General features: G+C 40.4%; 1 long non-coding RNA gene across 2 annotated transcripts; it reads right to left on the bottom strand.

Annotated features, from left to right (window-relative positions):
- Nucleotides 1-44,810: 44,810 nt before the first annotated feature.
- Nucleotides 44,811-55,942, bottom strand: LOC138843414 (uncharacterized). Of its 2 annotated transcripts, XR_011378105.1 has the most exons (4): nt 54,943-55,942; nt 49,446-49,506; nt 49,024-49,350; nt 44,811-47,774 (listed from the first exon to the last, which is right to left on the bottom strand). It is a non-coding gene; the product is annotated as an uncharacterized lncRNA (long non-coding RNA). The 2 variants fall into 2 exon arrangements; XR_011378104.1 differs by having other exon boundaries at nt 44,811-49,350.
- Nucleotides 55,943-72,089: the final 16,147 nt, after the last annotated feature.

Raw genomic sequence — 72,089 nt, 5'->3', positions numbered from 1 at the left:
GGGCGTATTTGGGCGCCTACCTAGTACTGAGAATGGAATCGGCCGTGTGCTGGGAATCCTTCCATCCTCTCAATAGTAACTTCCACTGGGAACGTGCTGGTGATTATTACTGCTCTGGTACCCCAACGTGGCTTGTTTAAAGGACGTTTACTAAACCTAAACCAAAGCATGCACTTCATAGCAAAAAGGCCTATCAGCCACCATAAGTCATGGTTGAACAGGTGCAGAGGGGGGAAAAAGATGTTAGGTTTTTAGAATAGTCTTAATATGACTACTTCCCCATAATTGATTTTTAATTATAAGCCTTAATAAAACACAAACTTAATAAAACACAAACTTAATAAAACACAAATTAAAAACTGAAATGTGAATTTTACCAGGAACATTGATCCAGGGATCCTGCATGATATTACCAGTTTATTTTCTCTCAGGTGGCCATTAAGCAGAAACTCTACAAGTTCATCAATAAAACATCCAGCATTGTAAGTTCCGCAGTAGTGAGAAATAAGACATCCTTGTTTTGTCCTCGAGACAGTTGCGATTAGAATAAGAAAGAGCTTGAGACAGCAAAAACGTCACTCTTCATAAGGACATTTGCTGTTCTGTGACAGTGATGAAAGGGAATTCAGAGATCAAGCTTGTCCTTGGGCGACATTGACCTATTGTTGATCCATTTAATTCGCCTAAGCTGAACTAATACCCAGGAATAAAATACATATCAGGTAAACATTGGCAGAGTAGACTTTCTTTTCTTTTGATATTTAGGGGGAGTAGGGATAGGGTAGTAGTCAACATTTTGTCAAACGTCCGTTTAATAAGGAACCTAAACAAATAGGATCTGGATCCATTTTTAGTGCTTCATGCTCACAGTTTTACAGAGAATGAGCAACAAAACAACACAAGCTGTATGTTTGGATTCTATTTCATTCAGAAAGGGGGTTTAGACAGGACACGAAGCGGTCATTTACTTTGATTTTTACATTTGTTTATATTTGCTCTCCTTTCTAGCTGCTTACGGTGCAAGATTTCTCATTCACAAAGATAACTACATCAATGCCCAATGATTTTCAGAATTATCCTGAGAAATAAACTGAATATTTTCACCAAAAAATTCACTGCATACTTTGCATTGATTTTATTCATAGTAGACGAAAGTAACTTTCTTTGAAAACGGAAGTCTAGTGTTCCAGCCCAAATACACTAGGTATATCAATTTCCTGGGTGTTTTCAACTGCATTCCCTGCCCCGGGAGATAAAAAAAATAAAGATCAGTTTTTAGAGGGTGAGGGGAATAGGAGAGAGCTTCCACATGAGGACATTCCATGTGCACCAGACCCTGTGCCATATGCTTTCCATAACTTATTTGATTTAATCCTCAAAAAAGAAACCCATATGCATTGTAACTTCGTTTTATGCTTAAACTAAGGCCCACAGAGAAGGCTAAGTTACTCCCATTGGGTCACAGTGCTTTGAAGAGTTTCTGCTGGAATGCATTCTGCTGGTTTCCAAAGCTCTCTCCATCATGTCCTACCGCAGGAGTCCACCGGGACACCTGCTGGGTGCTCCTGGCTCAGGTGTGATGCCACAGACAGGACTCAACAGCACACGGCGTCAGTTCACAAAGCAGGTTGCCTTGCATTCCAGTCATACGTGAGAGCTCACCAGGTGTCCTGAATGATTCAGTGTCTTTGGTTAAGTGGGAATTTGAATGGCACTAATTTGATGAGAGTGTTACTGCTGCATTTTATAATACAGTTGGATTTATAAGCACAACTAAAATGTCACTGCAATGTTGCTTTTGTTTTCTTGTCATTGCTCATTTCTAATAGTGGCTTCATCATAACAAATTCAACATCAGCTTCTTCTAAGGTTTTTTAAATTATTATTATCTGCTTGTACTTTCTGTACTTTTGTACTTTTCTTTCTACTCCAGTGTAATGATGCCTACTTTGTAATATGTTGCTTGCCCAGTTCCTCCTAGATCCTAGCTTCAGAAGGACTATCATTTCACATAAAATGATCCAAAAAGCACTCAATAATACACAAATCTACTAACAAACCAATTTTCTCACTAAGGCTGAGTCTGCACCAGTTACTGAGATATGTGCTTGTCTCCTCTGATGCTCTCCTTTGTGACTTCTCTTCTCTCCATTCCTTTTCATCCTCTCTTGTTCACCCTCTCTACTCTCTCTCTTTCATGCACTCCTCATTCCGTCTCCATCTCTCTTCCTTCCTTCCCTCCCTTCTGCCAGTGAGGTGGGCTTTTACCACCCTGCCTTTCTCTCACTTCACAGTTACCAAGGGCCTGGCACTGTCCTAGATGCTAAGCACACAGATCACTGGCAAAGTCCATGCTTCCCCCTTTCTTATTCTGATAAACTTCTTCTCCTCTCAAGTACTGAGCTAAAACCTCTTACCCCTCCAATTTCCTCCACCCAGAAATAATCTTGCTGCTGAAGGAGCATAATTATGGTGTTTAGTGATGCTGGGGTAGTGTTAGTATAAGTGAAGTTGGAGATGCTACTGTGAGTGCACCATCATGGGCAAGACTGACACAGTATTGCAATTTAGTGGTGGAGATCTTACAAATGGGGTATGTAAGATGTTCAAATTTTAATAAAATCCATAGCTACTAAGGCTTCATATTAGGTACCACGAAGAGCATGGAATCTGTGTGAGATGTGAGTCACACATATTGCTCATCCTGGTCAGGTCTTGGTTCGTTTCTTTATTAGCTATTGAATTCCAGGCACTGCATTTACCCCCTTTGCTTCTGAAATTCTCTATATCAGTATCTAAACATCAGTAATAGCAATTCATTGTCTACAAACTAGATTGTCCCTGATGTCTTTCTATTTATACGTTCTATGACTTGAGGGATTTTAAATGCTCTCAAGGGAATAAATTTTGGTGGCTTATCCACTCCTACCTTAAAAACTACTTTGTCTTCAAATGTCACCAATGATTGGGTACAAATACACTATTTAGCGAAGTTATTTTCTCTCAGTCCTATTCACTGTCTGGCTGTGGTAGGTGAAGTTTTTGTTTTGCTTGGGTCTTGTTCCTGTTGCCTCATACTGTGTCTTGAAAACAATACAGTAGTTTGAATGAAGTGAGATGAGGATAAATATTGTCCTCACAGCAATGGTAGCCAAAGTTCAGCAAGTAGAGAGTGGGATAATGGCCCATTTCCTCCTCTGTAAGCATGGGTAGCAGCCAAAGGTGCTCTGCTGAGTTCTGCTTCCTGTATACAAGCTGGATCACTGTGTGTGCGGCTGGGGCCAAGGTCTGGAAAGGATGCCAAGTGGAATTTCACACCAGGTTTGGAGGAAGGGAAAGACAACAAAGTGAGCTTCCCCTCTCCTCACCCTATGCCCACCCTTCAGCAAACCAGAAGGAAGACTCCTCTATAACAAACATTTTCAATGGAACACAGTTCTAGTTTGCCAAGAAGATGAATAAAATGTCAACAATTACTCTTGCCTTGTGTCCCAGCAAGCATTCCAGGCAGTTCCAATCAAGATGACTGAGGGAGTTCACATTCGTTCCTGCCCGCTGCTACTGATAGAAACACTCCCCAGGACTGATTTCTCAGCTTCCAGGATCTTGTCAAAGACACACCTGTAAACAGGGCCTTGTGTATTCCCATGTTTACTGTTGACATTTAAATACCGCCCAGGGATTTATGAGGTGAAAAGGAGCTCACAAGTTAAATGGGAAGGGGATTGGGAGGGAAGTGAGTTTTAACAACAGAATCACGTCAGCAAAGTCAGGGCTGGAGGAAGGCGGAGGGGAGCTGGCCAAGGAGCAGGCGCTGCACCCATCTGCCACGATGGAGAATCATCACTGACACACAAGCTTTGGCAAAAATCGAGCCAATGAATAGGTGACCTGGAGTGCAGCTGAAAGTGTTGGGCGACTGCTTATTCTCTTTGCCTCGATTTCCTCATCTTTAAAATGTTTCCTAGAGGGTTGATTTGAAGTAGAACGACATTACACAAAGCAGTTAGTAAGTACTCCAGAAATATGCTATTGTTATTAATGTGATAATAATAAAGGATGAGTGATGATTCCACGAACAACTTAAGAAAAAGCACAGTCATTTGGAGCTAGGAAAGTGACAGAATATGGGAGATGAAAGAGCATAATCATCTTGAACTATGGACGAAAGAGTGGGTATGCATGCCAGGTTGAGATAATAAAATACAAAAAAACTCATAAATATAGTGATGTGTATTTTCACTTTATTTTGACGTGGAGTGAATTAAACTGGGGAGTAGAAGCACATCTAACAATCTAATATGTTTAACCAAGGATTTAGAAACAAGTTTAAAAATGAGATCCTAAGTAGGTGTCAGAGCAACTGAAGAAAAATAAATACTGAGGCAAATGCCAAACCCAGGGGAACAGGAAAATCCTGGAAAGTTTTATTTGTCTGCCTGACTTCCTTCCCAATCATATCACAGAAGATGTATGAGTAGAACAATTTGTGAACAACGTGGTGTGTTCCAAATCTGACCAATCACGGTTAACATGCTTTAAAGCCAGGTCATCCTCATCCTCACAGGGATACTTGGGTCTCCGTGTGAGAAATCTGCTGTGACTGTGGCCATAGAACTCTCTGGCAGAATCAGCTGACTGCTTTCATGACTCCAGACCGAGGACAAGAACCAAGTCGTTGAAATGAACTCAAAGTGTTTCATTAGCAGATGCATCTCTAGTGTGCAGTCAGTACGAGTTGTGATGGGTTGAATCCAGCTTTGACTCTCAATGAGGGGTTTAGTTGTCTACTGAAAAAAATTGGCAAACCATATGAGTAGACACATCTTAGAACACTGTGTGTGCGTGTACACCCACACACATACATATTAGGATACTTCAAAGTGTTGTGGAATAATAATGGTATTAAAAGAGTATGTTCATTTTGGTGCAAAAAAATTTTGAAGTCCCTGGCTGTGAGGGGCCTTCAAAAGGTTTATGAAAATATATATTTATTGGGGGGAAAACTATGCATAGATTTTAGAACCTTTTGCACCAATGTAAGCTTACCTCTAATTCCATTTTTCCATGAACTTTTTGAAGTACCCTCATATGCATATCACAGTAGGAACATTACTAATTGTCTTTGCTGTTATTGAAAAGAAAATGGCAATTTTGAGAGAAAGCTAGGAGTAAATTATGAAAACAAAGACACTGGGACTCTTTGTCATCCCATATGAGCAGATACAAGTGCTTATGAGAAGGAACTGGTAATGAAGTTTAACAAATCTGTTATGTTTGGAAGACAACTTACAGATGACTGAGTAGGAACGTGAGCTACTGTCCATATCTATATATATGAAGCTGTGGTATCTGAAAGAGCCATCTGAAGCATAACTTTTACAACTCTATACTTTCTATGTGGATCTAGTTACTGAATTTGCAGACACTGATATGTTTGGCCCATGGCTGATTAGACTCTGGGTTCCTTGACATCTAGAATTCCTCAAATTGTTCAGGAAAACTGTTATTTTCCACCGTTTCATAATAAGTAAGAAAGGATCTCACAGGTTTACCATGCAGCCATTTCTAATAGGGAAAGGGAATTACGATATTAGAAAAGAAATCCTTTTCATTTAGGAAATACAGAAAAATGTTATTTGTATACAAATAAAATTTACTTGAGCATTGATGTAAAAATTATTTTCCACCCAATCCTGAGTATTTTTGAGAGGCACAGCAAATTTTCATTTATTAACATGCCCATTTACATACATTATTTATGCTACCAAAAAAGTAGAGTAAATCTACGTATTCATGCCCATCACAAAATCCAATGAAAAACCCCATGTTGAAGTAGAGAGATTGCAGGACCCTTCGTGGGACATTAAGTCAGAAAAGAAACAGTTGTACCAGAAAGGTTTTCTTCATATTCCCTGACCCACTGTGCCCTTTCCTACCCAACACAAAAAAATAATAACAGTTTATAGAAACTTGCACCACTTTCAAGAATGCTTCGATGTCCACAGTGACAAGAAAAAAGTCTTCCATGGTAGCGTGAGTTTCCCATTCTAGTATTAGAGCCAAGAAATGTTTCCAACAGGTACCTGTCTCTATCCTTCTTTATGTTAGAACGGTCTCCTGTGGACAGAATTCAAAATGAGTGGTCCATATGTTAACAAATTGGTAGATTAAAGATTGGCAAATGTTAGATAGCTAAAGGCTAATCGTTTGAAACAGAACTGAATGAAAAAGTCCAGGTACATTGTCTAGCCCATCACTGAAGGGATAAAACCAAAGTGAAGAGCATGGTGACAGGTGATGAAAGGTGGGGCAATGACTAGGTACTGTCTGAAGGATGAGATTGTCCTGAGTTTACTTAAATCCAGCTTAAAAAGGAAAGGCGCACCTTTATAAAATTTTAAAATCCTATGAAATTAAGAGGAATTGAAAACCCCAACATTCTGCAGCTTGCTGTCCTCTCCAATCAGTTATGTACACAGACTAAAAGGGGGCTGTTTTGATAACATGACTTCTAAAATCCGAGACACATCCTGTTCACAGTTCCACAGATTTCTTCTGTAGATGCAGATACATTTCAAATATCCTACAAGTTTGTGCCAAACAGGCCAAAATCCAGTGATACTGGTTGTACTAAATCAATAAATATTTAGTAGAAACTGTAGAAAATTGTCTCAAATTATGTAGAAACAGCAAAGCCAGGATACTTCTGGTAAACACCTTGGAAAAATCAACACAAATCAAAGACAGTAGAAGTTATTTAAAAATGCATCTAAATGTCAAACATACATGGAAAGTTTGAATTACTGAGAGACATGCAAATGAAACTTGAATGTGGTCTATCATCTAAATTATGTGTGAACATCTGTATGGTAAAGGAAATTTAGCCAGTGGCTTATTAGCCTAAGCTGAAGTTCACATAGACATTAAGGAGCTGGTCAACAGCAATTGCAACACAAAAACATTCAGTTAATGCAGATTACCCTGAAAATCTCTCGGCAGACTAATTACGTGTTTAGATAGGTGCAGCTGGATGTTTATCTCCAGATTTAGCTGTGCCACATTCCCAAATGCCAGGAGAAATTGCTTGTCCTCTGAGAGTTGAAATTGTATCGCTCATTTCACAAGGAAACTTAGAAATTCAGTTGTTGGTGGTGGTGTTGGTGTTGGTTTTGGCTAAATCTATCACCTAGAGCATCACCGTAAAGCCATTCACTCAGAATGACTCCTGATACATTTCAAATATCCTACAAGTTTGTGCCTAACAGGCCAAAATCCAGTGATATTGGTTGTACTAAATCAATAAATATTTAGTAGAGAATTTGAATCCTAGACAATTCTTGGAAAAAAAATTTAACAGAGGAAATTCATTAATTATTTCCACCATTCACAAAACATATAGTACTTCTTGTACTTTCTACATTAATACTTTCACTTCTTGCAGACAAGCTGTACAACAGAGAAAGCTTAAAGTACCTCAAATCTCAGTTATCAAAACACCTTTTCCTGACTTGTTGACCACCATCTACCGCATTTCCAGACTTACAGAACAATGATAGCTTTTCTTCATCTCACCTGTGGGCCTGTGGGAACTTTAGATTATGAAATAAGTTAAACCTAGATCCAAATTTACAGATTATATTATAAAAGACCTTTACCATGAAGGACTGGAAAAAGATATGCTATAAACTGTTGCATCTGGGTAACAGTTCGTGACGTCTCTTGCATTGACAGCGTCAAGGTCCCGCTGGTTTACGCTGCTCCTGGCTTCTAAGAAAGTCCTCCACTTCCCAGCCCCTTTTCTGATCTTTCAGCCCTCTTCAAATTAACTAATCATGCCTGCCACTTTTGTAAGGATCTTCTAATTTTTCCTGAGATAACCAGTTGATTCAACAAGCAAATCTGTACTAATCAGACACATTTGCATGTAAACAGCGGCTTTGGTAGATACTGTCCTAGCCCAACAGAACAGGAAGGGACAATGCAGCCAGGACAGGTGGTTGTAAGCTGATCTGTCAGGGGTTTTCAAATATTAACGTCTAATCTTGTCAATTAAGGGTCACTACTCTTTGAAATGAGTTCCAGCAGCATGTCCTATAGCAAAATACCAGTGAAATAGAATGGAGTTGGCCTCATTCCTACTACCTGAACCAATAGGAGGCCGATGGATTTCACACAACCAGCACTGATATAGAGAGCTATTGCATTAATTCTATTTTAAAGAAGTTTCCTTTTACAAGAATTGAATCACTATTGTTTTTATGACATGTGACAGATTTGTTCCTCTCTCTCTCTCTCCCTCCCTCTGTCTCTCCCTCTCACTCTCTCTCAGCATTGGCACCCTGGCTATTCTCATGCTGCTTTACATAATTGGTCTCTGAATAGAAGAAGCTGCCACCTGTTCACAAATATCACAAATGCCTCTCCTTGGAGGGTTTGATTTAACTGAACAACGAAGGGTTCAAGAGTCTGAGCAGAAGTCTCACATCTGTATAAACATATTCACTCCCTTCACTCTGTCTGATCATTTCTCATAATAGGACAAGGGTTATATGTAAGTGATAACAATTGGATTATCATCTTACTCTTACTTGCATTTCAAGTATTTCTTCCGCTTTGTTATCTCCATGTTTCTATTTTCTCTCTCCCCCACTGAGAGCATGTCCTGCCTGGGTTAATCAATCAAAGGTAGACATAACGATCCTTAAAGACACCCTCAATACACGCTCAAGTGATCAGTTTACCACATTTCTGGAACATCTTCATCTTACTTTGCTCAGATAATGTAGGCCTTACAAAATAAAGCTTCTTTTTTTTTTCATTTTTACTGTGCTGTGGCCATTAAAAATTTACAGAACAATGGAAATAATCAGTATTAATACATACCTGGAAATACAATGTATAGTTTCATTTCCATGTACTTTAAAAGATTAAAAAGGATTAACTGTAGTTATATCACCAGATTAATCGGTTAAGAAAATCTAACAGTTCAGGAGTATTTCTAACCACATTCCTGGAAGTAGCCAGTGTCTTCTGCAAAAGACTACAAAGGCTCCTCAGATTGAAGACTTGGTAACAAATAAAATTTCTACATCAATTAAGAATTTCTGTGGGCAGGAGGGAGGGTAGAGTGGGAAGTATCACTATGATCCTAAATCCGTATAAATGAAATACATTAAGCTTGTATAACTTAAATTGGAAAAAAAAAAAAGTAGAACCAAATTAGGAGGCCACTGTTGTGGCACAGCAGGTTAAGCCACTGCCTGCGATGCCAGCATCTCATAGGAGCGCCAGTTCAAGTCCAATCTGCTCCACTTCCAATCTAGCTCTCCAGCAGTGCACCTGGGAAAGCAGTGAAAGGTAGCTGGAGTGCTCAAGCCCCTGCCATGCACATGGGAGACCCATACGCAGTCCCAGGCTCCTAGCTTTGGCCTGGCCTAGCCCTGGCCATTGGGCCCATCTTGGGAATGAACCACAGACAGAAGCTCGCTCTCTCTCTTTCCCTCTCTCTTCCCTCTCTGTATTTCTCTATCTCACTGTAACTCTGTCTTGAAAATAAGTAAATAAATCTTTTTTTAAAAAAAGAATAGCTTAAAGAAAACCTTTTAAAAGAACTAAATTAGCCAAACCAGATGATATTAAGAATATCACCCGGGGCCGGCGCTGTGGCTCACTTGGTTAATCCTCTGCCTGTGGTGCCGGCATCCCATATGGGCTCCAGGCTCTAGTCCCGGTTGCCCCTCTTCCAGGCCAGCTCTCTGCTGTGGCCAGGGAGTGCAGTGGAGGATGGCCCAAGTGCTTGGGGCTTGCACCCCATGGGAGACCAGGAGAAGCACCTGGCTCCTGCCATCGGATCAGCGCAGCGCGGGCCGTAGCGGCCATTTGGGGGGTGAACCAACAGAAGGAAGACCTTTCTCTCTGTCTTTCTCTCTCACTGTCTATAACTCTATCTGCCAAATAAATAAATAAAAGAATTTCACCCTATTTTCCACTGAAACACTCTGAGTGCCAGTTCTAAAGTACAGTGTCCCTCAACCTCCCATCTGCAGAATCTAAGTTCCAAGACTCACAGTCGACACCTGAAACTGCATATGGTACCAGACCCCATATACTCATTTACTATGTTACCATGTTTTTTCTTATCTGTCCTTACCATAGACTTAGCAGCATCAATGTGGGTTCTTTTTTTTTTCCTTTCCTGACTTGGACACAAGCCCTGTGATACCCTCGCACCAGATCTGATGACTGACAGTGGACTGTGGGTACAGCATGGACACCCTGGACAAACAGATGATTGTTTGGGGCAGGACAGAGTGGGACAGCAGGAGATGTCATCATACTACTTGAAATGCCATGCAAGCTAAAACCTACGGGCAGCTTATGCCTGGAATTTTCCATTTAATATTTCCAGACTGCAGTTGATGACAGATCACTGAAATCATGGATAAAGAGGAACTACTATTTATATCAAAAAGGAAACTTTAATATGATGGTAAAGTTGACAGGTAGAAAGACAGCAGATAACAGAAAAAGGGTGAGTAAAAGGCACATTTCCTTGTCTTCTAACATCATCCCAATTCTCGATTCCTAAAAGGACAATATTTTCATGCCAAATCTCAAAAAGAAGGAGGAAATTTCTGATAACCTCTCAGACTACCATATTTAACTAGCAAGTCTCTGCCACACACACCCAAAATTTCCAAGTCTTGTAATACAACTGTCATATCTTTATGACATGGTACCTATGGAAAACATACATAGAATATGTATTGTAAATGTTAAAATTATTTAATCTTTGTATGTTCATTGGAGTCTTATTGTTACTTTTCTGTATTATTTGAAATATTTCAAAATAAAAGTTAAAAAAACAATATATATAAGGCATAAGTTAATGTCTCTAGTATAGATATTTAATATTACAAAATGTATCCTCTTTATGAATCTTCATATTTTTTAAGTTGGAAGGAGCCTTGAAATTATAAAATCCAAACCATTTACTTACCAGATAAAGGGATTGAAATACCATAAAAATCCGTAAGTGAGAGCAGGAAACAATTCTATTTTGTTTATTCTTGTATCTTTACTGTTTTGTAAAGTGGCATGCAGACTTCAGTAAACTGTTGTTATGAATGCTTGAGTGACAACCAAGAAAAAAAAACAACTGCTCTATGTACCTTAGATTCTTATAAGCAACATCTGCTTGATCTTTAGAAAATTAAGTTAAAAAATTATTGAGCTCTTTTTCTCTATAGAGGAGTATGCAAAGTAGCAGAAAGCAATCGGTAAAGATGAATGGCACAATTCCTGCCATTGATGTACTTGCTGGTATACAGCTTATACTAATATGATTGCAATGAGGTAACTGATAAAAGGCAGAGTTACATAATACTGAGAAAGGAAAAATCATTTCTCACCAGTGCCATCTGATAAGTCTTCATGAATGAAGTAGTAATTGGCTTAAGCCTTGTAAATTTGTTAGAATGTCAATTAATAGAGTGTTAGAAATGCCCTAAGAATGTCCTAGGAAGAACAAGATTGAATAAAGCCACAAAGGTAGGCTATTTTTTTTAAAAAAAGATTTACTTATTTATTTGAGAGTAAGAATTACAGAGACAAAGAGGAGAGACAGCGAGAAATTTTCCATCCACTGGTTCAATCCCCAAATGGCTGCAAGGCCGGAGCTGGGCTGATCCAAAGCCAGGAGCCAGGAGCTTCTTTCGGGTTTCCCATGTGAATGCAGGGGCCCAAGGACTCGGACCATCCTCCACTGCTTTCCCAGGGCATGGCAGAGAGCTGGATCGGAAGTGGAGCAACCGGGATTCGACCCGGTGCCCATATGGGATGGGCAGAAGGTGGCTTTACCCACCATGCCACCGTGCCAGCCCCACAAAGGCAGGCTTTGTTAAAGCAGTGATGGGTGGCTGGCGGGACTGCAGTTTTGGAAAGATGAAATCAGCCTGGGAGAGGCAGTGGAGGCTGATGGTGAAGGGCCCGCCCGTCCATACTTACTGCAGTGGGCCACAGGGAAGGGAGGCTGTAGCATTCCAAACACCTATCCAAGTTGTTCTGTTGTAGCGTCAGGAGAAGGGAATATCAGAGCTTCCCCTAGGCTTTTCATGCACGCTGGAGGACAGAGACAATATACACTTTCTTGAAGAGATCCGACGTATTTGGACACATTCCTTTTGTTTACGACAAAATGACAGCTTTCAGCATGGACGTAAGACAGGGATACACACAGGCTGATGGGAGCAGTGAAAAAAAAAAAAACAAAGGTAGGCTTCTGTATGTTGAGGACATTCTGTAAACACAGGCAGTATTCAAGATTTTTGTTTTGAGGCCTAAATGCTGTCTCCCTGGGAAACCAGTGGGAAATGATGGCTTCGTTCTGAGTATTTTCTAACTGTGTTTTATTAATTATCTTCCTGAGATGATATTAGATCAATTAAAATAGGCATGATGCAAAGAACCTGAGGCAGAGGGATGCATGGGCGCTCTCTTCCCCAGTGCCTTTCACAGCCACTGCACTCTCGCCTCTGCTGTGTTAGAATCCAGTCTACATCACACTAGATGCCAACCTCCCTCAGGTTGTTACAAATCACAGCTGAAGTGTGTTCTTTGTTTAGTTTTGGTGCTGAAGCCACTTCAATTTGCTTGTAATCTCCCAATTTAACTCTTTCACCAGACATGGGGAAAACGGTATTGGATTACATTTGATGAGGTTGTAAATACTTTTACATTTGATCAACAAGTTCCAATTTGTTGGAATTCAACAGCATTAATGATTAGACAAACTAAACGGTGTTAACATAGTCACTGATAGCTGTTTTGTGTGTACACAGTAAGTACCAAACATCATAAGGGAAAATTGACATGCATAAGATAAGGTAAAATGGATCTTCATTTTTAGTTAAATGTTAGCTTGTACAACATTAACGTAGGGGTGGAATACTACCTGTTCTTACAAAGAAATGTATGCAAGAAATATGTTTTCTTTGTTATAAAAAATGTACAACCCACTTTCCTTTTCCACTGCAATCCCAAAATAGTCTCCCATTGAGATTTAAACTCAGGACCTCCAGAGAACAGATGGCAAAGACTTTATCTTCTTGTTGATCACAGCATGAGGCAGTGTAACTTGGTCTGACAGTACAGTTGCTTGAAATATAACGCTTCTCTGAGTCTCCTATTTGCCTCCATTTTTACCAGCAATGAATATTTCACTTCCATTTGTCCTGTCCCCACACACTGACCTGGAGCAGACAAAGGCAGCAGGAACAATCCCAGCTGGTAGATTTAGATTTTGTTGGTGATGTGTAATCAGTAATCCAAATTTCTCCCCTTCTGGTCTTTATTGGCAAGCACTTCACAAAAAATTATGGCTAAAGACAAATGTAGCTGAACAAATCCTTCAGAGAAGGAAGATGAAGGTAAGCTAGACACCATGCTCCAATGATTTGCTATTTTCAACAGACAAATAAAGATCTTGGTAAGACATTATAGCATATCTGTTCTTACTACTTCTTTGTTGGACTTATATCAGAGGTAGTTTTTTGAGCAGTTCTAGCATTTTCTTCATGTATTTCTCAGATACGTGTTCAGGTTGAGCGTCTCTAATCTGAAAATCCAAGCATTTTGTGCACCAACATGGTGCCACAGTGGATCACTCCACCCCTGACTTCAGGCGACAGTTGCAGACACACTAAAACTACTGCATAACAGTAGCTTCAGTTTATGTGTATATCATGTATGTGAAGCACATTATGTTTGCTCTCTCTCTCTCTCTCTCTCTCTCATCCATCTATCTATAGATATAAACATTCTAAAATATGAAGAAAAAATCCAAACCACTTCTTGTCCCAAAGCATTTCAAGTGAGGGGCACTCAACCTGTACCTAATTATATCCCATACACATAAGGACATACGTTAACTTTGCAACAGAGATTCCTGATGAGGCAGAGGGCTTGCGAACACGGTAGGACTGAAGAACTGTAACAGTGATAGAAAAGCCTTATTGTCACTGACGATAGGATGTATATCTCCAAGTCACCTTGTTCACATCATGCTGGCAAAGAAGCTTTAAGCTATAAAGAGGTAAATGAGAAAAAATTCTAAAGAAAAATCTTTGGAGCACTTGTTTAAATTCCTCAAGACACATAAAAATACCATGTGAAAAAAAACGTGACCCAGGAGAGCACTGTGGCACAGCAGGTAAATCTGCCATCTGTGATGCTGGCATCCCAAATGGGGTTGTTAGTTTGAGTCCTTGATCCACTTCCAGTCCAACTCCTTGTTACACACCTGAGAAGACAGTGGAAGATGGTCCAAGCCCTTGGGTGCCTAGCACCCACGTGGGAGACCTGGATGAAGTACTGGGTTCCTGGTTTCAGCATGCACCAGCTCCAGCCTTTATAGTAGTCTGGAAAGTGAACCAGCCAATGGAAGACCCTTCTCTTGCTACCTCTCTCTTCCTCTATGTGATTCTGCACTTCAAATAAATAAATAAACACATATTTAAAGAAAAACATAATCATACCAGAAATAGCATGTTTTTATTCATAGTCTATTGCACAGCATGTTGTAAATATCTTTTCAAAGACAAATTAAGAAATAAACACATGGGGCCAGTGGCACTGTGATGTAGTGGGCTAAGTTTCTGCCTGTGGTGCTGGCATCACCTATGGGCACCGGTTCGAGTCTCAGCTGCTCCTCTTCTGATCTGCTCTCTGCTATGACCTGGGAAAGCAGCAGAAGATGGCCTAAGTGTTTGGGCCCCTGCACCCACGTGGGAAACCCAGAGGAAGTGCCAGGCTCCCTGGTTCGGCCTAGCTCAGGCTGTTGCGGCCATTTGGGGAGTGAACCAGCAGATGGAAGACCTCTCTGTCTCTCCTTCTTTCTGTCTATAACTCTACCTCTCAGATAAATAAATATAAAATCTTAAAAAAAAACCCACGAATGAGCATTTAAACAGCAATCCTCATGAAGCAAACTCAGAGACTTGATAGGCCAGGAGGCATTTTCAGATAAGCCAGAGAAAGTGCACCTGGCTAGAATCCTGTCCAAGTGGAGTAAGGTTCACAGTAAGAGTTGGAGGAACAACTGTCATGACTCATAGCAGGACAACACAGAATAGGGAGAAAATTGGTGAGTGGTATGGGTAACAAAACCTGCTTGACTCTTTCTTTTATGATGAAAATTTTTACACTTGCTATTGATATGGCACAACTGTATATATTCATAGGACACAAAGTGATATATGATTTTTGAACACCGGGTGGAAACCGCCAAGGCGAGCCAACCGCATCATGCCCCACCTCAAGCACATGACATGTTCTGTGATGAGAACGTGAGAGATTCACCCTCCCGGCTGCAGTGGAATGTGCAGCCCTCAACCCTGTCCTGTCATCTCCATGCAGTTCACAGGGTACAGGATCTCCCTTCGATAGGAAGATTTAAGTTAGATTTTTCTCCCTGAGGACTGCTGGAAAACATTGGTTTCAATGTGTTCACTCTCACATTTGAAGATAACAGGCAATAAAGCTATTTTAAAAAGGAACGGTATAGGCAAGGCTGTGTTTGCAGTTTGCCTTGGTTGTGTATTATTATGTGTGGTCAGCACTTGCCACGTGTCCTTTGTGACTTGTGTTTCATACATGATGTGTTAAAACAATGTCTGCATCCACACCCAGAATAAACAGCTACCCAGGAGAACCACAGTTCTCCTCAACTCCACTCTAGATTAAGAAGATAAACAGTTTTACACACTAGACAATTTTTTAAATGGGGCTCTTTAAAAAAAAGCCAATATTTTTCTAAAGGAATAAAGATCTTTTTATAGACATCCCTATATGGTCAGAATACATTTTCACAGTAAGGAACTTTTACCAGACATAATGATTTTTCAGATCTTTCAAGGTTTAAATCTGCACTGTGCTACTTTCATAAATTGAAAATGAACTCATAATTGAATTAGTATTTGAATACCTTAACAATAACTGTAGCTGACAATAAACATACCACATCAAAATGCTGAGAGTAAAAATTCCAGCTTCAAAAAGAGTACATTGAAAGTACACTGGAATTGAACTTAAGAAAAAGCTATAAATATTGATGACATCAGGATAGGAAGCAACTGTAAAGCAGATAATTTTGTGCAAGAAGTAACACAGGTCAAAATGATTTATTTATGCAGATAGCATATAACAGATAACACGCAGCATAACTCCTGGATAAAACAAATGCCTGCTATTGTCATGGCTGGGAGAGTGACCTTTTCAACTCTTTCAGGCTCCATTTTTGTGAATTATTGGCGATTTCCTCAGTATTGGGAAGGCATCCCCTTCCTTGGCACCATGTTCTTTCTGCCTCTTTGTGCGCACAGTAACCGATAAAAACAAGATGACTGGAAAATTGAATGTTTTGGTAGTGCAAATCAGTTTTTGCCAGAACTCCTTTTTTTTAACCCAAATGTAGACTCACTGAGTGACAGAAAGATTGTCAGGCTTCTACATACTGGTGAATGCTGAGTAATTGGTAAAACTACAAGAGTTATCACATAGAATTACCCAGGAAGGTGTTTTTTGGGCAAATGGCTCTATTATCTGTGAAATTATTGACTTCCTCATAAATTTAAGTCAAAGTGTTTATCCAAACCTCAAATAAGGGAATCAAAGTAAATACCCTTTGGGAAAAACTCAGTTGTCACTTTCGATTCTAGAAATAGAGTTAGAATTCCTGAAAAGCCAGCCTCCCCCTTCCACCCGATTTCGTCTAAAATTGCTAGCTAGAATTTTTAGGAAGTTGTTAACAATAAAGATTGTTTTTTACTTATTGCTATGCATCCTATGCAAATAAAACTGAAAATAGGAAGGAGTCAGGGATGGAGAGTATTCACATCCATATCTTCTCTTCCAATTCCAGTGTAGAAACGACAATCACAAAAGTCTTACAGGATGTTGTCAGAAACAGAAAAAAAGTTTGCAATAGTATTTTCAGTTTGTGTTTGTCTTTTTGGATTGGAGATGCTAAAATGCACTCAAATTGAGATCTGGGCATGAAGGTCAAGCCTGTGCTGGAGGTATGAGCTGCATGGTGCGGGGTGAGGAGGCTGAAGGCAACTGAGGTTAACTAACAAACACAGTGCAAAGACTTAAGACGCCTATGGGACTGGCTTGCTCCTCACTGTTGACAACTGCACCGCTTACCCACCATCCTGTCTGTGCCTTGGCAGGGCTGATAGTGGAGAAGACAGCAGTGGTAGAGGGGAAACCGGCTTTGTTACAGCTCCCAGAGATGTGTTTAGACACAAGACCAGATTCCACTGATGGAAAAACTGTATCTGTACTGTAGGTGGAGCAGATAAAGTGAGAAAAAGCAGATCAATGCCAACCTTAATGGGAATATTTGCGCTCTGCACAATGGGGGCAGGTGGCAGAGCAGTGCAAGCTTACATTTCACAGATATATTTAGGGTAACAATCATAATCAATTTTTTTTATATTTCATCATGTTCTTCTGACCAGTTAAATTCCTCTTTGGAGCAGAAATGTCTGCTGTATATGGAGTCTTCAAAATGTTCGTGCAAAATGTGTATTATAAGAAAACTGCATAGATTTCAAAACTATTTTTGCACTGAAATAAAATACTAACTTGCCTTAAAACATCTGAACAACACCTAGCTAAGGCACTAAGAAAATAAGATGGGGGCCAGCACTGTGCTGTAGCAGGTAAAGCCACCACTGACAGTGCCAACATCCCAAATGGGCAACAGTTGGAGTCCTGGCTGCTCTACTTGCAATCCAGCTCTCTGCTATGGCCTGGGAAAGCAGTAGAAGATAGCCCAAGTCCTTAGGCCCCTGTGCCCACATGGGAGACCCGGAGGCGGCTCCTGGCTCCTGGCTTTAGATGGGCACAGTACTGGCCGCTGCGGTCATCTGGGGAGTGAGCCAGCAGATGAAAGACCTCTCTTTCTCTCTCCCTCTCTCTCTCTCTCTCTGCCTCTCCTCTCTCTGTGTGGCTCTTACTTCCAAATAAATAAATAAATCTTTAGAAAAGAAAAAGAATATCTGTCAGAGAACAAAAATTCTGATAAAATTGAAGAAAGAACAAACATCAAATTTCTGGTGAAGCTTGGGTGGAGGAAAGATGAAATCACTCATGTTTTATGAAAAGTTTACAGAGACAGTGTTTCTGTAATGATAGCTGACAAGTGGATACTCCATTTTAAAAAGTGATAAGGTGATGTTAAAGATGAAGCCTGCAGAGCCAGGCTTGAAGAAACAAAGCCATCTTGTTTGTGCCATGATTGAAAAGGACCAACAATTGACAGCAGAAACAACAGCCAACAGCAAATACATCTCTTGCTTCAGTTAACGGAATGCAGACCGAAACATTAAAGTGGAGAAAACTTCCTGCTCAAAGTCGGATGCCAAACCTGTTGTTCTCAGCTCAGCTGCAGACAAGAGCAGAGCTTTCAGTGGAAATTTTCAACAAATACGGTCAAGATCCTGAAGAATTCCCTTGAAGAATCTCAACAGAAGGTGAAACAGGGCTTTATCTGTATGATCCTGAAAACAAAGCACAACCAAAGCAATGGCTACCAAGAGGTGGAATTGATCCTGTCAAACAGTGGACCAGTCAAGAGCAGATGTCACAGGAATATTATTTTTACGCAGCTTGGTGCATTTTTCTTATTAACTTTCTAGGTAACATCTGCTTATGATGAGAGCGTTTTCACTTGAGAAAGCCAATGCTTTAGCTAAAAAATGCCCAGGAAAGCTTCATCAGAGGTCTTCTCCATCATCACAATGTGTTTGCTCATTTTTCTCATCAAACTAGGGCGAGTGAGCATCCACCTGATTTGGCTCCTTCTGGCTCATTCTGCTTTGTAATATTAACAAGTCCTTAAGGTACAGTCATTTAGCCCCACAATTAAGAAGCCAGTTAAGAAACCCCCATCCCTACCCCATAAGCGGAGTACTGGGGTTTGATTCCCACTTTTGGCTCCTAACTCTAGCTTTCAGGTAATGGAGACTCTGGGGAGCAGGAGTGATGACTCAAGCAACTGGGTCCCCATCACTCACAGATGAGAACTGGATTAAGATCCTGGCTTCTGGTTTCAGAACTTACTCAGCCCCAGTGCTGTGGCATGAACAAGGTGATGCGAGGTCCCTCTCTCTCTATTTCTCCTCTCTCTCTCTTTCCACTCCCCCCCACCACCAAATAAATAAAATAGTGTAAAATAGCCTTTACAGTTAGCAATGTGAAAATGACTACATGGCTAAGTTCCCAGGATCCTCAGATGAACTGAATGGTGGTATCATTCTTTACAAGTTTCTTCAACTTGGTAGTGCTTATGTTCAGAAACAAAGTTTATCTTTTTAACTTTTATTTTAATGCCATTCTCCTCAAACTCTTGAGGTCTCCTTGTACTTTCCTTCCATTTTCTTTCCTCTTTCATGCTTGCTTAAGTGATGCTTGTGATGAAATATTTACAAAATATTTGTCATTCATTGCTAAACTGACAAAAAGGAAGGAAAGATAAACACACACAAATAAAATAAAAGCAGGTATCCAGAAAGATAAGCTATCTCTGGAGGCATCCACCAACCCTGGATACTTTCAACATTAGTTTTGTGTCAAAAGGCTAAGAAAACAAAGTATGGGCTTCCCAAGACAGGAAAGCACACAGGAACACTGAATTCAAGTTGTGAACAGAAAGAGCTGTGCCTTTCATGTGAGGGACACTCACAATCAAACGAAGAACAGAAATATGTAACAAGAACATTTGCCAGTCTTGTCTCAGTAGAAGCAAACAAATAATCTTGATCCTTGCAACCATAAACAGATTCTCAAAGGTGTTCTGGCCAGAATTCGTACGCAAGTCTCCGAAGCCTCAAACTGGTAACTCATTCTAAACCAGAGTTGCACTAAGTGCTCTCAGATACTTGGTATAAAAATACAATAGTCTCAGGTAAAACTTATGTTTAGCCCAGGTTTCAAACAAGTTCCATAGGTAAATTCTCAAAACAAATACATGTATAGTAAAATATTTTAAAAAAAATCAATGAAAGCTCAGAAATAAAAAGACTCAACGCATACATTTTAGATACTGCAGACACTGAAATAATCAGATAAGAATAATATCTACTACAATAAAAAAAAGAAATTAAAAATCTATTCAAGTACAAAACCAGAAATCATGAAAGCAGACCTTGTAGTTCTGGAAAACAACTAATTAGAATCATTAGAAATATAAATCTAATCACTAAACACTTTTAAATTGGCCTTTGTATTAAATACCCAAAAGAGAATGCACAACAGTCAAAAGAATTAGTAAGCTCAAAGGTAAATCTAAAGAATTGCTTAGAAAGTGGCACTGAGAAAAAAGGAAACAGAAAATATGAAATACACATTAAAAAGACAGAGGAAAGTATGAAGAGAGAAAGCAAAAAATGAGAGAAAGGCAGTGGTGAAGAGCTAGCAGAGGTACTTCCTGGATTGTTGAAAAACAGCGCTGCTCAGCTTCAGAAACCCCAGGTTATTGAAAACAAACCCACACTTAAATGCATTACGGTCAGCTACAAAACACCAAAGACAAAGAAAATATCTTAAGGACAGCCAGAAACAAAAGGCAAATTACCTGTAGAAAATGATCTTTGCATCGATATCTGAGTTTTCGATGATTAATAAGCCAGAAGATCACATAGCAATATCATCAATAAATGAGCAAACCAAGACAAATAGTCAAACTATCTTTCAGTAATAGGATGACAATAAAATGATTTTCAGACAAACAAATGGGAATAATTTTATACCAAAAGACTAAAGGACTCGAGGAAAACTAAAGTGACCCTTGGTTAAGTGACCTAAAACATGGGAGTGAATGATGACCGAAGAAATGGATATGTTTGTGGGTAAATAAATTTTATGTCAAAAATATCCGTGTAAAACACATCAAAGTGCTCAATTTAGTGACTTAAAAAATAAAATTGGAATATGGACACGACTAGCACGTAAGAAAGGAGAAAGCAGTGAGTTAAACTTCTAATCTGGGTCCCCCACGTAGGTAGCATCACCTGCTGGATTCCAGGGTGTGCTTCAGCAGGAAGGTGGAATTTGAGCGTAACTGGGACTCAGACCCAGGGACTCCGATATGAGATGCAGGCATCCCAAGAGTTCCCAAACTGCTCTGCCAGCTGCTCACCCACCCCTCTGAATGGGGTAAAATGATTACATTAGCCTTTTTAATGTATGCATCTTGAATTTTATAAAGTAATCCTGAAAGTAAAAATAAATTATTAAGCTTCCCAATTCACATTGATCAAAAAAGTAACTAGAAGGAAGACAATGGCAAAAAATAATGAAAACATAAAATAAAAACAGGAAATTAGGATAAAGTTTAAAAAATATGAATGGTAGAAATAACTTCAATTATGGCTGGCACCGCAGCTCGCTTGGATTATCCTCTGCCTGCAGCTCCGGCACCCGGGATTCTAGTCCCGGTCGGGGCGTCAGATTCTGTCCCGGTCACCCCTCTTCCAGGCCAGCTCTCTGCTGTGGCCCGGGAGTGCAGGGGAGGATGGCCCAAGTGCTTGGGCCCTGCACCCCATGGGAGACCAGGAGAAGTACCTGGCTCTTGACTTTGGATCCGCGCAGCGTGCCAGCCATAGGAGCCATTTGGGGAGTGAACCAGCGGAAGGAAGACCTTTCTCTCTGTCTCTCTCTCTCTCACTGTCTAACTCTGCCTGTCAAAAAATGAAATAAATAACTTCAATTATGTCAGAAATCACAACAGCTGTGATTGCATTAGTTCTATTGAAAGATAAAGATTTCAAACAGGAGTTAAACAGCAGAGAGGAGAATCAATGCCAAATGTCAGAGGCATACCTAAAGAATATATATAGTTCCAGTGCCGGCGCTGTGGCATAGTGAGTAGGGCCACCACCTGCAGCTCTGGCATCCCATGTGGGCTGGTTAGGTCCCCGCTACTCCACTTCAGATCCAGCTCTCTGGTATGGCCTGGGAAGACAGTGGAGTACGGCCCAAGTACTTGGGCCCCTGTACCCACATTGGAGACCCTGAGGAGGCTCCTGGCTCCTGGCTTCGGATTGGCTCAGCTCTAGCCATTACAGCCACCTAGGGAATGAACCAGGGGATGGAAGACCTCTCTCTCTCTTTCTGTCTCTGCCTCTGCCTCTCTGTAACTCTGCCTTTCAGTTTAATTTATAATGAAGAGCTAGCCCTTTAAACTTTTATGTAAATAATGAGACCACATCACCCATTTAAAGTAAAACTTTGAAAGTAAAAGATATTTAACAGAACAATCATCACAGTTGGGATATTTCACACCTTCTCTCAGGAGTTTGTGGATCAAGCAAGGAAGAGTGTGTTACAAAGATATCTCAGAGCTGAATAAAACAATAAAAAGTTTTATCTGAAGAGTATGTGTTTGTAGGCACACTGCATGTAGTTAGACAAACATATTTTTAGGACACAAATAATTACTATGAACTGGGTCATCAGTAAGCTCCAACAGAGATCAAAGGATTAGTATGTTTCACATTATGTTACCTGCCACAATCTAATTAAGTCAAAAAGCAGTAACATATACAAAATCAGTTACAGCAGAGAAAAGAATAAAGGAAGAGCAATAATCAGATGAAATGGTCAGAATTCCACAATGGATCAAAGATGTCAACCCACTGAGTTGGGTAAAACAATACCTAAAAGAAAAGAACAAAGTGACAAATTCTAAATAACTCACGGACAAAGAACTTAATGAAAGGCAAATATATATTGAATACATTAAAACTGAACACAACCGAGGGTATGCATACCAAAAATGGAGGGAAAATTGCTAGTGCAATTCTTAGAGGGAAATTGATAGCTTTAAACATTTCACTGGAAAATAAGCAAAGTTAAATGCTATTAAAATACTGACTCCATATGGGAGTTAGAAAATGAACAGCAGAATAAAAGCAAGGCTGTAGAATAAAGTAGAATAGCAGCAAACAATAGAAAGCACGCAGAAAGCCCGCACTGGCTCTGTGATACTCTCTAGCAAGATGGACAAGAGAAAAATAAAAAATAAGTAAGGAATATCAGCAATAAAAAAGTAACTAAGTATGATGCTAAGATATTAAGGAGATAATAGAGGCTGTGTTACGCATACATGCACAACAATAAATTTAAAATATTAACTGACATGGAAAAATTCTAAAAATTGTAGCTTGATTAACTCCAGAAGAAATCATATAAATGTTTATACAAATTACTGTAGAACCATTGTAGTAATTCCATTAGGGGCAGTACACACCCATGTGATCTTCTAGGGTATACTACCAAACACTCAAGGAAAGAATTACCATTAAATTTCAAAAAAAATACTCAAAACACAAAAACACATACAAATAGCGGTAACTTCCCCCAAGCCCCTGTTTGTATTTTTTTTTCTTTTTATTCTGGAATAACACTTATACAAAAACAAACTGAGCCTTTACAAAAGAGGAAAAGAAGATACCATTCTCACTCAGGAAATTTTGAGCCACACATCTAAACAAAACATTAGCAAGCCAACCCCAGGTAAACTGCAGGTTATTTTAGGATGAGAAAATTAGTGGCCGGCACCGCGGCTCACTAGGCTAATCCTCTGCCTGCGGCTTCGGCATCCCGTGTTCTAGTCCTGGTCGGAGTGCCAGATTCTGTCCCGATTGCCCCTCTTCCAGGCCAGCTCTCTGCTGTGGCCAGGGAGTGCAGTGGAGGATGGCCCAAGTGCTTGGGCCCTGCACCCCATGGGAGACCAGGAGAAGCACCTGGTTCCTGCCATCGGATCAGCACGATGCGCCGGCCTCAGCGCGCCGGCCGTGGCGGCCATTGGAGGGTGAACCAACGGCAAAGGAAGACCTTTCTCTCTGTCTCTCTCTCTCACTGGCCACTCTGCCTGTCAAAAAATTAAAAAAAAAGGATGAGAAAATTAGTAAATGAGAAGCTCATATGGAAACTCCATTAGTATATTAAAATAATAAGGCCATAATGATGTCATCAGTTAAGAAATGTGTTTATTCATTTTATATGATTCCATTTATTTGTTAATAACTTATTTTTATTTGACAAATAATAATTGTATATATTTATAACTACAATGTGATGTTTTGATGTGTACATGGAAGAAAGATCTGGCCAAGGTTCACATATCAATTATCTTGCCAGCTTAAATGTTTGTGTTAAGGATGTTAAAAATCTATTGAGGCCGGTGCCGCGGCTCACTAGGCTAATCCTCCGCCTTGCGGCGCCGGCACACCGGATTCTAGTCCCGGTCGGGGCGCCGGATTCTATCCCGGTTGCCCCTCTTCCAGGCCAGCTCTCTGCTGTGGCCCGGGAGTGCAGTGGAGGATGGCCCAAGTGCTTGGGCCCTGCACCCCATGGGAGACCAGGAGAAGTACCTGGCTCCTGCCATCGGATCAGTGCAGTGCGCCGGCCGCGGCGACCATTGGAGGGTAAACCAACAGCAAAAGGAAGACCTTTCTCTGTCTCTCTCACTGTCCACTCTGCCTGTCAGAAAATTAAAAAAAATAAAATAAAATAATAAAGAAAAATAAAAAAATCTATTGCTTTAGCTATTTTGAACTATATCACACGTTATTATTGACTGTGATCATGATGCAGTACAATAGATCACTAAAACGTAGGTTTTACACTAAAAGTGCAAGTCCAACCTATTTATTATGTGTGTAGATATTTACACTTGTGTACTTATATGGAGAGATAGCCATAGAGACAGAACTTGGAATAAAAGGCACATTTCTAAGAATTATAAAGTATATCATTGAAAATCTGTGGCAGGGCTTGGTGTTGTGGCTTAGTAGGTAAAGTTTCTGCCTCCAATGCTGGCATTCCATATGAGCACCAGTTCATGTCCCGGCTGCTCCACTTCCCATCCAGCTCTCTGCTAATGTGCCTGGGTAAAGCAGTGGAAGATGGCCCAAGTGCTAAGGCTTCCTGTACCCTTGTAGGAGACCTGAACGAAGCTCCTAGCTCCCAGCTTCAGCCTGGCCCAGCCCTGGCCACTGTGGCCATTTGGGGATGAACTAGCAGATGGAAGATCTCTCTCTCTCTCTCTCTCTCCCTCTCTCTATAACTCTGCCTTTTAAATAAATAAATCTTCAAAAAAATCTATAGCAACCATAATACTGAATGTAAATTATTAAAATAATTTCCTTTAAGGTCAGAAACAAAATGAAAATACCCATGATCTTTTTTATCAACTTTCATTTAATAAATATAAATTTCCAAAGTACAAATTTTGACAATTTTGAATTATAGCGGCTTTTCCCCCCATAACCTCCCTCCAACCCACAACCATCCCATCTCCCATTCCCTCTCCCATCCCATTCTTCATCAAGATTCATTTTCAATTATCTTTAATATAACACTGAAGTAGACACTAACTAAATAAATCAGCAAGAATAGAGAAAGGAAAGGGTTTTTTTTTAAGGAAAAAACAAACCATTTTTTTTTTAACTTTTATTTAATGAATATAAATTTCCGAAGTACGGCTTATGGATTACAATGGCTTCCCCCCTATAACGTCCCTCCCACCCACAACCCTCCCCTTTCCCACTCCCTCTCCCCTTCCATTCACATCAAGATTCATTTTAGATTCTCTTTATATACAGAAGATCAGTTTAGCATACATTAAGTAAAGATTTCAACAGTTTGCTCCCACACAGAAACATAAAGTGAAAAATACAAACCATTATTATTTATAGGTATTTTAACTGTTTACAAAGGACATAAAAAGAATCCATAGGAAAAAAATCATAATTATTAACAAAGTTCAGCACATTTGCTAAGGACAAATTTAATCTGAAAAGTTAATTGTATTTCTGTACACCAGAAAATGTTAAAAAGATATGATCAAAGCATCTAATATTTGAGAATAATTTTAATAAAAGTAGTTACCCAGAGGATCATAAAATTTATGGAAAGTCCTCAGTAAAAGGTCTAAATAAATGAACATATTTATTACAAGTATGGATAGAATTACTCAATTTTGCAAATTTCTCAACTCTCCCCAAATTAATTAATACACTCAATGTGATTGTAATTCATTATTTCTAATAACTGATTTTAAATTTTATGGACTAATAAAAGCTCAATCATCAGGAAACTCTAAACTGAGAAGAACTATATGCTGTTACACACCCTACCTGATATCAAAGCTGATATTATACAGCTAAAGTTGATTAAAAAAATTTGTATTGGCTCAAGTCTACTCATAGAAATTTAGTAGGTCACTGGGGAAAGGGAAAAGTTTTTAATACGTGTTTTGGCACCATGGATTATCCTAGTGGAGAAAAAAGTAGAATCACTGTTTTTTATAACACACAAAAATCAATCTCAGTTGGATTAGAGATTTAAATTAAAAAGATAAATCAATGAAATTTTTGGAAGTCATGCAGAAGAATATCTTATAGCATTGGAACAAAGAAGGATTTTTAAAACATAAAAAAAAAATCCATTTATTAAGAATACCAAAGGAGTGGGCATTTGACTCCACAGTTGAAAGACAATTTATTTCAGAGTGCCTGGCTTTGAATCCCAGCTCTCTTCTAATTCCAGCTTCCTGCTAAAGCAAACTCTGGGAGACACCAGGTAATGGCTCATACACCTGGGTACCTGCCACCCATATGGGAGTCTCAGATTGAGTTCAGAATTCTGGCTTTGGCTTGGTCCAGCTGCAGCTATTCATGGGCATTTGGGGAATAGACCAACAAATGAGAGCTCTCTGTCCCCCCTCCCTGCTTTTCAAATAAAAAATAAACAACACTAAAACGCAGGAAAGGACAACCCACAAATGGAGATAAAATAGTTTCAACATATACAATTAGACATGCATTGATAACAAGGTCATAAAAAAGAACTCCAAATCAGTATTTTAAAGTAGGGGTGGAGGGAGAAAGACAATACTATAGGCACTGGCAAAGATCGCGTTAGGGAAAAGAAGTAGAGCTTAGAGGTAAAAAGAACACAAAACAGCCCTTGGGATTCTGAGAACAACTCTCACAGTGAGGGAGTTTGCACATCTATAACATCATCCAGCATTCCAATACCTAACATCAATCTCCTTCATGTACGTTTTCTATTCATCAAACTTCAAAAGACATACAAGAAAACTACACGTGGCTCCTGGAATAATCAATCACAGTGAGCAAAATGACAGAAGGTAAATCTTACGAAGGAAGACTTGCAAAAACTGATGTTTGGGGGAAAGTAGAGGTTAAGACACCAAGTAATATGTACACACCCCATATCAGGCCACCTGGGTTTGACATCAAGCCGGGGCTATTGTCACCAGCTTCCTGCAAATTCAGATCCTGGGAGAAGGTGATGGATCACGTGTTTGTGTTTCTGCCAACCACCTAGGAGACTTAAATTCTCAGTTCTCATTCTGACTTCAGCCCCAGTTTAGGGAATCTCAGTCGGCATTTGGGAAGTGAATCAAAGTCTAGAAACTTGTGTGCTTGCTTGTTCTCTCGCTCCCTCGCAAATAAATAAATAAACCCATGATATTTCAATAGGAACAAGCAAACGTAACGAACATGTCTGATTCACTAAGAGTCAAACTGAGGATGGTATTGCTAAGATAGCGTCTAGCCCGTGTGACTCTGCGTCCCGACCCTTAGGGAGTTTCAGCAGCTCTGTCTTGCTGAGTCCCCTATTACCTTTGCCTTGCCCAGTTCTAGGGGAAAACTGCCATTTTTCCTATCTCTAAACTTGAAGCAAGAAAATCAAAGATGTTTGGGATTTTTTTTTGTTTGTTTGTTTCTTTTCTTTGCCCAGGCACTTTCTACTTGAGGGAAAAGGAAAAAGCAAATTAAGTTGCAAAGAACTAAAATAGTTAGAAGTCTGTGTTTAAAGTCCTCCCCACCAAAAAAAAAAAAAAAAAAAAAAAAAAAAAAAAAAAAAAAGGAAGAAACAAGATTCCTTTGGGAAGACATCATGAGTTTTCTAGTTTCAGTTTTACTCTCATTTTTTCCTGTTTTCCTATACAGGATAAGAGGGTTAACTAAGATTCTGCACTCACTGAGAAAGGACCACTTTCTGGTGGCTCTTTCTGATTTAGTCAGTAGTAAACCTGCACCCCAAGTCACCGTAGCCAGTGTGCTGGACATGGCTAGACAGTGGATTCCTTTCATGTTTGGAATGAAAACCTGAATATTTGTCATTTTGTCTCATTATTATTCCAGAAGTATTTCTGATGGCATCAGTACATGAAGACTATTTCTAAGGCCAACTCGATAAAGATGTAGAAGAAAGACATTTAATGTTGGGTTTTCATGGCCACAGATTTGGGTTAAAATCTGTTCCTTATTGGCTGTACAAATCTTAAGCATAGTACTAACCCAAGCTCACTGTGACTCAGCTTCTCCCTGGCAGGTGCGGACACCATGAAATGATGTACCCAGCACTCGGGAAGTCCTCAATAACTGAACAATGACAAGTTAGCATTCTGCATTAGCCAGGTTCTAGGTTTCCAGGACAGCTGGAGGCTCAGAGCACTGAACAACAAAGAAGTACAGATTCACTTCCTTAGGATATTTTCCCTGTTGTCAAATTCTGTTCTATCAGAATATTAAAAATGAGACCAAATACTGATCATGTAGGGTGTTAAAGACACAGCAAAGTTCAAAAAACTACAGCCAGTGAATTGGACACCAGTAACCGTAAATACAGTTTTATTGGATCAGAGCTATGCTATTTCATTTATGTATTATTTAGACCACTTCTGAGCTATGGTAGCACCACTGAGTAATTACAACAGAAACAGTGTTGTCTGTAAGCCCAAGACATGCACTGTGTGTCACTTTTTTACATTTCTAAATTTTTTAAAAATTTTGTTTATTTATTTATTTGAAAGGCAGAGATAGATTTTCAAGCCTCTGGTTTACTCTCCAAATGGCTGCAACAGCTGAGGCTGGAGCATGACAAAGCCAGGAGCCAGGAGCTCCATCCAGGTCTCCCGCGGAGGTGGCAGCGACTCAAGTACTTGAGTCATCAGCTGCTGCTTCCCAGGCACCTGATCAGGGAGCTGAGTAAGAAGTAAGACATTCTCACATTGTTTTAACTTTCAGAATAACTCATCTAAAATACTAAATAATTGATCACACAAATGTAATTGCTTTTCAGAATGTGAAACTGTATAAGCATTTCTGAGTTATAAAAATGTTTTTTTCTACGTGAAAGCTACTTTATTTATATCAAGTAATAGTTTATCTATAAAATGCCTACTATAATATGTCAGTTTTGAGGGGGAACTAAAAGTTTTCTGAGTCAGGGAAGACTTATAATTTATTTTATTTTAATTTATTTGACAGGTAGAGTTATAGACAGTGAGAGACAGAGAGAAAGGTCTTCCTTCCGTTGGTTCACCCCCTAAATGGCCGCCACAGCCTGTGCTGCGCCAATCTGAAGCCAGGAGCCAGGTGCTTCCTCCTGGTCTCCCATGCGGGTGCAGGGCCCAAGCACTTGGGCCATCCTCCACTGCCTTCTCGGGCCACAGCAGAGAGCTGGACTGGAAGAGGAGCGACTGGGACTAGAACCGGCGCCCATAAGGGATGCCAGCACTGCAGGAGGAGGATTAACCAAGAGAGCCACGGCACCGGCCCAAGATCTATAATTTAAATAAGATTACTTTTTAGCAATGTTCCTCCTTCGACAGTGAGCAAACAAGAATACCTATGATGCACACATGCCCAGGCATCCTCTGGGGAGAGATGGCAAGTTTGGTTCCAAACCACCTTAATAAAGCAAATACTGAAATAAAGTATATCACATGATTTATCTTCTCAGTACGTATAAAAGTTATGCTCACACCACAATACTGTCGTCTATTGTGTTTAATAGCATTATGTCTATTACGTTTAATAGCATTATGTCTAAAAAACAATGCATACACCTAATTAAAACACTCCATGGGGCACACTTTTGACCCAAGAGTTAAGCCACCGGTTAGGATGCTCACATCCCATATCGGAGTGTCTGGGCTCAAGTCTCAGCTCTGCTCCAAATTCTAGCTTCCTGCTACTATGTGTTGACCCTGCTAGTTGGGTCCCACCACCAACCTGGGACACCTGGATTGAGTTTTGGGCTCCTGACTCCCCTAAGCTGGTGTTGTTTAGGGTATTTGGGGAGTGAATCTCCAAAGGAGAACTCTTTGTCTCTGGCTCTTAAATTCCAAAAAAAAAAAAAAAATTATTGCTAAAAAATTCTAGGATCATACGAGCCTTCCGTGAGCCATCATCTTTTCGCTGGGGCAGGGTTTTGCCTCAGGGTTGATGGCTGATGATTGATCGGGGTGTTGGTTGCTGATGGTTAGGGTGACTGTGGCAATTTCTTAAAATAAGACAACAATGAGCACGGCATTGTGAAGTAGCTAGTTACATCATCCCTTGGGAAGCCGACGGTACTAGTCCTGGCTGCTCCACTTCCACTCAGGGCCCTGCTGATGTTACTGGGAAAGCAGAAGATGAAGGCCCAATTTCTTGGGTCCCAATCACCCATGTAGGAAACCAGGATGGAGTTCCTGGCTCCTGGCTCTGGCCTGAAATAACTCTGGTGATTGCAGCCATTTGGGGAGTGAACCAGCAAATGGAAGATATCTCTCTCCCTCCTTCCCTCTCACCGCCCCTCTCTTTCAATCTGTATGTGTGTGTCTCTCTGCCTTTTAACTTTCCAACCTTCCAACTAAATCAATCTTTAAAAAATGGGACAACCATGAGGTCTGCTAAATTGACTCCTTTCCTAAATGAGCTCTCTGCATGCCGGGCAGTTGGGTAGCATTTCACTCCAAGCAGAGCTTCTTTCAGCATTGAAATTGATTCTCTGAAGCCTTGCTGCTGCTTCCTTAACTAAGTGTATGTCTTATTTCAACAATGCTTGTTGCAACTTCACCGGAAGTAGTTTCCATCTCAAGCAATCACTTCCTTTGTTCATCTCTAAGAATCAACTCCTCTTGTGGCAGTTTCATCCTGAGTGTGCAGCAATCCGGTCCCACTTTCAGGTCTTGCTTCAAATTCTAGTTTTCCTGCTATGTCCATACATCTACAGTTTTCCTCCACTGAGGACATGAGCTCCTCCAAATCATACGTGAAGTTTGGAATCAACTTCCCCCAAACTCCTGCTAATGTTGATATTTTGATCTCACCCATGAATCACAATATATAGCAGTTATAGCCATACAAAATGTATTTTTCAAGGAATGAAACTTGTAAATCCAAATTACTCCTTGATCTGCGGGCTGCGGAATGCATGTTAAGAGGCGTGAGAGCAACATTCTTGTGGCTCTCCATTTCGTGCTCTTGGGTGATGCGGTGTACTGACAATGAGCAATCATATTTTAAAAGGATTTTTTTTCCTGAGCATTAGGTCTCAACAGAGGGCTTAAAATATCCAGTTAATCATGTTGTAAACAGATGTGCTATCTAGAAGGCATTGCTGCTCTGCCAACAGAGCACATTTGCTGTAATTCTTGAGGGTCCTGAGATTTTTGGAACGATAAATTTGCATTGGCTTTAACTTAAAATCAGCAGTTGCATTAACCCCTAAGAGGAAGCCAGCCTATTCTTTGAAGCTTTGAAGCCAGGACTTGACTTCTCTCTGGCTATGAAAGTCCTCAAGGGCATCCTCGTCTGAAAGGAGGCTGATTTGTGTACACTGAAAATCTGTTTAGTGCAGACACCTTCATTAATTATCTTAACTGAATCTTCTGGATGATGTGTAGCTGTTACTTCAGCACGCATGCCTTCCCTTCCACCACAATACTGTAGTCTACTGTTTATGATAATGTTATAGTAATGGTTTCTCTCCACAAATCTCATGAACCAGTCTCTGCTCTTTCAAACTTCTTCACCTCTCTTCATAGAACCAAAGAGTAGGAGACGTCCTTCGGATGAAGCTCTGACTGAAGGAAAGGCTATGGCTGTTTTGGTCTTCTATCTAGGCCACTAGGATATCCTCCACTTATATAAGCAATAAGCCTGTTTCACTTTCTTGTCTTTCGTGCTCACTGGAATACAACTTTAAATTTCCTCCAGGAGGTTCTCCTTCACATTCACAACTTGCTGGACTGGTGGAAGAGGTCTGTGTTGCCCCATCTCAGCCGGCCATGCCTTTCTCATTAAGCTGCACTGTTTCTTTTTATTTAACGTGAGAGATGTGGGGCTCTTCCTTTAACTTGAGCCCTCTGAGGCCAATGTGATGTTATTAACTGGCATAATTTCAATCAAGTTACATCTCAGGAAATGGTGCAGCCTGAGAAGGAGAGAGATCACAGGACAAACAATTGGAGCTGGCAGAATATACAGCATTTGCCAATTTTGTTCACTCTTACGTAGACATGGTGCCTCAAAACAATCATAATAATGGTCACTGATCACAGATCATCTGAACAGACATAGGAATCATGAAAAAAGGTGAACTAAGCTGAGAATCATCAAAATGTGTGACAGAGATACAAAATGAGCTTCACACTCTTGGGGAAATGTCACCAGCAGACTTGCTCCACATGAGGTGGCCCTGCACTTGCAACTTGAAGACATGCAACATCTGTGAAGTGCAGTAAAGCGAAGCATGCTGTCGCTTAGTTTAAACACAGCCTGTTAGGGAGTGTGACTGAGCCCCTCAGTGCTAGCCTTATATGCATGGATAATAAATACCCTGCATGCTTATGTTCTCCCAAGTCTGCGATAGGATATATATTTTTATTTCTACAGTAGCATCGACAACAAAGAATACAGTGTCTCCATGGAGGCTGCCTCCTTGCTTTGGATGTGGTTTGTCCCCCAAGTGTTGCTGTGTCGGAAGCTCCGTCCTCAGTGTAGACATGTTGGGAGGTGTTGGAACCTTGAGGAGGCAGAGCCTAGGGAGAGGTGCTTAGGCTGTCAGGGGTGCACTGACCTCAGAACAGGTTAAGGTAGTTTTTGTGGGACCCCAGTTAGTCCCCACAAGAGTGAGATGTCATGAAAGAGCGAATGACTCCCGAATCACTCTCTTGTTTCCTGTCTGGCCATGCTAGCTCTCCCTTTCACACATGCACCTGCTGTTGTGACACCATCTGCCAAGGATGTGCTATCAAGGAGCCCTCCCCAGCACTGAGTAGAACTCAGGGTCATGTTCTTCAACCTCAAAAATTGTGAGCCGGATAAACCCTTTTCTTTGTAAAGTATCCAGCCTCTGGATTTCTTTTTTTTATAGAGCAGTAGGAAATAGACTAAAACAGTGTTTTAAGAAACACAAGAAGACACTTTGAGGGGATAAAATCCAAGAGTTTTCCTACGAATTGTTTGACTTTTTAGGAGCACAGAAAACTAGTCCCCAATATTTTTCAAGAACATCATTGTCCCTAAATGAACAATATTTTCCAGAAACCAAAGATATTTTACAAATGCTTCATCAAGCCAGCACCGTGGCTCACTAGGCTAATCCTCCGCCTGCAGCGCCGGCACACCGGGTTCTAGTCCCGGTCGGGGCACCGGATTCTGTCCCAGTTGCCCGTCTTCCAGGCCAGCTCTCTGCTGTGGCCAGGGAGTGCAGTGGAGGATGGCCCAAGTGCTTGGGCCCTGCACCCCATGGGAGACCAGGAGAAGTACCTGGCTCCTGGCTTCAGATCTCACAGCGCACTGGCATGCAACATGCCGACGGCTGTAGCGGCCACTTTGGGGGGTGAACCAACAGAAGGAAGACCTTTCTCTCTGTCTCTCTCTCTCACTGTCTAACTCTGCCTGTCAAATAAATAAATAAACAAACAAATGCTTCATCAAGTAAATAGTTGAAAAGAAAAGAGTACACAATAATGGAAGGCAGAGTATTTTGCAACTGAACTGTCAGCATAATCTACACCCTGTATTTTTCAGACGTTTGTATTACTAAATTAAAAGGAAGAAATCTAACTGCAACAAACGAACAAATGCGAGAACATGGAGTTCAAGAAGAATTTCTTCATGTTCAAGAATCTGTAGATTTTTCAATTACAATTTTTTTTTTTTTTTTAATGTATTAAGTTGTTCATTAACAGTCAGGGCTATGCTGATCAAGTCACCGTTTCCCATAGTGTCCCTTTCACTTCAACAAGTTTCCTTTTTGGTGTTCAGTCAGTTGTCACCGATCAGGGAGAACATATGGTATTTGTCCCTTTGGGACTGGCTTACTTCACTCAGCATGATGTGTTCCAGATTCCTCCATTTTGTTGCAAATGACTGGATTTCGTTGTTTCTTACTGCAGTATAGTATTCTAAAGAGTACATATCCCATAATTTCTTTATCCAGTCTACCGTTGATGGGCATTTAGGTTGGTTCCAGGTCTTAGCTATTGTGAATTGAGCTGCAATAAACATTAGGCTGCAGACCGCTTTTTTGTTTGCCAATTTAAATTTTCAATTACAATTTTAAAAGCATTGGATCTTTAAATAATTCTCTTGTTTTCCTAATGAGTAATCTTTAACCTAGCTCTACTAAAACTTTAAATAATTGTACTTATTGCTTTTAAAACAAAGAAGTTTCTAAGTCTTAGAATTTTTTGAAAAACTACAATCACTCAACATTTTTCTTGGAAGCTTCTAAACTCTAAATATTTGGAGATCTTTCTGGAGTGAAAGAAGAGTAATCTAAGGTTAGAGAAGTCTTTTATTCCTTAAGTAGAGACTAAATATAAAACAGGCTGCACTAATAAACACAAGTGTGATGAAAAGCTCTATGCTTCAAATGAGGATTTCACAGCAAACTTTTGAGTAAGACTCGTGGGAAGAATTAATTGAATTCTCTTCAAGTTTATTACTTTCCTCATGAGCAACTGTACTTCATATATCCTGTTGTTGGTAATCTTATCCATGTGTGCATATTATACACACGCATGCAGCAAGCAACAAGGTAAATACTAATAATCAAATTTAGAGGGCAAGGTCTTACTACATACCCATTTCGTTTCATTGCACCAAATTCTCATTTTCTATTGTCCAATTTATAAACTAATAAAATCTGACACTATGTTTTCTTCCCTGGACAAAGACCAGAACTTAAACTGCTCATAAACTTCTTTCCAAACTCAGAGCTAAGAATATTTTTCTTAGGATTCAAAAACTGAAACTCTGACTTAAAAATTTACCTTGTACACCTACTATGGATTTAATTTTACTCACTTTCTATTAATTTAAAACTAAAGGACTTTATTCCCCAGGACGGCTCCAGAACCTTCAGTTAATCTGGAAGATCATACTTCCACATAACAAACACCTAAACTCGTTCCTGCCAACAGTTTCTCAAAGGATGTAGCTTCTTGGGAAGATGCGCCAGATGTTTCCAATTGTCTCGTTAATTCAACTACAAGAGAAACTTAAGTAGTAAGGAAAAATATACAAATTATTGTGCATCTGACTTACTGAAGTTGAACAGTAAATAGGGACCAGGAAAACCAACGATGATAAACTGGCAGACAATGAACTTGGGGATTTTTTGCAGGATTTATCACAGCTCTGGGAACACCTTGCTACAAATAATAGTAATAATGATACTTTAATCAGAGAGTGTAGGGGGTTGGAGGTATCAAATAAAAGAATGTATCTGTCCCTGCGTATATATGGATGTGTGTGTGATTTTAGGGCCTCAAAATGGGTGAAGATCTCAACACATCAAAGTATTCTGATTAAACCTCAGATATGCCTGTTAGCTAGACACATATTAAATTGTTTGCACCAAGTCTATCCTGGTGAGCCGAGAACCTCTATCACCTTCGTGGTATCACAGCGCTCTCTCTTTAGGAGCTAAGACAAAAAAGAATCTGGAGACAACATTTGACTGGAAAGTCAAATGTTAACAAATGAAATTGAATTTTATCCTTGCTTACAATAAATCATGCACTTATTCAGTTGGGACACCCATCAGGTGGTTTGGTAACCAAATCTTATAATTTTTTGATGATATTATTACTATAATAAAAGTAATATAAAAGCTAAACAATTGGCGCCGCGGCTCACCAGGCTAATCCTCCGCCTTGCGGCGCCGGCACACCCGGTTCTAGTCCCGGTCGGGGCGCCAGATTCTGTCCCGGTTGCCCCTTTTCCAGGCCAGCTCTCTGCTGTGGCCAGGGAGTGCAGTGGAGGATGGCCCAGGTGCTTGGGCCCTGCACCCCATGGGAGACCAGGAGAAGCACCTGGCTCCTGCCATCGGATCAGCGCGGTGCGCCGGCCACAGTGCGCAGGCCAAGGCGGCCATTGGAGGGTGAACCAACGGCAAAGGAAGACCTTTCTCTCTGTCTCTCTCTCTCACTGTCCACTCTGCCTGTCAAAAAATAATAAAAAAAATAAAAAAAAATAAAAAATAAAAAAAGCTAAACAATTTTCACTAATATATTTTTAAAATGGAAACCATCAACATCACTCAAACTCTTAGATTCAAATTTTTTCACTTGTATTATATTAAGTTCCTCATAACTTTACTATCGCTATCATGACTGGAATACTTCCTACTGTTATTGTTAGTAATCTGATTGTCTAGAAGAAGATATGGAAAAGAAATTTAACACTGAGAAACTGCTATTTTTTAATATTATGTATTTGAAAGGTAGAGCAACTGAGAGACACTGAGAGTGAGAGACACCTTCCACCTGCTAGTTCACTTCCCAAATGCCTGGAAGAGCCAGGACTGGGCTGAGCCAAAGCCGGGAGACTGGGACTCCATATGGATCTCCAACATGAGTGGCAGGGATTCAAGTACCTTTTCCATCTTCGCTACCTCTCAATGTGCACATTAGCAGGGAGCTAGATCAGAAGCAGGGGCGGGGCTCAATCCTAGGCACTCTAATATGAATTATGGGCATCCCAAGTGGTGACTTAATCCGCTTTGTCACAAAACCCACTCTATTTTTTTTTATACTGCCAAAATTTTCTTCCTGTTGCAAAGTGTGGAATGTGGAGATTAAATGTTGCAGAGATTAGAAGCAGTCACCAAGAAGCCCTTGAGGGCTGGTGCCGTGGCACAGTAGGATAAGTCTCTGCCTGCGGCGCTGGCATCCCATATGGGCACCGGTTCATATCCCAGCTGCTCCTCTTCTGATTCAGCTCTCTGCTCATGGCCTGGGAAAGCAGTGGAAGGTGGCCCAGCTGCTTGGGTTCCTGTACCCACGTGGGAAACCTGGAAGAAGCTCTTGGCTTCTGGTGTCAGATCCGCTCAGCTGCAGCTGTTGCAGCCACTTGGGGAGTGAACCAGCGGATGGAACGCCTTTGTCTCCGTCTCCTTCTCTCTGTCTGTAACTCTACCTCTCAAATTAACAAATAAAATATTAGAAAAGAAGATGACCTTAAAATGTTTCTTCTTAGGGTGGAAGCTGGACGTGATGTTGAGGCAGTGTCTCCCCTGGTAAGGGAAACAACAGACATGCAGGTGCTTGCGTAGCTCTTTCTAATATCTCAGGGATCAAAGAATCTCAGTGTAGACACTTCCGACTGAGGCACTTCTGTTCTTCAGGGACACAACTGCATTTTTGTAGAAGTGTCTATGAGCTCAGCATTTTCTCATCCTGGGTGACTGGAAGAAGGGAAGCTCCGTCAACTTTGCAGCAGAAGACGCACAGCTACTGATGACCAGCGGCCCCTGGGGAGCATCGTTGGTGGTGGACTCCATGTGGAATATCGAATATTTAGCATGAACACTAGTCCCTTTCCCTTTACATTTTAATTCTGCTCTGTTTGCTCCAAAATGTTCAATAACATTTAATTAAACTCCAAGTCTGTTGCTGAGTTTTGCAAAATTTGAGAGTGAGTACCTGTGCATGGTTGGTCTGAAGTCAACCAAGGAGACATGCCAAAAAAAAAAAAAGAAAAACAGAACTTGAGGACCATTGCTTTGGGGTAGTGACTTAAGCTATAACTTGCTATGCTGGCATTCCACATCAGAGCCCCAGCTGGAGCCAGCTGCTCCACTTCCCATCCAGCTCCCTGTTCATGCATCTGGGAAAGCAGCGCAAGATGGCCCCAGTACCGGAGCCCCTGCCGTCTCTGTGGGAGATCCAGGTGGAGTTCCTGGCTCTTGGCTTCAGCCTGGCCCAGCCATGGCCATTGCAGCCTTTTGAGGAGTGAATCAGCAAATGCAAGATCTCTGTCTCTTTTTGTCTCCCCACTTTCTTTCTTTGTCATTTTGCCTTTCAAATAAAAATAAAGTAAACCTTAGAGAAAAAAACATACACAGAAGTTAACAGTCAGTGAAGCCCAAAGAAACAGTCAGGAAAGAAAGACAATAAAACACAACCCTGTTAAATTTGCAGAAAATGTAAGCAAAAAATGAATTAGTACTGTACAATCTGTTTGATGACTTAACTTTTTCATGGAACTTGCTTTCCAAACGTTTTTCAGGCCATTAAAAGTATTTTCCACTTTTTTTGGTGCAAATTTGTTTTAGCCAAGTAAACCAATATCAAAGTAAATTTTACTGAGAAATCACACACATTTATGTTAAAGACTAACTTTCAAGGAGAGATGAAATCACAATTCTCATACACGTGTGAAATAAACATGGCAACAATTTCACTCTTCTCAGTAGCTCATGAGGAACTGGTAAGATCATGCAGTCAGTTCAACGGAAAATTCAAAGAATCACTCACACGCATGTGCAAATAAGGAATGCTAAAATGGATTTCCAAGGGCCACAAAGCATCCCAGGGATAGAAAACCATCCAATGTGTTCTGGAAGAACCCAGTTAAATTATATTTCTATGGACAAAAATCATTTGCATTATTGTCAGTTTTCTACAACTTCCAGAGTGGCAAAGCAGCTCCAAGACCGCGAAGAGCAGGTAAATCCCACAAGGGCTGGCTAGACAGGGGAGGCAATAATCTCTTCCCCCATTTCAAAACTCTTTCCATTTTTTCCTGATGTTTTATGAATGTTTTCCTTTTTTTTTCCATATTGTTTCAGTCCTCTAAACCCATGTCAAATTTTACACTATTAAGCAGAAAAAAAAATCACAGAAAGGTAAATCAAAATGACCCCTTGCACAAGAAGATAAACAAAAGATCCAGACCCCTCCCCTAGTGACCTCCGTGTGTCCTTATGGGATCACGGAAGTTCCTTGGATCCCACCAGAGAAGCTGTTCTTCCACAGGGCCACTTTCTAGTATCTGCACGGAACAGCATCCTAGGACAGACAGTAATTTACTTCTAGTGATCCCTCCCTCTTTCTAGATTGAATACGCATTTGAAAACAGATTCCCAGGGCAGGTGTGGTGGTGCAGCAGGTTAAGTAGCCACCTGAAATCCCTGGATCTCACATCGGAGTCCGATGAGATGACTGCACTTCTGATCCAGTGCCCTGCCAATGCACTTGGGAAGCAGCAAATGACTGCTCCAGTACCTGAATTCCTACCACCCATGTGGGAGAAATGGATGGAAATCCTGGCTTCCCAGCTTCAGCCTGGCCCAGCCTCAGATGTTGGAAAATCTCTCTCTCTCTCTCTCTCTCTCTCTCTCTCCCTCCTCCTGCCCTGTCTCCTCCTCCTCCTAGTCACTCTGCCTTTCAAATAAATAAATACATTATTAAGAAGAAATAAAATTAACTTCCTCCAAATATTTTTCAAGGGACATGTTTTCTCAGATGTTTAACACCCTGACGCATCATCAAAAATTCATTTTCAAGAAAACAGACTGAATCAGCCACAATTCCCTATTTTTAAATACTGAGATTATTTCTAATATTTTAATTGACAAAGCTGCAAGAAACATTTTAAAATATGTATCATGCCCTTAAGGATAAATTCCTAATAATGTAATATTTGAATTAATTTTTCTGAATTTTGGTATGTATGTCTAATCATATACTAGCTAAATTTACACCTATCAGAAGTATATGACATTTCTCTAATCAACAATACTACATTTTAAAACTTTTTAGTATTTGTCAGTTGCAGAGCTGAAAGAAAATATCTTTATTTGCATATTCTTCACTATTGTGGACCTGTGGTTTCTTTACACGGAAGGAGGGCCTGGACAGTCCACAGATCAAGGGCGTTAGGAGAGTGTGCAGAAAGGGAGTTGTCACGTGGGCTAAGCAGGTGGGCCAGCTGTAAAACACAGATCGCTTGAAGCTGTCAGCTGGCGACACGTGGCACTGTCCCCGCAGTGGTTCAGCTGGGGCTGTGGGACCCCAGGTCCTTACCCTAGCTACCTACTCTCCCCCAGTAACGCACCCCTATTAGACTGACTATGGGAATGACAGTAACAAATGCAAGAGAGGATGCAGAGAAGGGGAATTTGTGTACCCTGCTGGTGGGAATGGGAATTAGAACAGCCGCTACGGAAAACAGTGTGGAGATTCCTAAACCACTAGACACAGAACTCCCATACGATCCAGCAGTACCCCTGGGTATATATCCAAGAGACGTGGGTGCATCTTATCAGAGCCGCTCCACGAAGTTGACTGCAGCACTGTTCACAATACCCAAGACATGGAATCTGCCAAGGTGTCTACAATCGGAGGAGTGGATTTTTTTAAAATGTGCTATATATACACAATTTTCAGCTGTAAAAAATGGAATCTTGTCGTTTGAAGCAGAATGATGGAACTGAAAGGAATGCTCAGTGAAATAAGTCAACCATAGAATGACAAATACTGTACGTTCTTCCATGTATCTGGGAGCTAAACCAAATGATGTGAACACAGAATGGTGATTACCAGAGGCTGGAAGGGGCTGAGGGGAGAGAATGAGTGTGGATGACGGATAAGAAATCAGAGTCAGATAGAAGGATTAAGTTCCTTGTGTCACACGGCACAATGGGAGACTACAGTTCACAGTAACATAGATATATTTTGTAAGCAAGCAGAAGACAAGAGCTCCAAGCCTCCAATCAAAGTAATGTCCAAGAAGGGGAAATATTGGTCATGCTTTTTGAAAAGTACACAATTTATACGTGTATTAAAATATCACGCTGTATCTCATTAATATGTACAATTATTACTAATGAAACATTTTAATATTTTGAGAATACTAAGGCACGAAATGCATATTTCCCATGAAATATGAGTTATTCAATTATTTTATCTTTTATATTCAGATGTTCATAGTTTTCCAAATTCATAAAATGATTCAGCTTAAAAAATAAAAATAGATCCCTTAGAGCTAAATACTAGCTCAGATAGACACGTTTAAGTAATTAATTGTTTTATAAACACTAATAATGGCATGCAAATTGACATGGAGATTTTTATTTTTTTCATTTTCAAGGTCTTCAAGTCGTTTAGTTCAGTGTTTCCTGACTTGTGATATTGAAGACCAATTCGAGAGCATATGAAGCATGAATGTTAGGTGAAGTACAATGTTTTACGCTCAGAGAAGATGGCACTGGCAGCTGCCCCTGCCAGTATTACCAACTTCAGCAATGGAAAACAAAAGAGTAACGGGACATGCTATCCCCAACTCTCTTTGTCCTCCTCCTTCTGCCTTCCCTCCCCCCATCTTTTCCCTGGGAGCTGATATTCAAATCTAAGAATTCTCTGATCAAATCCTGAGGGCCCTCAATGAAGAACTACCCACCCTATAGCTGGAGAAAGCAGCCTGAGATACGGGCTAAAAAGAGGTGGACAAATAGTTCTTGTAAATTCCCAGTTCAGCACCATTAGGTCAGGCCCTGTTATCCAATCACGTTTCTCCATGACTGTCCACTTTTCATCAAACACAGCAAAAAACTGTCCCACAACTTTACTGATTTATCAGTTCTAACAGCTTTTTGGTGGAGTGCTTAGATTTCTCCACGTGCAAAATCATGTCAACTGGAAACATGGATGTTTTGACTTTCTCTTTTCCAACTCCAATGCTCTCTCTTCTCTTGATTACTCTTGCTAATACTTCTATTACTATTTTGAATAAGAGTGGTGAAAGTGGACATTTTTGTCTTGTCTGAGGTCTTTCGTTTTCTCCCAATTCAGTGTGGTATCGGCTGTGGCTCTGTCATGTACAGGCTTTTTGATTTTGAGGTGTGTTTTTCTATATTTAATTTGTTGAGAGTTTTTATTATGAAGGGATGTTGAATTTTATGAAATGATGTTCTGCACCTGTTGAGTGATTGTATACACTTGTAACTGTGGTTTTTGTTCTTCATCCTGTTGATTTAATTCATTTAATTCATTGAATCTTGTGCCATACTTGTATCCCTGGGATAAATTTCACTTCACTGTGGTGTATGAAGTTTTTTATTTGACTACAACATGCTTTAGAGGGGTTTTTTTCTTTTTGTTTTTGTTTTTTTGTTTGTTTTTGTTTTTGTTTTTGACAGGCAGAGTGGACAGTGAGAGAGAGACAGAGAGAAAGGTCTTCCTTCTGTTGGTTCACCCTCCAATGGCTGCCGCGGCCAGCGCGCTGATCCAATGACAGGAGCCAGGTGCTTCTCCTGGTCTCCCATGGGGTGCAGGGCCCAAGCACTTGGGCCATCCTCTACTGCACTCCCTGGCCACAGCAGAGAGCTGGCCTGGAAGAGGGGCAACCAGGACAGAATCTGGTGCCCCAACCGGGACTAGAACCCGGTGTGCAGGTGACACAAGGCGGAGGATTAGCCAAGTGAGCCGCGGTGCTGGCTCTTGTTTTGCTTTAGTCTGGTTGGGGTCCGCTGAGATTCCTGTATCTTGGTGCACATCTCTAAAAAGACTTCTGAAGTTTCCAAGTATTATTTCTATAAATATGTTCGCAATGCCTTTTTCCTTCTCTTCTCCTTCAGGTACCCTTATAGTATGAACATGTGTTCACTTGATGGTATCCGTGTTATCTCATAGGCTTTGGTCATTCTTGTTCATTCTTTTCTATTTCCTTGTGTCTGACTGGACTGCTTCAACGGTCTTGTCCTCAGGATCAGAAATTCTTTATTCTGTTGCTGAAAATCTCAAATGTGTTTTTTTATTTCATTGATCCAAATTTTCAGTTCCAAATTTTCTCATTGATTCTTAGAAATTTCTCCGTTGAGATTCGCACTTTTTTCCTGATTTCTTTGAAGCATTTATCTGTATTCTCTTGTATCTCATTGAATTTCCTTAAGATCTTTACTTTGAAAATTTTTCCAGACATTTCGTAGATTTCCTTCAAATTAGAATCTATTGTGTTCTTTTGCAGGTGCCATGCTTTCTCGCTTCTTCCTGTTTTCTGTGTCCCTGCATTGACATTGGCACATCTGGTGTAACAGTTCCTCCTTCATGGAGCAGCTGTCATTTCAAAATGCGTTTTTTGTTCAGATGGACTAGGAGTGTCAGTTCGGCAGTTGCCTTGGCTTTGGTATTAGGTGAGCCTAGAAGTGTAACTTCTGCATGTTTTCTTCAGATGTAATCATTCCAGCAGTATCTATGAGTGCAGTCACTGTCTAGTATGTGGCAGTTCATGGAGAAGCAATAAGATTTTGAAGTGGATGTGGGTTTTCAAAGATGTGTTTATTCAGGCCCCAGACACTGAGATGTTGGTCACTCTGGGGTTTGTGATAGCAATATCCACATTTCTGGTGCTGTGAAACCCAGAGGTAGTCATCCCCTTGTCCCATCAGGCTAACTTGAGAGATGCTTGGGCTTGTGGCATCAATGGCTGTGACCCCTGAGCTGTGTGATGTGGACTGGACCTTCCCCAAGTCCTGCTGGGTGTGCAGGGTGGTGCTGGGGCTTAAAGCACCGAAATCCCAGCACTGGGGGAAGTAAGAGACCTTGCCCCAGTCCCACATCATAATGACATGTTATGCTGGGGCTTGTGAACAGGCAGGTGCTGGCCTGGAGCTGTAGTTCCCACAAGATGGTTTCTGTTGACTCTGAGAAACTTAGTACTCAGTCACAGTTCCAGAGTTGCAGGGGAGTTAAGATAGTTTGTTCAGGTTCCACAGGAAAAGCATGGGTCATCCTGGCGATTATGCATGGGCAACAATGGGCCTGCAGCACCGAAATGCAAATACGGAAGTCTCAAGGTCCCACATAGCAAGCACAGCAGTGCTGGAACTTACGGAGCTTACAAACATAGTCCGAGAGCTCCAAGACATAGTGGGGTCTTTACCCAGTTGGCACAGGTGACAATGATAAAACCATCATTCCTTCCCAGAAACTAGTTTTGTGTGAATGGGGTTAATTGCCACAGGAGTTTTTGTAATGTTGTACTGCAGACTGTTGGCCTTAACCATAATATATGAGAAAATTCCTACTTGGCACCTGTGGTTATACACTCATGTCAACTTGTACCAGGAAAATATTGACATTCAGAGGAAGAATAAGCCATCTGTCTAAATCTATTCATAGACTCATTTAAACAATTAAGGCTAAACTGTAAGTGTAATGTTGATAAGCAGAATCAATAGACTTACTAGAGCATTTTAATTTGTATATACCTCTCATCATGCATTCGATAAAGGAGAAAAGGAAGTTTTATAGTTTCATTTACTTGAGTTAATACTGGCTTTTTAGGCCGGCATCGTGGCTCAATAGGCTAGTCCTCCACCTGCGGCACTGGCACCCCGGGTTCTAGTCCTGGTTGGGGCACCGGATTCTGTCCCAGTCGCTCCTCTTCCAGTCCAGCTCTCTGCTGTGGCCCGAGAAGGCAGTGGAGGATGGCCCAAGTGCTTGGGCCCTGCACCCACATGGGAGACCAGGAGGAAGCACCTGGCTCCTGGCTTCGGATCGGCGCAGCGCGCTGGCTGCAACACGCCAGCCGAAGCGGCCACTTGGGGAGTGAACCAATGGAAGGAAGACCTTTCTCTCTGTCTCTCTCTCTCACTGTCCACTCTGCCTGTCAAAAAAAAAAAAAATACTGGCTCTTTAGCTAATAAAAGCTTCCATATTCTTAAATATTTATGTAAATATTTATTTGTTGATGATGATGTTATTATTTTGTGAGCTGAATGTTCAACATGGAGAATCTTCAACCAATAACAGTCAGATGACTGAAAAATGTATTTGGTCTTATTGGAGTAGCTACAAAGCTTCCTGTTCTGAAGATAAACCACAACAAGGCAAATAAGAGATGGTAGAGCTTTGTAGCACAGAGTAGAGAGTTGATTTCCTACTGTGAATGACTTGAGCCTCATATTCCTTATTTGTAAAGCAATCCCATCACGTCTTAAAAATTAAGACAAGAAAATGCACAGGAAGTGATTAGTGCTTTACCCAGGACATGGAAGTATTCAGCAAAAGTTAGATCTTTATATTGTGATTCCACAGGCAAATTTAGAATTAGCATACCATTAAAGAATACTCATAGATTAGGCAATCTTTGTCTCTTAAGTGGGTATTTTCTGAAACACGTATTTTCTGAAACACGTATTTTCTGAAACACGTATTTTCTGAAACACCTTTGATATTCTCTGTGCGTTCATTCTCCATTGCAGAATAATTGGGTGGCAATCTCCAGAGACACGGCACACAGTAGGGTAAGGAGGCTCCAATAGTATGAGAAATAAAGAATGTGGTGAGGCTACTTCCCATAGCATGAACCAATTATGAAGCTGACTTGGCACACAGCAGTGAGACCACCAACATATGGCATCCACAGTGTGGAAGCTGCCAAATTATTGCCAGAATCAAAGAATCAATTCAAGGTGACAAATTCATATGGCATCTGGTATCATTTGGGTTCCAAATATTCTTTTTGCCATATATCTATAGGAATTACCAATTATAACACAATATGTCCTCAGCTCCTCCTACCCCCCAAACCTTACCATCTCAACTCTAAATGTCCATGAACCCAAGCCTCACATTGTTTTGTCTGAAACTATCAGTAAACGATATCTATTGCTTTGTTTTTAAATGTTTGGATTCTGGTAATCATAGTATAAAAAGCAATGCAGTGGCTTAGCAGGTAAACCTGCCACCTGCAACACTAGCGTCCCATATGGGCACAGGTTCCTGTCCCAGCTGCTCCACTTCCTATCCAACTCCCTGCTGACTGTCTGGGAAAGCAGTGGAAGATGGCTCAAGTACTTGGGCCCCTGTGACCCACATGGGAGACCCAGATGGAATTCCTGGCTCCTGGTTTCATCCTGGCCCAGCCCCAGGCCAGCAGTTTTGGCCATTTGGGGAGAAAACCAATGGACAGAAGATCTCTGTCTCTCCCTCTCTCTCTGTAACTCTGAATTTCAAATAAAAAAAGTCCAGTAACTCAATCCAGAAAGCAGTGAATTTGCACTTTGAGTTCTAACTTTGACAGGTATTTACTGGATTTCAAGTTCTTTTGATGTTTAAGGGTGGAATAATAAAACTGACTGTAAACATAGTGGTTGTGAGTTATGTGAGTTTAAAATAGTACGTTAACTGAAAACTCAAAGAGATTAAAAATATATATCACGAAGACAAGGAACACTGTCATAAAATCTGAAGACCAGATTTTGCTAATTATATCAGGGCTACTTTCCACTCCTTTATGAAATATGGGATATGTAATACATTAGGCAGTAAAACTAAAATCATAAAATAGATTATATTAATTCAACAGTTCGAGTATACAATAAATATTACTCAGCAAAATGTAAATGCCCTTAAGGTTTAGATGGATGGGCTTTTAGGAATTATTTTAAAAGTTATCATCAAGCTATATCTCAGCATTTAATAGGTAAAATATTTCATGGTCAAAGAAAATTTAGAAACACAGAATTAAACAGCATTGTATGTTTTCTCTACTGCTGGACTTTTGTAAAATTATCCATGAACTCCTTAATGTGACAGTGTTTATGCTTTCTGAACTTATTTGATCATGGAATTCTTCACTGTGGATCTTGAAGAGAGAGTTTTTGAGAAGTTTATTCTCCGAAGTGCTAATATAAATGGAACCCTGTATTTTATGTGCTAGAACTAAAGTCCAGAGAAATTAAGTGTCTGAGTAATGGCAGAGACAGGCCCAGAAATCTCAGATGTTGATTTCATCTGGTGAAGCTTTTGACAATTTATTTTCTAATATATCATATGATGTGATGGGTAACGAACGTTTTCTTAGGAGAAGGTTCTGTCACCATGCCTTTCTATTTCACTGATTGATGTCAGCGACGTGGCTGGAAGTTGATTGAAGCTATTATGCTGGTGAAGCTAAATTTTAGCCCCTGTCCCTTCCCAAATGGTGAATCATGACTTTACAAGTACGACTTGGGTTGCTTACCTACCGTTAGCTCTTAAAGCAAGAAGAGAGGGGCACACCTGCCTTTAAAATAATCCACACAGACCATAACCCAATGCATCATATTTTATTTTAAAATATATTTGAAACTGCTTCTGCAAAGTCTGTAATGCTCAGTGACATGGAAATAAATTGCACACACCAGTGCACATCACCATCTGCTTAGGCAAAGATGCCCTTTTTGTCTAGTGGAAAGGTTAGCTTCAGCTTAGCAAAGTGGGGTTGGGCAGTTCCCAACTGAAAACAAAACAAAACAAAACAAAACAAAACGGAAAAGAAAAAAGAAAAAGCCGAGGGAAGAGTGAATTTTAAAAAAGCAAAACAGCATGATTGGTGTGTGTGTGGCCAGTGATGAATGTTTAATTCCTATGTGAGTGTTTTGCCCAAGGAAAGGTTAAGGTGGCTGGGAAAGAGGTGCCAGCTCCCTTCCAAGTTGTGGAGGAACCCTTAGCAGAAACAAGTCATTGCTTACACTCTAGCAAAGCTTGAGGGAGGAGTCGTGAACTGTTGCCAAGACAAAACAAGATGTAATTGACCTGCTATGGAAGTCCTCTGAATTCAGATCTTACCGAAGTAACAGAATAGCCAGTTTCTCTGTCTCCAGCAGGTAATCTGGAGTAAATTAACAGAATCTCAGTTTTAGGCAGAGATGTCAAATAGATCAGCAGTATCTGTTGTACTATGTACACAGAAAACCAGGCCAGGTGCTGGCAGAAACTGCTCACATCCCTGAACCATTTGTTCGTGACTCCAGGCCTTGCTACACGCTACACACATGTACATAAAATGCACATGGTTGTACACAAGCCGAGGTTCTAGCAATTTTCAGAAAGAGATGAGTTTCACAGTCCCACAACGAATACAGAGTCACTGCACCCATCCACATTCACTCCCCACTTGTTCACCCTTTTATTTAAGAAAAGGCATGCCAGGTTTATGTCTCTGAGCACACTTTCCACAGAGAGAAATGTGTTGTAATGAATAAGAAAAGACGTGAGCTTTTGATGAATTGGAGCGAAAGTTTGATTAAGAGAAATTGGGACTGTGAGTGCACACTTAAGGATATAATTCACAGACTCTGAAGGAAAATGAGGAATTCTTTTTCTATGAATATCTATCCTCCATGAATGTGACCTTATAAACAGATCCATCAGCTGAAATTTCTGGTAATATCGACACCAATCTGGGAGTTCATTGACAGTCCTTAAGATAGCTAAAGTTGGGTAAAAAAAAAAATATATGGAGTACCTGCAAATTGATTATTTTGTACTCCTTGACACCAACAAAACAAAATACGATACACATGACTGTAGTTTGTTTATGTATGACCTTAAAGTTCCTCTCCATCTCCTTGTTAACTCTAGAGTGAAGTAATGGAAGCACAGACACCTGTTACACCAACAAAATTATCTTGTGATTTGGGAGAAACTAGACAGAGATTTTAAAGGAAGACGAAGATCTGAGAATGCTCAGTGCTGGGGGAAATAGGTGAGTGTTTTCCAGAAACTTCTCTGGACCCTTCATCTCCTACTCCTTGTGCTTAATAAATCTTGCTACAAGGATACTTCAAAAGGTTAACTGAAAATGTGATTACAATGTAAGTTTATTCTATTGCAAGAAATGTTGAAATCTGTGCATATGAGGGGTCTTTACAGGGTCACAGAATGTGCATATTATGAAAAAAAACTATGTATTTCAAAAGTTTTAGTTCCAAATTAAACATCTTTTAATTCCGTTTGTGCACACACTTTTTCAAGTACCCTTTTATTGAGCAATTTCCCTGCAAAAACTAGATCAGGCCTAGAAAATGCCTATTCTTGACTGTGTGAAAGGAAGCAAGCAAAGCTGTGCATTAATATACCTCATCTTGGGGCAGCACTGTGGCTTAGCAGGTTAAGCTGCTTCCTGCGATGTCAGCACCCCATGTGGGAACTGGTTTATGTCCCAGCTGCTCCACTTCTGATCCAACTGCCTGCTTTGGCCTGAGAAAGCAGTGGAAGATGGCCCAAGTGCTTGGGATCCTGCATCCAAGTGGGAGCCCTGGAAGAAGCTCCTGGCTCCTGGCTCCTGGCTCCTGGCTTTGGCCCGGTCTAGCCCCAGCTGTTGTGGCCACTTGGGGAGTAAACCAGCAGATGGAACATTCTCTCTCTCTCTGTCTCTCCCTCTCTTTCTCTCTCTGTAACTCTTCCTGTAAATAGAAATAAATATATATAAAAATATATACATATACACCTCAACTTGAAGTAGACTACAGATGTTATTGATATAAAAATTATTTACCACCTCAAGGCAGCAGTCCTCCTTCTGCATTTCCTCTAGAAAATCAGGTTTTCTCATGGTATCACTGTGAAAAGCAAATGAAATAGTGTCAGAATACAGAATACAGTTATATAACATATATAACATACATTGCAGTAAAATATTTAATACACTAATAAAAGCATATTTGGTATCATATGTATATAATATATGCATGTTTATGTATAGTATAAATATTAAGTATATTACAAATGTATTATACATTATATTTTATACATGTGTCTATACAGTATGCTGATTATTATTTGTAACACTTCTATAAATGTAAAATATTAATCAGTGTCTCATTCAAGTTAAGAACGGAGCCACTGAATTTTTGTTTTATTTTATATAAATACATTTTATTATAGACATGAGCAATAGGAAAGTATTGAAAAGGGATTAGTGCAGTTTTTGCTCTATAAAGCAGTCATCGCAAATGGAATTTAAAATAAATACACATTATTAGTTAATTGATTATTTTGAAACATTTAATTAAGTGCCTGCTGTATGCTAGGCTTTGCTATTGTGATTGTCTACTTTAGTAAATTAAAAGCAGTCTACAATGTAGCCAATTAGCAAGTACATTATCACAATTCAATGTTGGTGAAAGAGTAATTACACAAAATCGGAAGATGTTTCAGCCAGTGATAACCAACCAAAATGCTTTCACGATACTAAGGAAACACTTGTGTTAAACGCAATTAGAAACAACTGAAATACTGTAGAGCTTTTAGGGTTAAGACCAATGGTTGAAAATGCGCTTGTTCTGCAAAGATGACTGTTGGATGATGGGAAATGAAGTGAGTAGAGACAGAGCTCGTTACACGGCACATCCGGCTTCTTGAACTTCACAGAGTCCTCACTTAACAAAAGCTTTCAGGAGGGAATGGTAAATGGATTAAATTTCTTCTGAAAAGTATGTGTGTTTAACATTTTAAACCATCTTTGATAAAATTGCTCTTTTAAAATTTTACTCAAAATGTTGGAATGACAGTTCAAGATGTTCAGTGAAACCCAAACACAGCTGGATTCCTGCATCCCTAGTAATTATGTAATTACCAGGAAAGGATGAAGCCGTATCGTTAACACCGATTCATCAAATATCGTGTGAGAATACAAATGGTCAGATAATAACTAGATCAAGCAGTTTTCCATGAAAATTGCTTTCATTTCATGCTTGAAGCACCATGAAATAAAATTAATTTCAAAATATCAAAGATGCAAAACATTCAGACATCTTATTAGCTATTTCATATTTATGCAATCATGGACTCAAATGGACTCAATATCTATGGAAATCTATAGCAATTAACCCTATTTTTAAATTCTACTAACTTTAGTGAGACCTTTGAGGAAATGATCCAAATCTTCCTCATAGCTTTGAAGCAAACATTCCAAGTGTCTGAAAGGAGACCCTTTCCACCGTGGCTGGTTTTAAATTATCAGCTTTGCTTCAAATACCTTCACTATCCTGAAGGCTTCCATTTGATAATCTTCAATAATTTACAAATTAATATGCTCTACAGTTTGTGTTTTTTTATTTATTTTTATTTATTTGAATGGCAGAGCAGGAGAGAGGAGGTGGCGGGGAGAAAGATCCATCTTCCACCCATTTGGGGTTCACTCCTCAAACGCCTGCAACATCTGGGGCTGGAATTAGCCAAAATCAGGAGCCTGTAACTCCCTAAGGGCCTCCCACATCAGTGATGGAGATCAAATATGTGAGTCATTATCTTCTGCCTCCCAGGGTGTGCTTTAAGAAGTTGGTTTGTAAATGTAGGTGGGAAATGAACCCAAGCTCTTGGTGTACCAAGTAGCAAATTAACTTTCTGTACCACTATGGTCCCAGAGAATGTTTTTATGCACAACCTCCTACATATTAAGTGTTTATATTTCTAGTGTATTTGAATTTCAGTAAAAATATAAAGTAAACCACAATGTAACTTTAAATTTTCTCTTATACACATTTAAAAATAAACCTTAAAAAGGAGAACTTAATGTTAATAATATAAGAAGGAACTCCAAAATGTGTACGATAAGTTTGAGCTGGGAATTTAGAGTGTAGAAACTAAGATATCACTTGCAACACCACAGGCCATACTGGAGTGGCGAGTTGAGTTCCGGCTTTGCTCCAGCTTCCAACTACCCACGTTCTGCTGATGCACCCCCTGGGAAGCATTAGGTGATAACTTGAAATAGCTGGCTCACTGTCACCCATGTGGGAGACCTGGACTGAGTTCTTGGCTACCAACTTCGGCTGGCCTACCCCTGTTGGTGCAGGCACTTGTGGAGCAGGTCAGCAGGTAGGACATTTATCTCCCTCTCTCTCCCTCTCTCTCTTTCTCTCTCTCTCCTTCTCTCTGTGTATCTCTCAAAGATAATAAATAAATAATTTTAAAAATACAAGCTTACTTTGATGTGATGTATTTTGAAATATTTTCATAGTTTTTTCATAACACCCATTTTCAATGAATATTGTAGGTATCTTTTATATTTTTAGTGTAATGGATCCAAAATGTTATCATTTCAACATATAATCAACTTAAAAATAATTGAGATAGTTTACTTTGGTTTGGTAAAAATTTTTGAAATCTTGTGTCTGTTTTATACTTCCATCACATTTTAGTTCAAACTGTTCCTATCTCAATTACTGAGCGGTTACTTGTGTCCAGTGGCTACCACGCTGGTCAACCCCATGTAATACTTACCTTCCAGATTCTAAATCCTTTCTCTTGCCCTCAGCATGAAAACCCTTTGAAACAGTTTTCTCTAATTTGAGTACAATTTCCTTGAGCATAATTTCTTCCACATTAAATCAGTGATCATTTCTGTCTTCCACACACCTTTTACATCTGTATCTTGAGAAAGCAATGATTGAAACTTTGTCCCTGTACTGTGCCTTCACTTGGGTTCTGGGACCATGCTACTCTTCTCTTCCCCCTCTATCCCACTGGCTACTGATTCTGTATCCTTTGCTGATCCCCCACCACCAGCACCACCCTCTTTCTACCTCTCCTCACTGGAGTCTCCCAAGACCCAGTTCTCCACCCCTTTCTCTCCATGGTGACCTCATCCAGTTTCCTTGCTTTAAATGTCGTCTATGTGTACGACTGAAAAACGCAGAGCTCTCTCTTTAACGCCACACTCACATGCGCAGCATTCCTGTTTCTGTGTAGTAAATATGGCATGAAGATGTCCCAAACCAAAATCCTATCTGTTCCTCCAAATGACCCCCCCATCTTCAGTAGTATCAAATCCATCTTTCAGGTTACCCAAGACCCTTGATTCCCTGTCAAGTTCATCCCTTGCTTTCTCTCAAACCCTGAATCCGAAGAGGAACTGTTGTTGGCTGCACCTTGAAACCGCGTCGAGATCAGATAAACTCCTCCCCAGCTCCACTGCAGCCAAACTCTGCCATCCACCAGCTTCCTTTGTCGGGCGCCTGCACAAGCGTTTGAACCAGTTTACTAACTACCATGCTTGTCTTTTTACGATGTATTCCCAATGGAGCCGTCAGAGGCCAAAATAAACACATTCATAGTTAAATAAATACTGGAGGAGATGGGCCCCACTAACCTACTACAAAGAAATTTCTACAGACAATTAAAAGTCAAATAGGGACCGATGTTGTGGCGTAGTGGGTTAAACCACTGCTTGCAACAACGCCATCCCATATCAAAGTTCAGGTATCATTACATAATTATATGCATCAGCAATAATAGTATGGATCCGTATTAGTATGGATCAGTATCTGGATATAATATAAACCAAAATATACAAAAATAAGGTCAAGTACATTTCTCAAGTACAACAGAAAAACTGTACAAAGTATAATTTAAAATAACACCATTTATTTAAGCAATAAAATAATAAAGTATCTATGCATATACATAACAAAAGAGTTATAAATTTAACTTAAAGAAATACAGAAGCTCCAAACAAATGGAAAGATGGCCCATGTTCACGTAGAAGAAAGTGATATATGAAAGATGTCAATTTTCATATACTGTCCCAAAAACTCATAGTAACTCTAATTAAAATCTCTGCTTTGTTTTCCATGAAATTTGCCATTCTTTTTCTACAATTATATGGAAAAAGCAACTAGCTAAGCATTACCAATATATATCTTTTTAAAAATTAAGTAGGGACTTCCCACAACATAGCTAGTCTTATAGTAAAATTATAATAATTAAGTACTTATGGAACAGATTAAGAGGCAGATAAATTTACCAGTGCAAGAGACTAGAAAGTCCCAAATAGTCTCTTATATAAAAGGACTATTAGCATGGTCAAGGATATCATGATAGCTCAATGGGAAAAATACACATTATTCAATAAGTAGATCTAGGATTTATACTCAGTGGTGATGGGGAAAAGCAAAATGTGCCCTTCCCTTATTGCTTGTGTAAAAATAACTCTATACGAATTAAATATTTAAATGTAAGAAGAAAAACTTCAACGAATTCATATCCAATCTTATACTCTGTCTTAAATAAGCTACAACAGTCACTAAACATAAAATACTGATGGACAAATTAAACTACCATACCTGTTTATCAAAAACTACGAAAAGAAAGCAATACTAACTACAACAATTTTGCAATAAAATAACCAACATAGGGTGACTTACAGACCATGTGTTGAATTCCTTCAAATTAATAAGAAAAAAGACAGCTTAGAAGAAGCAGGGGAATAGATAACATTTATCCTAAAAGCGAATACATGGAGCCAATAAAAATAAGAGGAAGTTTTTATCTTCTTAGCTATTAGGGAAATTCATACCAAGAACACAATGAGCTACCACTTAATTTTAATAAGATAAGAAGTTTAAATTTTTTCTCATATTTATACCTAAGGAGATATATGCACACCAGAAGAAATACAAGAATATTCACACTGCCATTTCCTTAAAACAATAAAGCCTGGAAATAGTCTAAATATCTACCGAAAGGAGAATGGATAAATAAGTTGTACTACAGTTAGAATTATATATTTTACCAAAGCGAAACTATGAACTATAGCTGTATTTATATGTGCATCACTGGAAAATCATATGCAATATGACAGTATTTATACCTCAGAAACATGTGAAGATTTAAGACATTTTATGATATGTAAGATAAAATTCTTCTTAAAAGGTAAGAAGCATAAAAATATGGATTTCATAATAGAGTTTACTCTTGAAGTCCAACTGGAGGTGGGAGGTGAATCAGTGTGGGATCACTCAGTAGTTACAAACTATCATAAACTATCATAAAAATTTAGGGATGAGGACATCCCTAAATTGGGTGTCCCCAAGCAGACATCATATAACCTTAAATTAATTAAATAAAAGCAGATGCCTACATAGACCAATGATTTTAATGTGCTATACCCTAAGGGTTATCATTTATTTGTCTAAATTCCATGAAATTATAAAAGGAATAAAATGTGTTGTCATAATTATGAAATAAACATGGAAAAAACATTAACCGTTTACCTGGAACATGGCCTTTTAATGCCAAATTCTGGAAGGAGGTGGCAATGGCCAGAGAAACAGAAGTCTGGGCTCGGAATCTGAGCATCCTGTGTTTCGGGCTCTCACTCTACTCACCGTCCTACTGTGGGCAAGGTGCGAATCTTCTCGGTGAAATAAGGACAATAGTGATGGAGTTCTTGGAGGACTTCAAACGGGCCAAGCATTCAGTACATGGCAATCACTGCTAGCGATGAGGCCGTGGCTGCCGTGCCAGGAGCTGACAGCTCCCAGCCTCTCCCCTGCCACGCTGGGACGGGGCAACCAGGCCCCCTTGCTCTCCTGGTTCCCAGCATGACGATGCCATGGGGCTTTCTCGCTGAAGGTAGTGTCTACAGCTTCAAATCAAGGGCTCTTGCTGAGTGTTAAGGGGACCAAAATGACCTCCCCTTAAAAAATAAACTCTGAAACACTGGAGTCACTGGGTCTGGGGAGATGACAGGTGCTGCTCCTCTTCTGTTTGGGCAATGGTTGGCAGACCACAAACAGCTAAGTGTGAACAATGCCTCTCAAACTGCCACAGCATAGGAATCAGAGACGGCCACAGGACGCTGGGGCAGCGGAAACGCACGGCAATTAGGATCTGACTCGACTTGGCTGAGTTCTTCTGCAAGAACTTCTTCTAGACGTCATAATCCTCCGAGGTCCTTCTGCACACCAAAGTGTTGAGTCTTTAGGAACAACAGAAAGTCTTTCTTGGTGGGCATGTTTTCACCGCAGACATAACCATGTATCAGCAGCTACCCTCGCACTTTCTCCTTGTTGTCACCAAAGTCCCTGGAACATGGTAGGTGATAGGAGAGAGAGTTGAGTGGCTTTTTAATGGACAGCTAATTGGAGAATCTTTTCATTGTACCCACTGGCAGTCAGCCAGCAGCCGGTTTAACCAGTAAGATTAGCTGTCTGTCCAATTGCCCAGGTGAAATAATTTATTTTTTTTCATTATTTCTAGGAGCACAACTAAAATTCCTGTGGTAAACAAACCCTCACGGTGTGAGCTAAGATATGATATTTTCAAAACAACTTAGGTACTTCCTTAAAGAGCCCCATAAAAATAAACAGAAGAAGAGAATGGAGGAAGTCACCCCAATACATTTCAAAATGGGGGGTGTTTATTCCCCAAGAGGGATGGAGAAATTCGGTATCTGCTTTTTGCACACAGCCAAATGTGCTATGAAACGTTATTGATGCATCTGACAAATTCCCAAGTATAGCATCAGCCTCTCTAAAATACCCGCTGGCACAACTTCACACTTCCGAATTTAACATTATTGTTGACAGCATTTTTCTTGGTCTCTCTTACAAAAAAAAAAAAAAGAGAATGCCCAAATTTTCACTGTATATATTTCAAAGGATCTGATACTTATCCTTTTCCCATTAGAAGGTATATTCCCTGAGTGTGAAACCTGTAAGCTTAGATACAGTCCTTATTTAAATTATTTTCTTTTTTAGGTATAGGAGAAGAAAAAATAGGTATAGAACAGTTACTACGAAAACAATTATGCCACTTGGAAGGATGAAAGTTAAATGAAGTTTAGCCTGAGAGAAATCAAATATGGACTTCTAGACCAAAACAGCAACTTAGAAGTTAATAACATATTTTCATTCCTTTTATCTAATGACAACTAACATTCTCTTACCTAATATTTCTCTTGCTCCTCAATGTTCTAAGAGGAAGATTGGAAATAAGTGTTTGGATTGGCATAATTTTAAAGGAATGTTTTCAAGAACAAAGTCATTAGGAGGCAAGTGAAATTACTTATTAACATTCACTGTGATGGGAATTAAATTGATACTGCTTAATGTGATAGCAGCAACTTAGCTTTTAAAAGCAAAGCTTACGTTGTAGAAAAGAAGAGTAGAAGAACCCACTGACATTGGAATGTCAGCTTCTAGGTTCTTCCAGTTGAACGCAAACTCTGTTTTGGCTCTGTATTTCCATTTCAGTATCTTCACTGTCATGCCTATTTTTAAAAATAGTAACAGCATACTGTGCCAAGAAGCAAGGGCAATGCCAAACCTAGAAAAATCCATAAAATCAAGTTTAGGAAATAACTGAATTGCTTATAAATGTCAAATGCTATGTGAGGAGCAGTAATTAGAAAATAATTACAACAAAATCTCCTACTGCTTTGCTCATAAGATCTACAATACCCTGAAGCTGTTGTTGCCAAAAAATAGAAGGTTTATAGCTAAAAGCAGAAACTCCATCTCCACTCACATTTACAAGCAAACCCTGCCCTATGCTTGGAGGTAGTGTTTTCACCCCAAGCAGGCTACACGTGAACCAGGGCATAACTAAGGTGATTTGTAGGTACCATCTTCAAAGATAATCAGCGTGTCCAGCTATATGCTGCCCATGGACTGGCACCTTTCCCTCCTAGTGTTGCCTCCTAATGGTACCCGAGTACCCGGCCTCCACTGGGAGATTGTGTCTAGTGCCAATATCTGAACCTAAGACAAGTTAGAAGGCTTGGAGTGCTTGGATATCACCACAGAAAACAGCATTGCTTTGAACACAGTCCCCCAGATTCCAACTTGGAAGTCAGAAGAATATAAAACATTTAACTTACCAGAGAATTCTGATAAATATCCACTGGCTAATGAATTTAATTCAGTTTTGATATTGATATTAGCATAACTATAATGACAAATCATTGTATTGATTTACTCAGTTCCTTTTCTGAGTGTATATTACGTGTCAGGTGCTATGCTAAAATTCCCCATGTAAATCCTTGCAGTAACCCTCGTTCATAGCAAAGATGTTTGGTTCAGAGTGGATAAACTAGTGCCCCCAGTTCCCATAACCAATGGGTGGTAAAGTCAAGATTCCAAATCAGTTTTTCCATGTGCAAAATACTAATACTAATATTAATATTACTAATAAAGCTACTAACAATAATACTATGAAACATCTCCTGTTCCATTTGTCTATGGCATGGACTGATATCTGCTAAATTCCAATTAGCTTATTTCTTTTTCTTTTTTCTTTTTTTCTTTTATTTTTTTTGACAGGCAGAGTGGACAGTGAGAGAGAGAGACAGAGAGAAAGGTCTTCCTTTGCCGTTGGTTCACCCTCCAATGGCTGCCGCGGCCGGCGCGCTGCGGCCGGCGCACCGCGCTGATCCGATGGCAGGAGCCAGGAGCCAGGTGCTTTTCCTGGTCTCCCATGGGGTGCAGGGCCCAAGCACCTGGGCCATCCTCCACTGCACTCCCTGGCCACAGCAGAGGGCTGGCCTGGAAGAGGGGCAACCGGGACAGAATCCGGCGCCCCGACCGGGACTAGAACCCGGTGTGCCGGCGCCGCTAGGCGGAGGATTAGCCTAGTGAGCCGCGGCGCCGGCCCAATTAGCTTATTTCATTAATTAATTTAGTCTACACGATTACCTAGTATTATTAACACATGATATGAATGCCCTGTGCATATCCAGATTAATATGTACTAATCAATATTTATCATTTGCCATGGACTGAATTGTTCCTGCCCCTGCCCCCCCCCCCAAAAAAAAATCCATGCTAAAGCTCTAATTCCCAATTTGACAGTGTACACAGTGCCCTCACGGGACCCTGAAAAAGGTAATTCAGGTTAATTGATGCCCAATAAGACTGATGTCTTGGAAGGAAGAGAAAGAGAGCCTACATCTCTCTCTCTCCTTCTGTGTGTCTCTCTCCTTTCACCCTACCCGCCACTGCAGAGCACCCACAGATAAAGTCATGCAAGAGCCCAGAGAGAATGTACTCATCTGCAACCCAAGAAGTGGGGCCTCACCAGAAACCAGCCCTACTGGCACCATTACCTTGGATTTTTCACCTCTTCAACAGTGAATAAATTTCTGTCATTAAAACCACCAAAGTCTGTGCTGTTTTGTTGTGACAGCCCAAGTTACTCCAGTTCCATCAAGCTGACTGGGACTTGATGACACGTAAAGACAATATTGTCACATGCGCAACACTAGGAAGACAGAACTTTGCATGTGTAGGGCAGAGTGTGGAGACTCCCAAATAACCAATGTGCATCCCTGAAAGTAGATTAGAAAAGTCTAGTTTCCCCAGACAAACATTGTCTTGGTTCGTCTCTTGGCTGCTTTGCCTGAAGCTATCACTAATAAGGCATGTGTGATGAAAAATAATTTAGTGGATCGATTCTTAGAACAGGGAACTGACTCATCTAACTCACAGAAAAGTGAGCTGCTAAGCAGCCAACAGAGACTTCCACCAATAGTGTGCTTTCACGTCACGTGCTTCTGCCCTCTCCCCTGTTCAACTCGAGCTAACTTCACCGAAAATTTAAGGAAACCAGGACTCCTCCAGCAACAGGTGGGCCCAGAAGAACGTGGGTGGAGCTAGGGCTGAGCACTGCTGTCCAGAGCCTCCTTAGCAAGAGTGGCAGGGCTCAGGGGCAACATAGGTCAGCCTCTTACAGTAAGAGCTCCCTTGAGTGGAGTTTTTAACAGCCTCTAAGGTTTGGTAGGGATGCCTGCGGCGTTTGTCTCTCCTGGGTCCTGAAGTGACACTAAGGTTCTTACAAGGAGACTAAGCTTGGTGATTTTGGTTTTAAAATACCAGGAGACTTTGTTGGCTTTTGTGTGTCTAAAACACTTGAAATCTTTCCAGTGATCCTATAATTGCTCCCAATGCTTAACAAAATATAAGAGAAACACTTCTCTTCTCTCACCCTCCATTTCTGGACATCCGTCCATCCATCCAACAGCTCTAGTTTCTAGAATTGGCTTTTTTTTTTCTTTCTCTGCCAACTGTAGAAGTCAAGGATAGTACAAAAACATTCAAGCTGGGCAGCTGCCAGCGGATTCTGCTGTGGGGGACGTTCGGCTCCTGGGCTGTTTACGGAGAACCACTGTTTCTATGGGATGCCGCCCATGTAGAGGACACAGAGAGTATTTTGTCATCACATACCCATAATGTTCCAACCACGCACACATAGGGTGCTGAGGACAGAGTCCTTTCACTCTGTTTTAATAAAAACAATAAAAAAAATTTTATTTTGTATATAACCCTTCTGATTCTTTGTGTGGAGGGGATTTTGTGAACTGTTTTGTCACTAACGTTTGTCTTTAAAATTAATTTTATGGAGCATAGACAACACCAAATAACCAGCTACTATGGGATGAATTCAATTACAGAAATCTTGGCTCTATGGGTTAATTTACATAAATACTTTAAAAAAACCATGCTTCACAAAACAATAAAAAATAATCCCTTTCTAATGCACTCATCTTTTAGAAGCATATCCTGTAAATGCAGACATGGTACGTGTCTTTGATTCTTTGATTGCATGTTAATAGAAGATGCCCAATAAATATTTGTTGATGACAAGGGTAATTTTGAGTGCCTTCGGTGCCAAAGAAATCCCAGTGAAGTGTGCCTATTTCCCAAGGCACTGCCTATCTGGCTCCAGTTTTAAATAAGCAGTGGTTGGTTTTATTGAGGGGACCAGACAGAGGTCACTGTAGGAGTCAGCCAGAATTTGGAAGTGGAGCACTGCTGGCTCTTAGCCCTGTTTCTAGTAACGACCCCACCCTGTGTTCCCAAGAGAACAAATGTGCACTTGATAGCTGAGCAGGTGGCATGGGCTGCAGTCATAAACAGTTCCTTTCCTGTCAGGGAGCAGAGCACCAAGGCCCACGGATCCCTGAGCTTTCCTGTGGGGAAACCATTACCTCCAGCTACAGCTGTAACTGAAAACATCCGACTCGATCAACTTCTCAGTAATTCCTCTCCATGTGTAGTGCAAAGTCCCTGGTCGCCGCTCCCCTTGGGGATTCAGTTGTGCACATGTACGATCAGCTTCCGGGCTAAAAGACAGCATGGGGACAGCTAAAACTTACTCAGCTGCCTGTTTGTCATGAAGAGGGGCTGTAGATTTAGTCCACCTGCAAATTAGTGCAGGGGAAAGGAAGCCATTTGGGGCTCAATGGGTCTCCTTCCTTGTTTTTTCGTGTGTTTACTTCCTCTGCTTCCCTACCAGACTCCATAGCTTTGGAATTCTAAACCATTAAACAGAATTAAGACATGGCCTCATTAGTTAGAGCCAAAAGGTTACAATCAACTCCCTCCAACAATCAACCAATATCCTTTTGTTTACTGGAAATCTAACAGGAAAACACTAGCTTGTGTCTAAATTACTTGGGGAGATGTTTTCATAAATGCTTGTTGAATTTTCCTAATTAATCAAAAGTCTCTGGCACAGAGAGGCAAACTGTTAAGGCCCAAGACACAGGGCTGGCAGAAAACTGGTCAGCAGAGGCTGTCTTTTGTGCAGTCTATGTGCTACCTGGCACAGAAAGTACTCAGCAAATCTTGATTATGATTACAATACAATAGTTAATTACCAGGACTTTTCTTTGTCCATAAAAACGTATTTAGACTCTAGTGACATTAATGAATTGAGAAACAAGAGTTTCCCTACATTTGTATGCAAAAAGAGAGGGCAAGTTCTCCTTGTTTTCCAAAGGATATCCCTTGTGCTGACGGTATTCCATGGCATGAGCCCCGCAGCACCAAAGCCAAAGATCCAAGCTGGCCAAAGAAAACGCTGACCCTACTGGATCTGAGTAGGTCAAGGAGTTTTATGGTGAATGGAGAGTGACTGTAAAAGTTAATCTCTTATTTATGTTACACTGTGATAATCCTGCCTAAGGGTAACAGCAGCCACAGAAGTCAGGAAGTTGAAAAGAATTAACAGCAACAGAAAAAAAAAATCATAGACCATCTTTTTGTTTTAACAATTTTAACGTAAAATTGAAAGATGGTTCATTTGTTTAAAAGCACTCTGAAGGCTAAGCAAATGCATGTGTTTTATGATAGTATATATGAAGATACTTCAAAAAGTCCATGGAAAAACTGGACTGAAAGATAAGTTTATTTTGGTTTAATTTTTTAAATTCATGCATTTTTCATACTATGCATTTACCACAAGTTTTTGAAGACCCCTTGGATGCATGGAGTTCAAAAAGGTCAGCACAAAAATCAATTTCTCTTTTAATTTAATTTTCCATGATCTTTGTGAAGTCTCTTCCTTTTGAAATAGAAACAATATAGGATATTCAGAACTGCAGAACTCTAAGTTAAGAAATGTTACTTTATATAACATTTTTTAAACACTGATGATTACACAGGCACCTTAACTGGAAAGCATTTAGGATGCTTTCCAGCTTATTTATTTTTATGAAGAGACTTGAGGTACATTAAAGAACACTGGCAAGGAGTGATTTAAAAAATCATTTTTCAGTTTCGAGAGTCCTTTTACAGATTTTTTTAATGAGGACGCAGCAAAGGCAACATTGAAGCATATTGTGAAATACTCAGGTTAGACGAGAAATCGTTTCCCGAGGGGATTTAGTCATAGGAATAAGTCACCAAAAGAAGCGCTACAATCTTTTTCTCTAGAGATCTTTAAAAACATGGCATGTTTCATCTCTCCAGGACAGTGTCGAATGTGAAGCTAGATGGTTACAATACTTGAATTCAAGGAGAATATAAATTTTTTTAACTGTGGGTAAGAATTTTATGTCTTCAAAAATGCTTAAAATGGGAAAAATTATTAATGAATTTCCAATCAACTTGGGTAAAACAATTTTCTTGCTGCACAGAAAGTAAACTCCCAGCACAGCACTGCTGCTTCTGGCTTTATAAATTCTTCGTTTAGACTCTGGCTCCTTTTCTAACATGAACATAACAGTCCAGGAACTCATATTTGGAATCCAAGTTACATAACTTATTAAATGTTGCCAAAATCAGTAATATTTCTTATTGTCAAGTTTGCTTTGTTTATGAAATACAGTGATTATATATTATACCTGAAGAGGCCCCAGGAAATAAGATTAGATATGAAAATACTCATGGGACAATTTTCAGAATGAATTCACCCACGGCAAGATTTTTTTTCTAATGGATGAAGACAGGTCGAATTCCTGTAGTGTAACATTATACTAATCTCAGAGATGCAATACAGTCTTGACAGGGGTTTGGGTACCAATAGCTATGCCACTGTTTCCCAGTAAAATCAATTAAACACTGCACACTCCTCCATACATCTCAGGAAATGAAGGTATATCTGACATCTTAGAGAAAATAAGAAAAACAAGGGTAAAGACAGAAGCTTAGGCACATATATGCATAGGAAAGGGACAGTCAGGCAATCCTGGCTGAACAGAGAGTAAGGAGTGTCCCAGGGCATATGAGAGACAGACACGTCAGTACCCCAGAGACCACCATGTATAAAAGTTCAGTAAGGACACCTGAGTCAAGGGCAAAGGGAGGTAAGAAGATGAGCTCTAAGTAGCATCATCTGACTTGACAGGAAGGACATTATCAATGACCTTCATGGTCAGAGACTGAAGTTTGTAGGAGATGATAGGGAGAAACGAGAAGTGAAGAAAAAATGTGGCAGTGACCTAGACTTTTTCTAATTATTGGTAGTTGGCTGTAGAGAGCAGAAGCATTCCTAAGGAAGAGTAGAACCAGAATAACAAGGATGCTAACAGCAAACAGGAAGGAGAATGGGGGCAGACATTTAGCCCAGCAGTTGAGGCACCCACATTCCTCATTGGAGGGTGTGGGTCTGATGCCAGCTCAGGGTGCTGACTCCAGCTTCCTGCTAATACAGACCTGAGAGGCAGCTGTAGTGGCTCAAGTAGCTGGTTCCCTGTCCCCCATGTGGGAGACCTGGATTGAGTTCTTGGCTCCTGGTTTTGGCTCTGGCTGAGCCCCAGTCATTGCAAGCATCTGAGGTTTGGATAGGATTTTTCCCTCTCCCTTCCTCCACACCCCCTTCCCAAGGAATAATAAAAAAAATTTTTTTTTTCACAAGAGAAAGGATACTGCTCTTGACATTGTACCACAGAAGCATGCGGGGACACAGAACAAATCCTTTTTTTTCTTACTTTCCTCAAGCCGCAGAGTGCAATGGCATATATATGTGCTCCTCCTGAAACTGTTTATGATATGATTTTAAACAAACCTTATATTTTATAGAGTGATTTTTATATTACTTCTTATTTTTCTGAATTGAAACACAAATCACATGAGCTGCTCAATTAGGCAGCATTTGCTGAGTTATGCTGAGGTAATAAACAGTCCCCATATGCCCGCGGCTTCTAGCAGCACAGGGTCACTCCTTGCCTGCATAGCACGGGACTGCCACATATGTTCCTAATTCAGGAGTCCAGAATGATGAATGGCTCCTCTCTGGTTATGCTGTGAGCAGAGGAGGGGAGTGATGATGGAGCCACCCGTTGTTCCCAAGCTTCTGCTGTACTCATGGCTGGGATCACTTTGCTTGCACTGCATTGATCAAAGCAGGTCACCTGCCTCAGACATGGGATGCAAAAGGAGAATTCTCTGACAGGGAGGGCAGGGAACATATGTTAACAATACGACATAACAACTGTTCGGACTTTGGAAAGCATAAAATATCTAGAAAAAATAAAGGTTTCCGTATCGTTAGTTTACTGATTGGATCATAATAGGCATTCTGTTTGTATACTTCTTTCCAATTAACACTACATCACAATCTTTCTCTATGTCCTTTGTATTCTTTAAAATGTTATTTTAAAGGTTCTGCATAATTGCATTGTTTGGACGTATGTATTCTTTAGCCTTTACCTTGACTTTCTCACTTTATCTTTGTTAAAGTACGGCTATTCGGCATTTTAGGACACATTTTCTAAGCTTGCTTTTGCAAAATGTTAATGACCTGAAAAAAAAATGCCTCTACGCCTTTAAAAATGGCTGCCTAATCTCTCCTCTTGAAGAATTAACCTCTCCTTGAGAAAATAAGGTTTTTTTTTTTTTTTCAGTAGTATCTGAACACTTGCCTAGAAAATGAAAATAACACCCAGGAGTGCTGATGTATTTGTGGTGTTTTATGCCCATGATTTGATTCATTGTGAAATCTTTGGGGTGACCAATGCACCTTCTTTACAGCCCTAAGAACTCCCTGTCAATCACTTAGCAAACGAGTTAGCACTCAGGCATTACCCATTTCAAGATCTTCACTAAGAATGTCCATTGGAGAGTTTAATTTTGAGATTACATGGGTTCCCTTTAACAATCTGAAATCTAAAGAAATAAATTAGATGAGTGATGTGGTTGGCACCTGTTTCGTTACCGAAGATCAATTCCTTCCTTCTTTCTGTCCTAATGGCACATTCCAGCAGTGGAGCCTGACCCCACCCTCCGCTCTAAGGGCAGGATGGACCAATGAGAGGGTGGCCCTGGTCTCCTTGTCACTGACTTACTGAGGGTGGCCAGCCTGCACCATCCTGCTGGTATGAGAAGATGTCTGACTTCGAAGAAATCTTCCTTCTGTTCTAAGAGTCAGCCATGTGTTTCTCCTTCCTCGTGACAATTTCATGTCCAGGAGTGACCCTTGCAATAGTTGTGAACAGCTCCCCTGCATGTTAGAAAGAAGCGAAAAGGGAGAGTGTCGGGCACAAGAGGTGAAAACAACTTGGGACTTTGATGGCCTATGGGGAACGCTGAGTCAACCATCCTGGAAATGTGCCTGCCCTCTTGAAGTCCTGTTATATAAAAGTTAGTGCATTTCATTACTGCTTAATCAGATTCAGGGGACTTCAGGACTCCTGAAGAAGGCATTCCTACTGCTACAAGGCAGGCAGGATGTGCTCAGAACTATCAACCCAGGAGTCTGCATGGGACTTCTGAAACACAATCCATCTGACACTGACACATGCATAGCAGGACTCTGTGTGCACTTGGTGCCCTGACTGTCACTCAGTTGCTGAAAGGGCTGTCATGCGTGCCTGTGTTGTGATTAAGGAAGTAGAGGCAGGGCCAGCGCTGTGGTGTAGTGGGTAAAGCCGCCGCCTGCAGTGCCAGCATCCCATTTGGGCACTCATTCGGGTTCTGGCTGCTCCACTTCCAATCCAGCTCTCTGCCATGGCCTGGGAAAGCAGCAGAGAATGGCCTAAGTGCTTGGGCCCCTGCACCCACATGGGAGACCCTGATGAAGCTCCTGGCTCCTGGTTTTGGATCGGGCTGGCTCTGGCCATTGCAGCCATTTGTGGAGTGAACCAGCAGATGGAGGACTTCTCTCTCTCTGCCTCTCCTTCTTTGTGTAACTCTGACTCTCAAATAAATAAATCTTTAAAAAGCAAGAAAATAGGGGCAAGTTAAACATCACATTTTTAAAAGATTCATTTATTTATTTGAAATGCAGAGCTACAAAGAGAGAAGGAGAAACAGAGGCAAAGAGGTCTTCCATCTGCTGGTTCACTTCCCAAAAGGTGGCAACAGCCCAGGCTGGGCAGCTCAAAGCCAGGAGCCTGGAACTTCTTCAGGGTCTCCCACATGGGTGCAGGGGCCCAAGGACTTGGGCCATCCTTCGCTGCTTTCTCAGGTGCATTAGGAGGGAGCTGGATTGGAAATAGAGCATCAGAGACACAAATCAGCTCCCATATGGGACACTGGTGTCATAGGCCATGGCCCCACCCACCAAGCCACAATACTGGCCTCAAATTAAACATCATATTTGAATCTCAAAATAAAGGGGGGGATGGACAGGGTGATTTTAATTCCTAAATGTCAATTCAGGTGCTTTACAATAAACAAAATAAATTCTAATGCATAAACGTGCAAGTTATATCCCAGAAATGCCCACCATTAGCAGTAGACAGCATAAGAGTTTGCTCACAGTTTTGCAATGTTTCCCCCAGGGCAATGAAACAGAGTGACACTCAAGATTCAGTCATAAAATTGGTTGATTTGAAGCACAAGTCGTTCCACTTTACTCACGAAGATAAGACATACAAAGAACCAGAGATGGAAGGCATAGCTAATATAAAATCGATTTCTCTCATTGGTTCTGAAGTCTTTGCTTCCATGTCTCTCACCCAAGTTTGTAATAGCAAAAATCAAAATCACTCTCTGGAATTCAGTTTCACATTTCTGCTTTCCACTCTCTAACTCCAAGATATAGGTGAAAATGACCACACTGAGTTGAATACAAAGTGTCTAAACCTCAGACAACCAAGTCCTGCAGAGTTAAGCCTTAACTAGAATCTGAAGCCTTGACAAGCTCCCTCAGTCAGCTACATACAAGGACAAAACTTTCTTAAAAATTATTTATTTTATTTGAAAGGCAGAGTTACAAAGAGACGGACACACACACACACAGAGAGAGAGAGAGAGAGAGAGAGAAAGGTATTCCATCTGCTGGTTTACTCCCCAAATGGCCTAAAGGGTTGGTGGTGGTCTGGTCCAAAGCCAGGAGCCAGGACCTTCTTCTGGGTCTCCCACATGGGTGCAGGGGCCCAGGCTCTTGGGCCATCCTCTGCTGCTTTCCCAGGCACATTGACAAGGAGGTGGATAGGAAGTGGAGCAGCCAAGAAGAACCAGTGCCCATATGGGCTGCCGGCACTGCAGGAGATGGCTTTACCCGCTATGCCACAGCGCTTGCCCCAGGACAAAACTTTCTGACTTTCCAACTCATTCAAGTTTCCTTCTGACATACCTAAGTACATTATAGACAACGATTATATCCCAGAATCTCATTTACATGAATATTTCGATTGAAAAGGAAAAAGGTTTTGTTTTTAACCTCTGACTATAACAATGGGAAAACAGGTACAGAAAGATACAACATTGATTTCCTTTTTTTAAATGAATTTTCTGTTGATCATTTCTCCTTTGCATTAGACATTTGATAACAGTATCTACAAATAAAAAATGAATTTTCCAGAGGATTTCCCCAAGTTCTCTGGGTAAATGGAGATGCCAATTTCCTCTCAGTCAACAGATTCCCAATTAGGTCTGTGGAATTCCTAGGAATTACGATAAAAAATATAACCTGAAAATAAAGTGACCACCAAGCCTGAGAGAAGAAGACAAGCCAGGAGTACAGCCAGCAGATCTGGGAAACATTTCTCTTCGATCCTAAGGATTCAGGCACTGAAATGCTCAGGCATAGACTACCTAGAGCTGTCCCTGATTTCTGGGAGAAAGGGGTCCAGGACTCCCAAATGGAGCAAATACGCAGATGCTCAAATCCCAAGCACAAAACTGTATAATGTTTGCACTTAACCTATGCACATCCTTACATACGCCTTTTAAAATTGTTATTTACTTATTTATTTATTTGATAGCAAGAGAGAGAGAAAGTTCCCATGTGGGAGCTCTGCTGGTCAACTTCCCAAACACACAAAGAGACCAGGAATGGGCCAGGGCTGAAGCTGGGATCCAGGAACTCAATCCAGGTCCTCCATACATGTGGAAGGAGGCCAGTTACCCAAACCACACTGCTGCCTCCTAGGATCTGAATTAGCAGGAAGCTGGAGTCAGGAGCCACAGCTGGGTATCAAACCTACGTTTTCAGATGTGGGATGCCAGCATCTTAACTGGTGTCTTTAACTTCTAAGCTAAACACCCATCTCCTCCAATGTACCTTAAGTCATCTGTAGATGACACATAACACTTCACATGGTGCAGAGGCTATGTACGTAGTTGCTAGACTGTATTGTTTAGGGGAAAATGACAAGGAAGAAAAGTCTTCACATGTTTAGAACAGATGCAACGTGTGCAGTATTTTCTTACCTGGATATTTTCAATCCTTGGTTGGTTGAATGCACGGGAGCAGAGAGCCAACTGCGGTAGCTATGTATTAGTTGTCTGTTGCTGCTGTAACAAATGACCACAAACTTAGTGGCATGAAACAACAGGAATTTATCATCCTAGAGTTCTCCTGAAACTACGGTGTCAACAGGGCCATGTTCTCTTCTGGAACCCCTGGAGGCGAGTCTATTCCTTGCTTTTTCCAGGTTTTTGGGACTAACTACAGTCTTTGGATCCAGAAATATTATATCTCCTGGATCCACTTTCATTATAACATCTCTTTCTCTGGCCTGTTTCCTCTGCCTCCCTTTCCCATTTTTAATGGTCCTTCTAACCCTATTATTCCTGCTTGGATAATTCAGGATAATCCCCCTCTCTGATGATTAGCAATCCTAATTCCATCTGTAACTGTAATTCCCAATTGATGTGCACACCAACAGTATGCACAGGCTTAAGAAAATTAAATAAAAAACCGCAAATATGATAAGCAACACTTGACCATCAGTAGTGGGCAAAAAGATATTAAAATTTAAAAGATGAAATATCAATTAAAAATACAATTTGGGACTGGCGTTGTGGTGCAGTGGGTTAAATCACCTCTTGGGGTGTCTGAATCCCACAGCAGAGTGCAGATTTGTGTCCTGTCTCTTCCACTTGCAACTCAGCTTTCTCCTAATGTGCCTGGGAAGACAACAGATGACCCTCCACGTCCTGGGGCTCCTGCTGGCCACGAGAGAGGACCAGGTAGAGCTCCAGACTCCTGGCTCAGCTGGGCTCAGCCCTGGCTGTTATGGACATTTGGGGAGCGAACCAGTGGGTGAGAGACCTCTCTTTCTCTTTCTCTACCTATCTCTCCTCTCTCCGTTTCACACATTCAAGTAAATAAATAATTCTTTAAAACAACGCGATTTTTGAATTACAGACTTCTACAAACCAGTTAAACAACTTTTTATACACAGCTAAAGAAATAATTACTGAACTGAATATATATATATATCTGATTAGATCACCCAAAATGTGCTGATAAAGGACCAAAAACAACAACAAAAAAAGAAGATGTGAAAACAAAGTTAAAATACATTGAAGAAAGGATGAGTAGCTCTAAGACTTGTGTAGTTGGAATCCAAAGGGAAGAGGGTTCAGATAGCTGACAGAGGAGGAAATATGTGAAGAGACAGTGGCAGAAAAGTTGTAAAGTAAATGAAAATGTGAATTCACAAACTCAGGGAGCATAATGACTCTGGCAGCACAAAAAAAAAAAAAAAAAAAAGAAAGAAAAGAAATCCACACTTTGATGGGTTTTACAAAGTTTGCAAAATACCAAAATCAAAGAGAGGCTCTTAAAAGCTTTAAGAAAAAAAAAAAAAAAAAAAAAGACCCATCACTCAATAAAGACTGGAACTCAGACTGATAGAAAATGCTGAGCTAATGTGACTATAATAAATATATTTACAATCAAAAATTATTTTGCAGAAACAAGAGTAGAGTCATTTTCAGATAAACAAAAACAGACTTACCTCTAGCAATTCTTCACTCAAGAAATTTCTAGTTGTATTGCAGCAAGAAGGAAAATTATCATAAAGGGATCATCTGACCTATAAGAAAAAATAGCAGTGAAATAAAATCACAAATACATATATATATATATATATATGTTATCTTAAAATACTGTCTGCAGAGAATAATAAGGACATTGTCTCATTATTTCCTCTTAAATTTTAAAACACAGCTGTAAAATACAGGTGGGGAGCAGGTATTTAGCCTAGTGGTTAAAATACCCACACTGGAGTAAGTGGGTTCAGTTCTGAACTCTGCCTCTGGACTCCAGCTTCCTGCCAGTGCAGATTCTGAGATTCAACAGTGATGGCTCAATAAATTGGCTTCCTGCAACCCCTAGGAGAGATCTGGATTGAGTCCCTAGCTCCCAGCTTTGGACCCGGCCCAGCCCCAGCAGCTGTGGGCACTTGAGTAATGAACCAGCAGATGGGAGCACTCTTCCTCTCTGTCTCTTGGCTTCTCAAAGAAATAAAATTAAAAAAAAACAAAAGAGTACACAGCCATCTGCTATTTATGTACCCCAAATACAAAAACTCAGGTGCAGGTAAAATGAGACAATAGCATTGTATCCTTTCTGTCTCTCTTTCTGCATGCCGAATTATCTTAAAAATTAATGTATTGAAACAAACATTACTTCTTCCATACATTTTCCTGTGGATGAGGAACTCAGAAGGAGCTTAACGGAATGATTTTTCCCAGTCTGCTGAGACATTACAGTCAAGTTGTGGCCTGGGACTCCAGCTGTCCCAGAGCTTGACTGGAACTGAAGTACCTTTCCACAGGCCTGGTATCCTCACAACGGGACATCTGGCTTTCCTTTGAGCCAAAAATCCAAGGTGTCTTTTATATCCTGGGCCCAAACCCAAACAGTACCATTTATGTAACCTTACTGATTGGGCTGGTCAGCTTAACTCATGGGGCGAAGAGATCATTAAATGCCATGATTATCAGAACAGGGAATTACTGGGGGCCACCTGAGATACACAAAGATAACAGTATCAAACAAAAAACCACTGGGTGGCTAGGTTAACACCAGAGAAAATTGACTTTAACACGAAATTACTGTAAAAGATCAGGAAAAAAATCATTACATAATAATTAAGAAAATCTAACCAATCTATATGCAGATTAACATGGGGGAAAATTCATCTCAAAATATAGAGAGCAAAGTATATATGGAACAAAAAGAAAGAAGATAAATTTCAACACATTTCATTCAATTACTAACAGATCCATCAAAAACTAGTAGAGATAAAGAAGCAACAAGTTGACTTCTGCATTTGACAACTGGAGAATGTACATTAATATAGACATGAGGCATTTATAAGAATTAACCCTAAGTGAGGTCAAAATCAGGTATTAGGTAATTTGAAAATTATTTTGTAAGACTATATTCTTAGGATAGTGTACAATTAAAATAAAGTAACAGGGGCAGGCATTTGCCACAGCAGTTAAGACACCATTTGGGCCAGGGCTGGGTCAGGCTAAAGCCATGATGCAGGAGCTTCTTCTGGGTCTCCCACATGGGTTCAGGCGCCCAAGCACTTGGGCCATCTCCTGCTGCTTTCCCAGGAGCATTAGCAGGGAGCCGGATCAGAAGTGGAGCAGCCAGGACTCCCATACGGGATGCCAGCGTTGTACACAGCAGCTTAACCTGCTGCCCGGCAGCACCTGCCTCAATCATCCAGGATTTGAAAACAAACTCAGAAAAAGGAGAAATTAAAAGTAGGGTCTCTTTAATAACAGAAATAAGTAACTTAACAAGGATAAACCAAGTCAAAAGACAAACCTCTAGAGATTGCTCAAGAAAAAGGAGAGAAAACAACCAACCAACAAATCACAAGATGTTAAAGGACAACAGAACTTCAGCTATAAGAGAATAAGAAAATAATAACACTATATTACTGAAAACACTTGCAAAATGAGCGATTCTTAGAAATATAGCACTTATATCACTTACTCAA

The sequence above is a fragment of the Oryctolagus cuniculus genome, chromosome 8, assembly GCF_964237555.1.
Source record: "Oryctolagus cuniculus chromosome 8, mOryCun1.1, whole genome shotgun sequence".
Classification (NCBI taxonomy): domain Eukaryota; kingdom Metazoa; phylum Chordata; class Mammalia; order Lagomorpha; family Leporidae; genus Oryctolagus; species Oryctolagus cuniculus.
The sequence above is the reverse complement of the archived record's forward strand: the minus strand, read 5'-3'. Positions and strand labels throughout refer to the sequence as shown.